General features: G+C 40.2%; 1 protein-coding gene and 2 long non-coding RNA genes across 3 annotated transcripts; all 3 read left to right on the plus strand.

Moving 5' to 3' along the window:
* The first annotated feature begins 45,778 nt into the window (after positions 1 to 45,778).
* On the plus strand, positions 45,779 to 52,036 carry LOC141594777 (uncharacterized). The gene is made up of 11 exons (XM_074414785.1): positions 45,779 to 45,969; positions 46,163 to 46,239; positions 46,390 to 46,621; positions 46,755 to 46,856; positions 47,090 to 47,259; positions 47,362 to 47,495; positions 47,592 to 47,769; positions 48,468 to 49,032; positions 49,822 to 49,934; positions 50,023 to 50,266; positions 51,727 to 52,036. The coding sequence occupies exons 2-11, from the start codon at positions 46,169 to 46,171 to the stop codon at positions 51,952 to 51,954; spliced, it is 2,037 nt and encodes a 678-aa protein (XP_074270886.1). The 5' UTR covers positions 45,779 to 45,969; positions 46,163 to 46,168; the 3' UTR covers positions 51,955 to 52,036.
* Positions 52,037 to 63,950: 11,914 nt separating this feature from the next.
* On the plus strand, positions 63,951 to 66,108 carry LOC141606938 (uncharacterized). Its single transcript, XR_012526864.1, has 2 exons — positions 63,951 to 64,052; positions 65,824 to 66,108. It is a non-coding gene; the product is annotated as an uncharacterized LOC141606938 (long non-coding RNA).
* A 3,012-nt stretch (positions 66,109 to 69,120) lies between these two features.
* On the plus strand, positions 69,121 to 71,565 carry LOC141606933 (uncharacterized). Its single transcript, XR_012526863.1, has 3 exons — positions 69,121 to 69,295; positions 69,393 to 69,500; positions 71,281 to 71,565. It is a non-coding gene; the product is annotated as an uncharacterized LOC141606933 (long non-coding RNA).
* Positions 71,566 to 72,089: the final 524 nt, after the last annotated feature.

The raw sequence follows: 72,089 nt of genomic DNA on the forward strand, positions 1-72,089 counted from the left end.
TGGTCAATGTATTTTTTTATATAATTTTAAAGCACCATGAAACGTATGTGAATGCAGATAAGGCAAATCATCATGTGGGTAATCTGAAGAGGGAAGAAATACAAAAGGCGCGAAACTGAGGTAAAATTAAAGGTAAAAAAACGTGAGGTAGAAACTGATAAGTAATGGATGATTGTTGATCTCAAAATAGAAGTCTTATAATATCTCTTTTAATTTGTTATTAAATGTATATTGTGGTGTAATTTTACTATTATACTTTCCCGATCAACCTATTTGAATTTCTATTTTTGTATTCACGAGTATAATCATCTCTAACATATATTTTTCTTTTTTATTTTATATAAACTATTATCAAGGCATGTAATAAAAGGAAGAGAAAGTGAACCTTCGGTTAATATTAAATAAAATGATTTCTAAATTCTACTTCGTATGTTTTTTAAGTTTATGTGTTTTGTTTTTGTCAAAACAGGAATAATACATAAAACTTACACTCATAATTTCCTAAAAAAAAAACTACTCTCATAATTAATAGTAAATAAATAAGTACAAATAATTGAATGAAAAATATTTAAAATTTCACAATTTACTTTTTGAACCATCAAGACTAATTAATCATTTTAATTATGTCATTTCCTCTTCTAATTTAAGTTTTCTCCAACTTCCATCTTTTGATTGTTTTTCTATAAAATTTACTTTACTTTTTTAAGTGGTTTATGCTTTTTTAACCATTATAAGATGATCGCTGATCGCAAAATGGAAATTTTATAATATTTCTTTAAATTTGTTACCAAGCGTATATTGTTGTGTAATTTTACTATTATGGTTTCCCAATTACCCTATTTGAATTTGTATTTTTGTATTTGATACGGTCGTTTCTGTACCAAAAATAATTACCTAAATATACTAACAGAAGCTAGTGATAAGTAGGGTCGATCTCCACAGGGAGGCAAAGTATCTATCTGTAGTCCGTCTATCTAAGTCACAACTGGGAGGTTTTAGTTTGGTTTTCTAAACTACTAAAAGTTTAAAGGCAAGAGAAACAAAGTAAGAGCAGAAAAGTAAGAAAATAAGATATAATTGATCAGATAAAAGAGAGTATGTCAGGATTTCGGTTCACCATGGCAGTTTATCAACTCAGTTGCAAATAGCCTAGACAATCTACTGTGAGAAGGGCAAGGGAAAGGTCCTTCCGGTCCGCTATCCACCCTAGATTTCCACTAACTTAACTTCCTTCCTCATTACGAAATTTCTCATTAGGGTAGTCTACTGTCATAGCAGGTCTGTTTATTCCAATCTTCCGATCCAGGAACAAAGTTAACCAAATTAATGTTATTTAGAAGCGTGCACTCAACTAAATATGTGTTACAGTTATATTGCTATGGGGACAGATTCCCACATGTAAATCATCTAGTCTATTTACTACATCGTCACAATTCTACCATGGATCCCCTAATCCTAACATAGAGAAATTAGCTACTCATGTTTTTAATGTAATCAACAATAACAACAAAAAGCATGCTAATGGAAGACATGATTAAGAAGTAACAATAAAGCATAAATTAGACAAAGGCAAGAGTAATAATAAGAGAACAAGAAATTAAAGTAAATAGAGTATTGAGATTAAGGAGGAAGAAATGACTACAATCTAATAGAATCCGGCGTAAAGAACAATCCACCAAAATAAAAGCAGAGTTAAGAGATTAAGAAGTAAAGAGTGTTTAAAAGTATGAAGAGAGATTAAGCAGAAAGTCAGAAGTAAAAGTATCAAAAGAGAGGTGCTTAATAAGCTAACTAGTATAGGACCCGTGCTACAGCACGACATTTTTAAGATTTTGTTTATAAAGAGGGAAAACAATAAAATTGTTTTTGGCATAAAATATATGGTACTTTTAAGTTAATGTTATAATATAGTAGATATAATATTAGCAAGGAGGAAAAAAAATAAAGTTTATTACCGTAAAAGATAGTTAAAACTAAGTTAGTCTTATTTCGAACTATTAATAATAATACTATAATGTTAAATCAATAAGGGGAACTAATTTATGAAATTAAATTAGATGTAAATTTTAATTAAAAAAACCTATTAGCCTTATAAAAAAACGGTCGAAATAATATACTACGCATTTAAAGAGACGATTTTAAAATTATTAAACTAAAATTTCACTTTCTATTTCCTATAAGAAAATTCATCAAAATTGACACACATCAAATTATTGTATATTTGGGGTAATTTATTGTGATTTGAAAAGTCAGAGAAATTTTTTGGTTCTAACGTTAGAATGTTAGTAATGAGATCTGCCAAATTATATAGAAACAATTTGTTTCCATATAGGATTGTTAATTATCAAAGTCAGAATTTTTTTGGTTATACGTTGGAATGGTGGTAATCAATGGGAAATCAATTTGTTTCCATATAGGATTCTTAATTAGAAAAGTCAAAAGAATATTTTGGTTATACGTTGGAATGGTGGTAATCAATGGAAATCAATTTGTTTCTATATAGGATTCTTAATTAGAAAAGTCAAAGATTATTTTTAAATAGTGGGCTCAACTCAGAATCTTTTTTGTGGTGTTTTCAGTCCATAAAGCACAGGCCTATTAAAGTAGGGAGCAGTTGGGCGGGAAAATACTAAGAGAATTTTATTCTCTTAGTAGTAGGGGGATTACGACTCCCTTATATAGGGGAGCGGAATTTAACTAAAATAAATCTATCACGGATTAAGATAACCCGTGTAATACTCCAAACTACTCGATCAAGCACTTTCAGACTACTCGATCGACCTCCAGAGCATCTCGATCGAGTAGTTTCCACTGATATCAGCCTTCAACTCGTCATGACAGCTTCTTTTTACCACCCTTCACGCATTCCGAGGTACGACTCTTGCTCCAAAATCTCCCTGTCCTTACAATGCATGCTAAATGGGACGAATAAGGGTCGATTCCGCTACTTTCGGGTCCATTTCTGCAATTAAGACAAAACAAACCAAAGTAGCCTATTCGGGGCATTTTGCAATACAAAGCGATACAAAAAGGCATAGAAATGCGTGAAATAAGAGGCTAAAAAGTCTATATAAATTGCACGTATCAGTATTCATGAGTATAATCATCTCTAACATATATTTTTCTTTTTCATTTTATATGAACTATTATCAAGGCATGTACTAAAAGGAAGCGTACTAAAAGGAAGCGAAAGGCAAGCTGAGTCAGAAGTTCATAGGACCATATGAGATCTTAGACCGGGTTGGAGAGGTTGCTTACCGTTTGGTTTTATCGTCTTCCTTGGATAGGGTGCATAATGTGTTTCATGTATCTCATCTGCGGAAGTATGTGAGTGATCCGTCACATGTGTTAGAGGCAGAGAACATAGAGCTAGATGAGTCATTGTCTTACCTTGAGGTGCCTAAGAAGATTCTTGACCGGAAAGTTAGGAAAACTAGAAATGGTGGGACAGTCTTGCTTAAGATTCTTTGGTCGAATCATGAGGTTGAGGAGGCTACATAGGAGGCAGAGGAGTCCATGAGAGAGCGCTATCCATTTCTTTTTTATCAGGTATGTATGGTTACGGGGACGTAACCTTGTTTCTTTAGAGGGGTAGGAGATGATCGCGAAGAGTTTTTGCACCTTTTTATGTTGTTTTTGGTATAGTTAGTAGTGAGTTGTATCGGGTTGAGTTTGGGTTGGTAGCATGTGTCGGAGTTTTGTGTTGAGTTTTGTTTTGGTGGTAGTGTCGGGAGTGTGGTAGTATGTTTTTATTTTGTCGTGGTTTGAACTTCGGGGACGAAGTTCTTTTTAAGGAGGGAAGACTGTAATATTACGGTTTTATGAGTCTCTGGGTACTCTATCGAGTGGGCCTTACTCTGTCGAGTAAGGGTGTTTTGAGTTACGAAACAGTAGTCCGCCTGTAGGGTACTCGATCGAGTAGCCTTGGCACTCGATCGAGTAAGTGGCACTCGATCAAGTACGTTAGTTACTCGATCGAGCAGGTCGGTTAACGGGTATTATTTTGACGGATTTTGTTAATAACACGGATTAGTATATAATTCATACCGTCATCTTTATTAAACACTTTTACAAACCTAATAATCTTAAAAAGGAGATTGAGACTACGTTATTCGCATCATCCGTGTTGTTGGCAAATCCTAAAGTTTGAGAGGTCGGATTTCATCATTCTTTGTGTCCTTGTGATCCTTGCGTCGAGGGTAAGATCTACATACCAATTTTATAGCATTTAATGAACTTTGTTTAAACCCTAATTTGGGGGATTGGGGGTTTTGATGGTTAATTGTGATTGTTCGTAATTATATGATTATGTGTTAGGAGGAGGATTCGTAGAGGAGAGGTTTTTATACAGCTGTTGAGACCGTCTGCTTGTGTTGCATTCCAGGTAGGGTTTTCCCTACTCAGTATTAGTCACATAATGTGGTTGTTGTTGATTGTGATTGTTGTAAAGTATCATATTCGTATTATGACGGTTGTTGAATTTGGTTGTTGTTGATTGTTGTGATTGTATCTGTCTGTGTTCTTCAGGGTGCGTCCCTGGCTGAGTGGAGTCACTTGCGGGAGTGGCTCCACGCTCATGATTTGCCTTCCGTGGAACCCGCCACAGAAAGGATGTGCACATTAATTAATTTGGGTTTATCGCTCGACGAAGATGAGCGGGGCTTAGGTGGGAACGGCTGCGGTCCCCCACTGGCAGCGAGGAGTAACCTGTTGCGATGGGTACTCTGGCAGGGCTACACACTTTGGTGTGTAGTCAATATTGAGGAGTTGGTGATGGAGTTCGGGCTGTTGTGTGTGACGATTGAGCTGTGTTGTTTTCTGTCTTATTGTGATTATATAATTGTGTGATTAGTACTGACTCCATCTTTGTTTTATAAAACTGTGGTGATCCATTCGGGGATGGTTAGCAGTTGTTGAGCAGGTTTGATATGGTGCTTATGGGCTAGCTGGGATGAGTCATCACTTGCAGTTATAAGAGTCTTCCGCTGTTTTTAGACACTTAGTTTTGGAGAACCTGTATTATACTTTTATCAGTTTGGTTTTGGGTTGTAATCACTTAAACTTTATTACTATTTAAATTGTGTTTCGTTATTGTCATTTGATTATCATTGCCTCGGGGAACCGAGATGGTGACATCCCTATACCTGAGTGGTCCTGGTAAGACACTTGGAGTATGGGGGTGTCACAAAGTGGTATCAGAGCGACGATCCTAAAACCTGTAACCAATGAATCTAATGAACATAGGGAGTCAATTAAAATGAACCCGGGGTAAAAGTTGTAGGAGCTAATTCAAAGGCTTGGGAGACGCCCTAAAGTCGCGAACTCCCCCGGTAATTTTGAACAGGTCACATGGGGGTACCTGTCAGGGTTGTAAGTGTTGTCTTTTGTTCTGTTTGTGTACCTAATAGCATGTGTTGTGAACTGTTGGATGTTGGATGTGGAGAATTGGAAGTATGGATAAAAGTTGAAGGAGACGTGTTTGCATGTTGAATTGAATGAAAAGTATGTTGCGTGTTTATAATGTGGCATTTAGATAACATGACTAGATCGTTTTAATGATTATATAAGGAGTTGCGCGTATTTGCATGCATAGTTATGTTTATTTTGTTTAACTTATAAAACTTGTATATTATGTTGGGAAAGTGAGATGAACATGCGGGTAGTTTATACGAGTCTGCATGACTCGATCGAGTGAGGGGCACTCGATCGAGTGGGTGAGGCACTCGATCGAGTGGGTGTGACTCGGTCGAGTAGGTAGTTTGATGTTTTCTGGACAGAACCGTGTTTTTGGGTACTCGATCGAGTACATAGGGGCACTCGATCGAGTAGGGGGCGCTCGATCGAGTGTCTTATCAGCTTGGTCGAGTATGTTTTTGGGCAGGAGTCTGATTAGGTTCTGGAGTCGAGGCACTCGATCGAGTAGGTTGGGCACTCGATAGAGTGGCCTCAACTCGATCGAGTGAGTTCCGATACTCGATCGAGTGGGGTATGTGCAGGTGATATACGTGTTTTGGGTTATAGTATGCGTGTTTATATCTACCTTTTCTTATATAGTTAAAAGATGCCGCCAAAGAGGAACGCCCTTTATGCTAGAGCTGAGAGCATGACCACCGATGACATAGTTAAGATGCTGGAGCACCAAGATGCTCTTACGGAAGCTTTAAAGAGAGTGGGGAAGGATAAGGATATTGATCATTCAAAGATTAGTCTCTACATAGCGAGGTTTAACCCAAAAGAGTACAAGGGGACCGGGGAGCCAATTCTTCTGGATAATTGGCACAGAGAGATGGAGAACATCCTGGATTTGGTGCACTGTCCGGATGAGATGAAAGTGGAACAAGCTGCGTTCTACTTGAGGGAGGCGGCAGGTGAGTGGTGGGACAAGGTAAAGGTGAACGCTAGGGATATGTATGCGAGGCAGGGGTTACCTTCTATTTCTTGGGAAGAGTTTAGAAAGGCTATGAGGCGAGAGTTCGTGCCGGAGCATGTGAGGAGTAAACTGAGAGAGGAGTTTGATGGGTTTAAGATAACAGCTGACATGACGGTGGCTGAGTACTACCGACAGTTTAATGAGAAGGCTAGGTATGCTGAGGATATGGGATTGAGTGATGAGAACCTAGCTCTGAGGTTTGAGAAGGGGTTGACCCCCAAGATCTTGGAGAAGTTACCCGTGGGAATCCTTACAGATGTTAAGGAAGCTTATGAGAGAGCTGGGAGAGCTGAGAGGCTGGTAGAGATGACCCGAGAGAGGGGTGCTGAGAAAAGAAAGGCTGAGAGTGAAGGTGGTGGCCAATCTAACTACAAGAAGGGCAACCACACTCAGGCTAGAGCATATTCATCTGGTTCGGGGTTTAGTGTTGGGGCGTGGCCGTGGGAATAGTAGCAGTAGCTGAGGAATGACCTGTTTTAACTATGGCGGTGTAGGCCATTAGAGACATGAGTGTACCAATGCGATGCCAGGAGGTTTTCAGAGATCGGCTCAGGGAAGCTTTTCTCAGGGTCCGGCACAGAGTTATGCGAGTAACAGACCAGCTGGGTCATGGAACGATAGGGGAGGTCAGACCAACAAAGGTGGGGGCAACCGTAATGGCGGTAACTCTTATCATAAACCTGCTACGAACACCAACAACAACCAGGGGTCGGGTGCTAAACTGGCTACTTCAAATCGTCCGGGGAGGTGGGCGAAGACCGATGGTAAGCGATTTATGATGGAGAAGAAAGCAGCTGAGGACGACGCTCATGTTATCACTGGTACTTTTCTTGTTAATGGTGTTTATATCTTTGTTTTGTTTGATTCGGGGGCATCACAGTCGTTTGTATCTTCGAGTCATGTTAAACAGATTGGGTCCGAGAGAGTATGAGTCCAGTAAGAGAGGAAGTTTTCATACCTTCGGGTGAGTCTGTATCGTGTGGGAGGTTGTATAGAGATGTATCCATGATAGTTGGGCAAGTTGATCTACCTGTAGACTTGCTAGAGTTTCCTTTAGACGGTTTTGAGATGATAGTCGGGATGGATTGGTTAGGAAAGTACAAAGCTAAGATAGACTGTCATCAAAAGAAAGTGTCTCTGAGAGGTCCTAAGGGTATTAGTGTGTCTTATCGTGGGTTTGTTGTCAAACCCAAAGTTAAGTTGATTGCAGCTGTGACCTTGAAGTCCTATCTGAGGAAGGGGTGTCCGATGATCTTGTGCCATGTGAGAGATGACAGGATGAAGAGTCCGACAGTTGATCAGAAACCAGTTGTGGGGGAGTTTTTAGATGTCTTCCCAGAGGAGATTGATGCGTGTCTTTTATATGATGTTTTACATCCCATTTTGCACGCATTTCAGAGCTCATTCATGTAGTTTATGCTACATTTCTCCCTATTTCTGTCTACTTCCGTATTTTTGTACATTATTGCAGAAATGTGAAGAATCCAGCGGAAATCGAGCTAAATCCGTCCCCGAGTATCCTGCATTGCATGTGTCGTGAAGTATTCACCCGAGGAACGAGCTTGGTGCGCAATTCAAGGCCCAAAAGACAAGTCCACGAGTTTATAGAAGTCAAGTAGCAGCTCAATCAGTCGATCGACCTCTGCCATCAGTCGATCGACCAACCTGCGGGTTCCAGAAGCTACTGTTTACTGAAGACCAGTCGATTGACCAGTCTTAGCAGTCGATCGACCAAATTGCTATTCCAGACGAGAATTAAAAGACCGTGAATCTTGAAGCCCAAGGTTATGTTAGGTTTAGGAAATAAAGCTACGTTAGTTGCTATATAACGTAACCTAGAAACATCAGATTAATGATGAAGTTTTTACCTAAGTTTCACATTCAGTTTTTACATTAAGTTCTATATACGATTTTTATAGTTAGGGTTTGGGATATTGATTGCATCGGATTTTTATTTCATACTTCTAATCATTCCGTTACTGTTCTCCTGCGATTTTCGGTATTCTTCCTGTTCTACTTTCGGTTCGTTCTATTTCGTTATTAGTATAGAATTGCTAGTTAGATTCCCGAAACCATCTTATTGTTGCATGTTAATTGTTTGTTCTACCGCTTTAATTATGAATTCAATACTTTTATGCCCTAGTATTATTGTTGTTATCACTTTCAGCATGAGTAGCTAAATAGTTTGTGCTAGGATGTAGGCGAATTATGGCGTAGGCGGCGTAGTATTAAATTGGACTGAACTCGTGTGTCAGTCGATCGACTGACATACTTGGTCGATCGACTGACTTCGTGAGGTTACCCTTCGTTTTAATTGATTTTAATGTTGTATTTAACGAATCGAATGCATGCGACCAGTTAGATGCTTAATTTATGACTGACCCATTAGATCGAAAGATAGGGAAAGTTGTTTGATCACCAATTAAGATGACTAAACTGTGCTGAGATCGAAAGATAGGTATAGTTTAGGCCGTTAGTCACTTTTCAGGACGAGAGTCAGTATTAGTGATATTAGGGACCTATAGCGAGATCGAAAGATGCTATTTATTAAGAGTGGACCGAGAGGACCTCTTGTTTCCCGCCTCACTTGTGTTTGATTCAGACCGACTTAGTATGCTGCCGCCGAAGCTTTAATGAACCGACCATCCTAGTATTCCTTCTTTATCTGTTTAAGCCGTATTTTTAGTTTACTGTCTTTATTTATTCTTAGCTATAGACCAATTCAACTCAACCCCCACAATCGTTACCTTAGACTATAATTAGACAGCTAGAAATTACGTCTGCCTCCTTGTGGTTCGACCCTGTTACCACTAGCCTAGGTTAGTCTTAATAGGAAATTATAAATCTTATTTTTGGTACTCACAACGACGGGTATCAGAGATTCTGGGGTTGCCACCGAAGAGGGAGATAGATTTCAGTGTTGAGCTGAAACCAGGAATGGGGCCAATCTCTAAGGCACCGTACCAGATGGGTCCTAAGGAGTTGGAGGAGCTCAAGAAGTAGCTAGATGATCTGATAGAGAGGGGATACATTAGACCTAGTGTATCACCGTGGGGAGCACCAATTCTTTTTGTGAAGAAGAAAGATGGGAGTCTGAGGTTGTGCATAGATTATAGGGAGCTGAACCAAGTGACGATGAAGAACAAGTATCCTTTGCCAAGGATAGATGACCTGTTTGATCAGTTGAGTGGTGCATCAGTCTTTTCCAAGATTGATTGGAGGTCGGGGTGCCATCAGGTGAAGATTAGAGAGGAGGACATACCAAAGACAGCTTTCACGTCGAGGTATGGCCATTATGAGTATGTGGTGATGCCTTTTGGGTTATCTAATGCGCCGGCTGTGTTTATGGATTTAATGAACAGAGTCTTCGGTCAGTTTTTTTATCAAGTTTGTAGTGGTTTTCGTCGATGACATCTTAGTCTATTCTAAGGCTAAGGAGGAGCATGAGGAGCATCTCAAGATTGTGTTGCAGACCTTGAGGGAGCATTAGTTGTATGCCAAGTTGTCCAAGTGTGAGTTCTGGTTAGAGAAAGTTGACTTTCTAGGGCATGTGATTTCAAAGGAAGGGGTAGCTGTGGATCCTGCAAAGATTGAGGCAGTTACCAAGTGGGAAGCACCAAAGAATGTAGCTGAGATCAGGAGTTTCTTGGGTTTAGCAGGATATTACAGATGGTTCGTGAAAGATTTCTCCAAGATTGCTAGACCTATGATAGCTTTGATGAGGAAAGAGAACAGGTTTTGTTGGGATGAGAGTTGTGAGACGGCGTTCCAGACATTAAAGCAGCGTTTGACCACAGCTCCAATCTTAGCATTGCCTGAAGGGAGTGAGAACTTTGAGATTTATACAGACGCCTCAAAGAACGGGTTGGGATCTGTGTTGATGCAGAACGGTAAAGTGATCGCCTATGCTTCTAGGCAATTGAAGCCTTATGAGAAGAATTATCCTACACACGATCTGGAGTTGGGTGCAGTTGTGTTTGCTCTCAAGATTTGGAGACATTACCTTTATGGGGCGACCTTTAAGGTATTTTCTGATCACAAGAGTCTCAAGTACATCTTCACTCAAAAGTAGTTGAACATGAGACAGAAGAGGTGGATGTAGTTGATTGGCGATTATGACATGGATATTATCTACCATGAAGGGAAAGCCAATGTAGTTGCAGATGCTTTGAGAAGGAAGAGTGTACATTCTTTGTGCACAGCTATATCCTTGATGAGGTTGAGAGATGAGGTTGGGAAGTGATGTGGCTAAAGTCGTATCACCAAATCAAAGTAAAACTATCTCAGGACTAACAAGAATAGCTAGCAGTAAGACAGGTATCGAATCCACAGGGAGGCGGTAAAAGCTAAGTCTGTAAATATTTGAATTATCTAAAGGTAACCATTTTCTGGGGGGTTTGTTTTGTTTTGATCTAATAAACTAATTGCAAGTAATTAAGAGGAGGTTTAAACAATAATATTAAAGGTCTAGGACTTCCGGTTCACTAGGTCAATTATTTGGGGATTATTAATAAATTGCTAGATCTATCAAGCTGTTTAAGGTCATAAGATCGGTCGACTCAATTATGCCCTTTAGATTGATTCTAACATGCGGTCGCTATAATTAGATACAATCTATTTGATTATTGCAGCCTATATCAATTCTAACCCGGTCGGTGAAAGGATTAATTTGCTACACTAATTAATAACTCAGGCCTTAAGTTAATTAACTAGAAGAAGTACAATAATCAAACAACAACTTATGCGATATCAATAGCAATTAATCAATTTTCCCTTCTAATTAACCTAGATCCCCTTCATCCTAGATGAGAGAATTAGCTACTCATGATTAAAGTAATAACAACAATGATTAAGATTGAAGACATAATTAAAAGCATGAAATAACAAAGATCAATTAACATAAAACAATGAACGATTAATTATTGAGGAAAGATTAGTACCGTAGTAAGGAAAGATTAGGGTTCTAAGAGAGTATTCAACAGTGTGAAGATGAATAAAAAACGTAACCTAGAAATAAAGTACGAGTTTCTAATTTATAACAAAAGATAATCGTTTTTTGGAAAGTCCGGAAAATAAACTGCCACAAAGGTTCCTCGATCGAGTCGCGCCTGGCTCGATCGAGTCCTCCCTGACTCGATCGAGGATCCTGCTTCATAGACAACTTCCTCCTTTCTTTCACTTCTAGTCTTCGTGCTTCCTCGTTCCTCGTGCCATGCTTCGTGTATTCTCCTATACCGTCTCCACCACGCTAATCTCAGCTTGATCATACTCATAACGAGTCATTTCTGCATCAAAACACAAAATAGCGGCAGTATCGACAATTCATTGAAATAAGGCATATAAATGATATAAAGGCACGAAAACGGTATGTAAAATGGTATAAAGGGAGCTATAAAAGTATATATAAAAGTGATACATCAGGAAGTTTGGGATACATATGATCCAGAAAGGGGATGCCATGGGAGATTTGACAGTGCAGCCTGATCTATATGATGATATTCGAGGTAAACAGGTGTTAGATCCCAAGATGGTGGAGTGGAAAGCTGGAGTAGAGAAAGGGACAACGTCTAGATTCTCTATTCATACAGACGGTAGTTTGAGGTTTGATGGGAGGTGGTGTGTCCCTAATGATGAGGAGCTGAAAAAGGCAATCATGACAGAGGCACATTGTACACCATATTCGGTACATCCAGGTGGTGATAAGCTGTACAAGGATTTAAAGAAGACTTTCTGGTGGCCTGGGATGAAGAAAGAAACAGCTGAGTTTGTGGCCTGTTGTTTGACATGTCAGAGAGTTAAAGAGGAGCAACGACGACCACAAGGTAAGATTCAGTCTTTAGAGGTACGTGAGTGGAAGTGGAAATCCATTTCCATGGATTTTATCGTGGGTTTGCCAAAGAGCCAGTAAGGTAACAACATGATATGGGTTATAGTGGATCGACTGACCAAGTCAGCTCATTTGTGCCAATGAAAGATACATGGACTAAGGCACAATTAGTTATGGCTTATCGGAAGAATGTGCTAAGGTTACATGGGGTGCCTAAAGACATAGTATCTGACAGAGAATCGAGGTTTATCTCAAGGTTTTGGAAAGAGTTGCAGGAGTCTTTGGGAACGACATTGAAGATGAGTAACAGCTTTTCATCCTGCAACAGATGGTCAGACAGAGAGAACAATCAAGACTCTTGAGGATATGTTACGAGCTTGTGTGATGGATTTTGGTGATAGATGGGAACAGAGGTTAGAGTTGATTGAGTTTTCCTACAACAACAACTATCACACTAGTATTGGCATGGCATTTGAGGCTTTATATGGGAGGAGATGTAGGAGTCCGATTTGTTGGGACGATAGTGCTGAGGCAGTGGTTTTGGGACCAGAGATGGTACATGATATGGTTGAGCAGATTAAGATGATCACGGAAAGGATGAGAGCAGCTCAGGATAGGCAAATGAGTTATGCAGATCTACATCGCCGGGATATAGAGTTTCAGGTTGGGGACAAGGTTCTTCTGAAAGTGGCTCCTATGAGTGGGGTCATGAGATTTGGGAAGAAAGGCAAGCTGAGTCAGAAGTTCATAGGACCAAATGAGATCTTAGACCGGGTTGGAAAGGTTGCTTACCGTTTGGTTTTACCGTCTTCCTTGGATAGGGTGCATAATGTGTTTCATGTATCTCATCTGCGGAAGTATGTGAGTGATCCGTCACATGTGTTAGAGGCAGAGAACATAGAGCTAGATGAGTGTGGACAGCGGGGGGCCCACGGGGGCGCTTAGGAGGAAGAGAACAAGCGTTTGCATTTTTGTTGGAGTCGCCATCAATTTTTATGGGAAATTGGAACCGTTCGAATACCTCGCGTCATGTCAAGACACAAAGTAAAGACATGAACACCAAGGAATCGTTACCCTTAGCATTCTATGTCTAGAATGACTCTCGTGGATGCCAATGAACACGGGTGTTGACGGAGATCTGGAGTAAGGGGTGAGGGTACGTATTAGGAAGCTCTTTTGATCGAACACCTAATCCCGCCCGCCTCGATAGCGGCCTCTACTAATGATTAGGGACATCATTCGTACTCGATATATCGTCGGCTATATGCATGCAATGCAACATCCAAGTTTTAATCCTAACATGTGAAAACTAGGCTAAGTCGGTTGACACGTAATTAGCAAACAATTGGGTCGAAGTAGGATTTAATGCTCAATTACATGTGAAAACATACAAATGAATCATACAAATGCGATAAATAATACAACGAAAGAAGATTACAATAATTACAATGGATTAGGCGATTTATGTCGAAAATACCTTTAAAACGGATGATTTGAGAAAAAGAATGAATAAAGGAATTAACGAACAAGACAGAAGGTGATAATACGGATAATAGTTAATTATGCGTAAGCTAAATAACTAAGTCAAGGCAAAAATGGAGTTCAGGGACATAATTAAACCCGGAACAGGCGCAGCAGAGCTGCGTCCCTTAGAATAGGCGCAGCAGTTGCTGCGTCTGTTCCTGACCCGAATTCTGGCTGTGAAGCCGGAATTGCGTGTTGTTAATACTCGTCGGTAAATTTAATGATTGATTAATTTATTTACTCAGATGAAAGTGATTAGTAGGTTGTTTACATGTGATTAATGGTCATAAAAGCAACAAAACATGGGTGAGACGGATGCAAACGAATTAATTACATGAATGAATGATTAATTAGTGACATGGGTGAATGAAATAAACAAGACAAGATGAATTGATGACAAATTAATGACTAATATGCGATGCATATGACAAATAACAGATGTAAATATGTCAATGAGGAATTCCAGAAACTCAATATTGATGAATTGAATCTCTAAAACCCGAATTGAATTTAATGACGAAAACCCGTAAATATTGATTACTTGGGATTTAAGTCGAGTTTAATGATAAATTATGTGCTAATGAATGATAAAGAATATACATGTGAAATTATTGTGCTATGATATCAGTGAATTAAAGAACAAACGAAACAAAACAAATACTTAACGAATTACAGAGGACGAAGGAAGAAGAAAGGAAGCAGGAACTGCGGCAGCCTCACGAAGAGGCGCAGCAGAAACTGCGCTCCTTCGAAGAGGCGCAGTAGTTGTTGCGTCCTTTCTCGACGGTTTGTCTTCTGAAAATCCGTAAAAAGGGTTTTAAAGTACGGTTTTAGAAATCGGTTTTAATTGGTATTTTCGACATAAACCTTACAATTGTGATACAAAAAGTAAAATACAATAAATAAAGGGAATTTTACACCCTCAGACTTACATGTTTGACGAAACGAGAAGGAATAAGATATCGATTAGTGATGCTCGACGCGAATGTAAAGAAAGTGCCCTCGTAAGAGGAAAACGATTAGATTAATTATGTTGTTTGATTGTGGAGTTGGTCAAATTGGTCGGTCATGCAAACGAGGCTGGTACTCAGAAGGATCCGAGCTTACGTGGTCGAATGTTCAAGCACGTAGACGCCAAAAAGTAAGAACAAAGGTCTAGAATGCAAAGGGAGAAAAGAAGGGCGGACACTCGCGTGAGAAATATGAGGAGCGAAGGCTCCTATTTATACTAATCACGTGAAGTAATTAGGGTTTCGGAGACTCTTTGGAAATGAATCTCGGAAAGATATGAAAAAGATACGAGAAATACGCAGAAAAAGACCTGGGAAGAGGCGCAGCAGGAACTGCGTCTTTTGGAAGAGGCGCAGCACCTGCTGCGTCTGTTCCCAAGTGGTTTCCTCCTGCGGAAGAAAGATTTCCGTGTTTAAGTTATGGTAGGACGGAATAATTTGGTTTTCCTTAATATTTTATGTGAATATTACGGGAAATTGTTTACCAAAGGATAAAGATTATGAAATATGGAATAGAAATATCCGGAACATTCTGACTCGGTATTTAACGGTTATTAGAAAATGAAGACGGTTTTTGGCCCGGACTCCAAATGTACTCTAATTACTGTCAAAACGACCGTATCGGCATGTAAATGACAACTAAGAGGTAGACATTAATATTTGAGCAATCACTTGACGATAAACTTATGAACTGTCACAAATCGTTCCGCGTACCAAACATGCGGCCCAATCATCACCGGGTGGTTTGTGGGAGGTGCAGAAATGAGGTATCTACAGAGCCCCCACTTTGACTGAGGCTTGGACAAGGCGAAAGTCAAAGTATAGCCATCAGGTCAATCGAAGATTACAATCTGACGACTATGGCGACGCGAGGCGGCTAAAGGGGTCTGAACCAAGGACCTGTCGTCGGGAACATTTTAGAGTCTGTCGACTATCAGAGAGGGTCGTTTAAAGTCCATTAGACTACGTAAGGAGGCTCGCCAGCCATAAGAAGAAACCATACCTGAGACTTCTTCTCGAGATGCTTCCGGAGATGCATGGGAGCTATTGAGCGAAGGTCAAGCGTGGGGGCTAAATAAGGTGAGTAGCAGGACACAGGCGGGAACTGCTGAGAGAAAACTGTTTGGGTAGTCTTCGAGAAATAATTGCGAATAGCAGGACACAGGCGGGAACTGCTGAGAGAAAACTGCTTGGGTAGTCTTCGAGAAATAATTGCGAATAGCAGGACACAGGCGGGAACTGCTGTGAGGAAACAATGCTGATCTCCATGTCTTGAGAGGGAAAGTATATCCGCTTACTCTCGTTGGGGAACATGATCGGGAATTAATCTCCATGTCGTGAGAGTGAAAGTATATCCGCTTACTCTCGTTATAATGAAGGCGTGTCAAAACACCTGTGAAGGAATAAATGGTCATTGCGACAAGCAAGGGTCTTGGAAGAAATAAATAATATGCAACAGTCTGCTGCTGGCTTGGAAAATACGGGCCGGAACGAAAGAAAAACGTCAAACGGACCAAAAGGATAAAATAGCATCGGGGAAGAGGCGCACCAAAGATGGGCCCACAAATAACGAACTTATAACGAATTTTTAAAAATTCGTATGGAGGGAACACAAGGAAGAGGCGCAGCAAGAGCTGCGTCTCTTGGAAGAGGCGCAGCGCCTGCTGCGTCTATTCCCCAAAGTGTATTTTCTGCGTAAAAACGCGATAATCAGAGGAGTTGAAATCATTATTCCGAAACATAAATCCTCTCTTTCTCTCTCAAATCTTCACCATTTCCGCCAAGGTTTTATCCAAAAGCTTGCATTAATCATGACTAATCGAGGTATGTGTCTCATTCTTGCATTAATCTTCGGTATTTGTCCAATTTTGGATCGAAAAAATTAGGGTTTATGACCCAATTAATCGAAAATTTGGGGCTTTTTCCCCAAATGCATTTGCCTTGTCAAATTGACATTAGAAACAGATAATTGGTAGTATAAGGAACATAACCATGTATTTGTCTCGAATTTTCGTTGAGTTTTGAGCCTTTGAGTGAAATTTGAGACGGTTTCACAGCTAAACCGTAAATTGCTTCGAAAATAGCCTTAGGATTGTCCATTTGCGATGAAACTTGATATTTGGAATCCTTGAATGATGGGTAAACTTCCTACCATCTCGGAATTTTGGTTTGTGATAGCTTTTCCAGGACACTTTTCTAGGGCATAATTGCCGTTATAGCGAAATGCTGCCGAAATTTTGACTTGAACCCGAAACTAGGCTTCAAATTAGGCTTGGCTTGACCCAAATTATCACATGAGTGATCGGGTTGGTGAGAATGCGGCCAAAGATGGTGCGAAAAGAGTGGTTTCGGGGCTTCCAAAGGGCTTGAAAATCCCTTAACCAAGGCTTGTCGTCACGTGACGCGGCCTAAATTTATTTTAATGTTGCAGGTGATGAGGCTTCTACTTCTGCGAGGACTCTCATAGAGATAGACGTCGCTGCTGTCAAGGAGGCTTTAGAGCAGGCCTTCACCGCCGCGGTGATGGCTGCTGGGGACGAGGTCTATGAGGAGGAGGCTGTTGAGGAGGAGGAGGCCCCGAGACGGGTCAACGTTGGACGAGGAGGTCGTCAGCTGAGAGGAGCTCCTGCGTGGGCTGAGACCTGGGAGAGTAGGCATTTGCTGTGGGCTGCAGAGGGTCGCCTGTCCTACAGGACGGTGAAGAGCTTGGTAAATAGGAATTCACTATTCATCACCCCTCTTCTTTCATTCATTCATATCTCTTCCAATTTTCATTCAAAACTAAAGATAGCTTTTGTTTCAAATCATAACAGGAGGCCGGGAACATCAGGTCGTTCTCGGTCTACACGACAGCGATGGAGTGCTACGAGCGGCTGTCGGCGGAGGAGCGCGCCATGATCGAGCGCGGAGCGTTCGGTTCTTTAGTGCAGGCCTGGAGGGGTATCGCGAAGAGGAAGCTGCGGGCTAACCTTAGCCTGGTCCGTGCTTTCTTGGACCGATTCTGGGATACGACTTCCACGTTTCATATGCCTTTTGGTGAGGTGGGAGTCACTCTGGAGGACTACGGCATGATTTCTGGTCTGCCGTGCGGGACAGAGGCTGTGGAGTGGCCGGAGACTGCCATGAGGATGGACTCTGCCGAGGCTAGGAGGTTGATCGGCTGGAACTTGTAGCCGAGGGCTGTCACAGTGCCGGGCTTGGTCCCCAGCTCCTACGTTCGAGACTACTTTGCGGGAAAGATCCCGGCGCTGGTGACGATTGACGGGAGGGAGACGGCTCCTCCTCCCTGTACAGCTGAGCAGAGGGTCCGTTTGTGGCTCTGGTGGTTTCTGTCTTCGATTTACCTCGGAGACAAGGGCGAAAGGCTGTCGACGAAGCTTCTTCCCTTCCTTTCTGACCTGAGCTCCCTAGGGCGTTGGGACTGGGTCACTGCTGGTTTTGCGGTCCTCATCCGCTTCATGAGGGCCATGGTTCGTCCGGAGTTGATGGAGAAGGGGACTTCTCCTGGCGCTGTCGGACCTGGACTACTGCTGGAGGTATGAACCTTCATTTAGATCAAAATCAATTCCTTTCCTTATCAAATTACGAAAGATCGTCATTAACTATCTTGCTTTGCAGACGTGGGTGTACTCCTACTTCCTGGGCCTCGCGCCCAAGAGGACTGAGCCCCTGGAGAAGGCCTATCCTGTGGTGAGGGATTGGGTGATGTGCAGGACGAAGAGCAAGCGTTCTTCTCACGGTGTCTACCGGTGGGACGTGAACGCTCTTCAGCTAGACAGCGTAAGCATCTCATATTCATTTGCTCCTATATTGCTTTTAAATTGATCATGAGAATGATTCCTTTGTTTATCTTGTCCCAGTGGGTGCCCAGGCCTTGGGCGGAGTACGCTGACACGCCTCCTTTTGTGGCTGAGGTCCTTCGACCTAGGAGCTCGAGTCGGCTGCTGTTGAGGACGTCGATGGGTCCTGTGTGGTACTTGGGTGAGCGCTTGGCTCGTCAGTGCTCTCGGGACGTGTTGACGTTTCCCATCGACCCTCCTAGGACGATGTTCAGGGAGCCTTCTGAGGCAGAGAGGGAGGCGGACTTGGCTGGCGCTAGTGGTGACGCCCTCCTTCTTCCTGGCGAGGACTACTCGGCGTTCCTCTACGGGAGATTGGCGTACTGGCCGGTAGTGGTAAGCATCTTTACCCTTCTTCTTTACTTGATTTTTTAGAGAACTATGATGAAAGATCATCGATTAATGAGAAACACTTGGCTTTGCAGGAGGTTGAGGCGGCGGGCATCGAGCCCCCAGAGTACCCCGAGACCCTCGAGTACACTGACGCGACCGGGAGGACGACGATCTCCGAGCTGCGTGACTTTGACGTGGCTGTGACGGATGCTGGCCTGGATGACTGGCAGCATCTGATTCGGAGGGTAAACCTCTAATTTTGCATAACTTTTTTTTTGCGTAAGAACACATTTGATTGAGTTTGTTCGATTATTGAGGACTTCTTTTTGAAAATTCAGGTCGCGCCGTCTCGGTTCGTGGCGTTATGGAGGGTGGCCAACCGGCTGCGAGCTACTGCCGTCGAGGCACTTATCGGCGGTCGAGGCCGTCAGGTATGAACCTCGTGCCTGTTTTATTTTTGAATTTTGATTTTCCAATTTTGCTTGAAACGATTGACATGAGCCAATTTTGTTGTTTACAGGGTGACCGCGAGCTGGAGCGAGAGTTGAACCAGTTTCGGGAGGAGACAGCTCGCTTGTTGAGGGAGCTCGAGGTTCGAGACGCCGAGATTTCCGCTCTTGCGGCAAGAGTTGCGGAGCTGGAGGGCGACCAGCAGTAGCTTCGTGTAGTTTTTTGTTTTATTGGCTGTATTTTTGCACAGTTGTACATTTGGACCTTCATTTTGAATATGTTGGACTTTGTTTGGGGCTCGAGCCCCCAGTTTGTTGTACATTTCCTTTTTGGTTGTATATAAGATGGCCTGAGTTCCTTTGCTGCTGGGTTGCGTTGCTTGTACCTGCAGGTTAGCTTTGAACAGGTTTGGTAGATGCTGGTTTACGCCGTCATGCCGCCGAAATTTACATAGAAATCACGCAAAACATACATTTGTATATACATATGGCCTTAATTAGCGCAAAATGAGTGACTCAAAAGAATGCAAAAAATGCAAAAAATCTGCCGGAAAATGACCGGACGGTAGAGAGGGTTACCCCCTAAAAAAAGAATAAAATAGAAATATATAAGTTAGAAGTGAGATGATTAAAAAAGAAATGAAATAAATGAAATAAATGTAAATCGGAATGAGAATTATTTCCTAAAATGAATTAATATTAACATGAGAATTATTTCCCAAAATGAAAAAAAATAACATGAGAATTATTTCTCAAAATGAAAATGTACAAGTGTGGTAAAATGACGAAAATGTCGACGTCGTCTCGAAATGCGTGCCCGTGGGAATTAGGAAACCCGAAATATGGTAATTTTCACGTATTTACCAAAATAATAACCGTAGGAATAGGAAATTATTCGTCATGGAATTAGGAAAGATCCAACGCGGAAAATCACGGAAGTTAAGCTGAGGAAGAGGCGCAGCATGAGCTGCGTCCCTTTGAAGAGGCGCAGCAGTCTTTGCGCCTTGTTCCCAAGTTGTTCTATTCTCGACGGATTTTGGAAACAAAATTAGTATGAATAGAAACGTCGATAGAGCTTTTATTCACACAAATCTTCCGTCTCTTCTTCGTCTTATTACATAAAATTCTCAAAATAAACTCTTCATCATGAATACTTTGGAGATTCGCTTGAAGGAATGGACCAATGAATTTTCGAACATGGAGAAATATGATATGGGCGCCTATAATCTTGGATCATTGTTGAGTTTAAAGCTTATCAAGGTTGTTAAACCGTTCTTGGATGCTTGTCTTGACTATTGGGACCCGAATTACCATGTTTTTGCGTTCCCTGGAGGCGATATTTGCCCATTTCCTGAAGAAATTGCCGCTATTGGTGGGTGGGACCCTGAGCACTTGCCCGCCATTCCTTCTACTTCGCAAGGGTACAAGAGCAAATTTAGAGACTTGCTTGGGTTGACTAGACTTGAGGTGGACCGTCTAGTGACTTCGAAGGGAGTGCGAATGTTGGACTTCATAGATCGATTCATTAACAGGGCCGACCCCACCGTTTCTTATGTTGCTAGGCGGAGGGCATTTGGTTTTTGTTTGTTGCATGTGTATGTCTTCCAAGGGCATGTTGATGAAGACTTGAGAGGTGATCCCCGTCTTCCGTGCCTTGTTGAGCAAATGGAGCTGCGCAGGAGCCCAACTTGTTTATGCTTAGGAGAGATCCTGTTGGGCTTGGATAATAGGAAAGCCAATCGTGACCTACCGTATTTGGGAAGTCCCGTCATTCTGCAGGTAAGAGACACTTCTTTCTTTTCTTTTTTTTTCTTTTCGTTTTCGTTTTTTTTTTTGTTTTTTTTTTTTTATGTCTAATACCCGCTTTTGGTAGGTTTGGCTTATGGAACGACTCCGATTGATCGAGCCCCCAGTTCATGTTCCTTCCTATCATGCTCGTTCAATTGCAATGAGGACTAGGCTTTACATGGTGGACTTCACCCGAGTCTGCAATTATTGGGAGAACAAACCGAAGAGCGATGATGGTCCCTTGATTAGGTGGATTGTGCCGTGGTGGTATCTCAAATCTGTCACTGGAGTGTCTTCTTTGGATCCTACTCGGTCCGTGCGCGTTCCTGGCTTGGAGTTTATGGTGTGCATCTTCCCGGAGAGGCTGATGAGACAGGTGGGACTAAAACAGACAATCCCGAAGCTTGACACCGTCCCGCAGATTGTTGTGGCGCTTACTACAGAGAGCCGAAGGGAGTGGGCCATTAAATGGGCTCAAAGAAATGTATGGTTCTTGAACTCTTCTACAAATGCCTTGTGGGTGTCGGATTCTTATCTGCGATGGAGGAAAGCTACCACTCCGGAAGAGCGCGAGAGATTGAGGAAATGCGAGCCCGTTGACTACAAGGTGCGCGAGGTAGAGAAAGAAAAAGAGAAGCATTTGATTGAGGGAGAGGAAGAAGCCGGGTTTCGAGTCGTTCATTCTTCGAAGAAACCGAAGACCTCTCCTGTCGTAGAGATGGTGATTGGCAAGAATGGAAAGTCTAGGCCTCGAGAAAGACCTTTGGTGATTAGGTCTGAAGTGGCGCAAGAGCGTTCGGCTAGAGGTCGTGACAAGAAATATGACAAGAATGACAAGGGCAAAGGGAAGATGGAGGAATAGCCCGAGTCTTTATTTATTATTTGTTATTATTATTATTTATTGTTGTAATAAAAGGTGGGCTTTTTAGAATCCTAGCCTATTCTATTTTTATTATGTAGCGTACTATTATTATTAGAAAGTGAAATAAAAAAGGCTAAATGGTTATGAAACCGTTGTGATTTTCTATTTATTATTCTTGTCGAATTCCGAATGCGATGCAAATGTCCTTCTATTTACATTTTAAATATAATGGGTTGTATCCTGTGAAGGATTGCCTACGTATTCACTTAAAAAAAATGAAATCAAACCCTTGCGCGTAGTTCGAGTAAATGTAAAAGAATAATTGTTCTAAGCAAGAGCTTGTAATGAACTTAGAAAATAAGCATGAGCTTTTTGCTTACTCTGAAGGTGCAACTTTAGTTTATTTGATGATATGAGGATGACAAATTCGTCAAAATGCAAGAGCATAGTGACATTAGCTTATTTCAGCTTGGCCAGGGGCCGTTTATTTAGTGCCACAAGAGCGACACGTGGGGTTACGCGAGGCGCGCTTTTGTTCTTATTCTAGGCATAGTACCGTTTTAGTTGGCCAAGGTTTGTTGGGTTTGAAAACTCATTCCCGTCTAGGTCTGTGATTCAAACCGCACCCCCTGGAAGTATGGATTTGACTAGAAATGGTCCGGCCCAATTAGGTTTGAATTTTCCCCGTGGGTCGACAGGTAGAAGAGCTCTAACCGATTTGAGTACTAAGTCTCCTTCCTTGATGTTCCTTGGCCTAACCCTTTTGTTGAAGGCTCGTTTGATACGTGCTTGATATGTTTGGACATTATGCAAGGCGCGTAGCCTACGTTCATCCAGGAGGATGAGTTCTTCATATCTATCCCTCTTCCAATCGGCACCTGGGATTTGACTTTCGAGTAAGATACGCAAGGATGGTATCTCTAGCTCGACCGGTTGTACGGCTTCCATGCCGTAGGTCAAATAGAAAGGAGTAGCCCCAGTGGGCGTCCTAACAGATGTACGATACCCCCACAAAGAAAAGGGTATCTTGCTTGGCCAATCTCGATAGTTGTCAATCATTTTCTTGAGAATCGTGACAACATTCTTGTTTGCCGCCTCTACCACGCCGTTAGTCTGTGGTCTATAGGGCGAAGAGTGGTGATGCCTAATCTTGTATTTGGCTAGCAATTGCTCAGTCTCAGCTTGGAAATGTGATCCATTATCACTGATGATCTCATGTGGGCAACCGTATCGACAGATGATGTTGTTTTGTATGAACTTTGCCACATTTTTAGCCGTGAGACTGGTGTAGGAAGCTGCTTCTACCCATTTGATGAAATAGTCGATTGCCACTAGGATGAAACAGTGACCTTCTGTTCCGGCTGGGGTTATCTTCCCGATTATGTCAATTCCCCAAGCAGAAAATGGCCAAGGAGATGTCATCGTATAGAGTATTGAAGGTGGGACATGTTGCACATTCCCGAAGATTTGGCAATTATGGCAATGTCTTACGTATTTGATGTAATCGGATTCCATTGTGGTCCAATAATATCCCAAACGTGTGATTTTCTTTGCCATCATGGGCCCACTCATGTGAGGACCGCATTCTCCATCGTGGACCTCTTCCATCACTTTCCGCGCCTGTGAATGATCAAGGCAACGTAGGATTACACCAAGAGGCGTTCTTTTGTATAACTCTCCTTGCATGAGAACGTATTGGGAAGCTAGTAGGCGTATAGCACGTTGTCCCCTCTTGTCCATATCGGGTGGATAGGTACCATTGAGCTTAAAATTCAGGATTGCTTGGAACCAGGGTTCCTGTGCGATTTCCTCTTCGTCGGTGATTTGGTGTACATAAGCCGGCTCTGACCGTCGTTCGATGCACAAAGGCATTTCCACCATGTCATCGGGCATATTAATCAAAGATGTAAGTTTCGCAGGAGCGTCTGCAAATTGATTTTCTTCCCGAGGTAGGTGTAGATACGTCACGTGATCAAAGAATTGGGCAACTTGGTCTATTCTGGCTTGATAAGGTGCTAGGCTTTCGCTTCGAATTTTCCAAGATCCCGTAACTTGGTTGATGATCAAGGATGAATCCCCATGTACTCGTAGGTTTTTAATGCCTAAGCTCACTGCCGCTTGTAGTCCAATGAGACAAGCTTCGTGATTCTCGCGCGTTATTTGTCACCTCGAAGTTGAGTTTGACAGCAATTGGTGTATGCTCGCCTTCAGGAGAAATGAGCAACACTCCTATTCCAAATCCTCTTAAGTTTGATGCTCCATCAAAATAAAGGTCCCAGGAGTCTACGTCAGTTTAGAGTATATCCTCGTCTGGAAATGACCAAGTGTCTATCGTTTGTGCGTCATTGATGGGATTTTCTGCGAAGAATTCGGCGGCGCGACCTTTATAACTTTCGAGGCACGCACGTATTTGAGGTCGAATTCTGAGAGCATCAAGGTCCATCTTGCTAGGCGTCCGTTGAGGACGGGTTTTTCGAAGAGGTATTTGACGGGATCCATTTTGGAGTATATTTTGACGGAGTAGCTAAGCATATAATGGCGTAGCTTCTTCGTTGCCCACACAAGAGCGAGGCATGTCTTTTCGAGTTGTGAGTATTTGCACTCGTACTCCAAGGACTTCTTACTAAGGTAGTAGATAGTTCTTTCTTCACTTCCTACGGCTTGAGCTAGCATGGCACCCATGGCTGTTTCGGTTACTGTGAGATATAAATCAAGAGGTTGATCTCGTTGAGGTGGCATGAGCACTGGTGGTTTAGCCAATATCTCTTTGATTCGGTCAAATGCCTTCTGACAATCATCATCCCACATTGTGTGGTCCGTTTTCTTGAGCTTCTTGAAGATAGGCTCACAAATCATGGTGAGTTTCGATATGAACCGACTTATATATTGCACTTTTCCCAGGAATCCTCTGACTTCTTTTTCTGTTTGAGGTTGTGGCATTTTGATCAGAGCCTTGATCTTGGAAGGGTCTATTTCTATACCTCGTTGGCTAACGATGTATCCCAGGAGTTTGCCAGATGTTACTCCGAATGTGCATTTCTGAGGATTGAGCCTCATGTTGTACTTTCGTAGCCTTGCGAAGAATTTGCGAAGGTTCGCAATATGCCCTTCTCTATCCTTGGATTTGACAATCATGTCGTCTACGTATACTTCAACTTCTTTGTGCATCATGTCATGTAAGAGTGTAGTTGCGGTGCGTTGATATGTAGCTCCGGCGTTGATCAATCCAAATGACATGACCGTATAGCAATAGGTTCCCCATTGAGTGACAAAGGCGGTCTTATGCATGTCTTCTATGGCCATCTTAATTTGGTTATAACCCGCATACCCATCCATGAAAGAAAGTAACGCGTGGTCTGCAGTATTGTCCACCAATATATCGATGTGTGGTAGAGGGAAGTCATCTTTAGGACTTGCTTTGTTTAAGTCCCTAAAATCAACACAAACACGGATTCTCCTATCCTTTTTGGGTACGGGTAATATGTTGGCTACCCAGTCAGAATACTCGGAAACTTTGATGAACCCGGCTTTGAATTGCTTGTCAACTTCTTCCTTAATCTTGAGAGCCCATTCTGTTCTCATTCGTCGAAGCTTCATTTTGGGTTTGAAACCTGGCTTAATCGGAATTCTATGTTTGGCGATATCCCTGTCGATCCCTGGCATGTCTTTGTAGGACCAAGCGAAAACATCTTTGAATTCATTTAGGAGTTCTATGAAATCGGCCCTTTCGGTAGAGCTCAAGGTAGTCCCTATCCTAAGTTCTTGGGGTTCTAGTTCGGTTCCTACATTGATGGGTTCGGTGTCCTCTATTACTGGTCCCCCTTCCCCTTCCTGTAGTATTTCTTTGGCTACGTAGGGAGGTATTTCGGTCGAGTCTGGGTCTTGGCCATCCTCAGTATCATCGTAAATAGAATTGCACTCAAGATAACACAAAGAGTAAGCAGAACCTGATTTATTCATATTAAAATTTGAGTAGAGTTGAAACAAAGAAGCCAACTGATCCATGGTCAGTGGCGGCAAAGAGACAGTGGTTGGGACATTTCCCGAACTACCGTGACTACTCAAGGCTAAGCTAGGAGAAACAAAGGGAGTGGGGATGACGACAGGAGGAGACTCTCTAATGACTTCTCTAGACTCCGACTCTGACTCCGACTCCGACTCGAACTCATCGTCTTCTGGTTCTTCTTTGAACATCTCTCCTTCTCCAGTGATGAGCTTGAAGAGTCTTCCTTGATTGTTGGTCCACTTGATTGATTTTTCTCCATCCTTTCTGCTGACTTGCGTTGGTTTCTGTGATTAACGCGGTGGGGTTGAAACGATCGTCTTGAAGTATCATGGTAATGATCTCATCTTGCACGGCCCTAACAAATCGATCTTCTCCAAACAATAGGCTAACAGCTTGTTCGTCTAAGCAAGGTGCTTGACGGGTTTTGGCGGTAGGAACCGTTTCTGGAGGGATGAAGTAGCAATCGTGAAAGATCTCGATTCCGGCTAGCTTCCTCTCGAGGTAATGCCAAGGCTCGGGAAATCCGTGAAAGAGTTCTAGACTTCCTTTTTCAACAAAGTACCCATTTAGGGTAGGGAAATAGGGTCGCATTTGGACTCCTACGTGCTTACGGTTTTGGACTTGAGCAAGCATTTCGAGAACCTCTTCTTTAGTGGGTTTGTACCCTAGTCCAAGTGGTATCCTTTTTGAGTTGCCTTCCTTATATGGCGCGAAGGTGTGTCTTCGGGTAGGGTTCAAAGGCATTTCAGGGAAGTATCCCTGGGTTTTGAGTATGTGGTTGACCACCAAGCTGGAGTAGGGATCATAATATAAGGGTGCCAATTCGCTTTCTATGACACTTATGCTTTGGAAGCCCCCAAGTTCGTATACGGGATCTGCAAGGACTTGATTATTCGACTGCTTTTCGATTATTGCCTTGATGGGTGACGAAGTGATCGTCACTACTTTGCCATTTAGTGGGATCTTGATCTTTTGATGGAGGGTGGATGTTACCGCTTTGGAAGCGTGAATCCAAGGTCTTCCTAGAAGTATGTTGAAGGAAGCTTCGATGTCCACTATTTGGAAATTAACTTTTCGCTCAATTGGCCCTGTGGCTATGGTTAGGTTAACAAGTCTTACCACCTTTCGTCGTGTACCATCATATGCACGCACACCTTGATTGGTAGGGGTCCAATCCGACTCTTTCATGCCTAATTTGTACGCCATTTTGAGGGGTGTGACGTTGACCGCGGAGCCATCATCTACCAAGGTCATTGGCACGTTCTTCTTTAGACAAATTACAGTGATGTAAAGAGCTAAATTGTGACTAGCGCCAAAAGGTGGCAAATCTTCGTTTGAGAAAGTAATAGGATTACTTAGCTTTGGTGATTCTTGGAAGACCAAGTTGACTACATCTTCAGGTGTCGAGTTATGTGCTACATTTAGTTTGGCCAGAGCTTGCAGCAAAGCTTGGCGATGTGGGAATGAGCTCGTTATTAATTGCCAGACTGAAAGATCAGCCTTTGTCTTCTGTAATTGCTTGAGCAAATGGTCAGTGGAGTCCTCTTCGTTATCATTTGGTGTGACAACGTTGGTTGGACCATTTTGAGTAGTGTTTTGATATGGACGTCCCGAATGAGTTAGGTGATCCACATCTTGGTCTTCACCATTTTGGACTATTTCCTTGACTAGGGAGTTCTCAATGACGTACTCGTCCTCGTCATCGTCGGCCCAAACTCCATTGATTGTAGCTAGTTTCCTCATTCTCATGATTTCATCTTCTAGTCGTATGATTTGATCGACTAGTTTATCTACCATAGTGACTGCTTCTTGCATAGTAGCATTTTGAGAGAAGATTAGTGGCATATCTTCCTTGGGTGCTGCGTTGGGATCGAGTAAAGTTGTCACCATATTTCCTAATTCCCAAACTTGCCTATCTACACTCCTTGCCCATGTGATGAAGTCGGAAATGGTAGGGGAGATAGTAGAATAGAACCCTTCATTCTCGATTGCATGGATTTCATCTTCAATTGGAGAAATGAGATGTGAACAATCTAAGGTAGATTCGTCACTTGTAATCACTAGAACTCCAAGAGGATTCTGAGTGTTGTTGGGTTTACCTCCCGGCGGTATTGGCAATCGACCATCTTCAATCATGTCTTGAAGCACATTTTTCAACTTGTAGCATTTTTCTGTGTCGTGCCCCTTGCCCCTATGGTATTCACAGTACGAGTTCTCGTCCCATAATTTGGATTTCCTTTCAGGCTCGGGAGTAGGTCCAATGGGTTGGAGTTTGCCTTGCTTCATTAACCTTTTTAGAGCGTTGGAGTAGGTGTCCCCAAGATTTGTGAATTTCCTTGGTGGGGTAGTTTTCTTGGACGGCTCGAGAAGGTTAACTTCATCTGTCTTGCTAGTGGAGCCGTATGAACGACTTGTTGAGCCTTGATATCCTCGACCTACCGTTTTGGACAAGAGTCCTTTACGGATGTCATCTTCAATCCTTGTCCCTAGTACGGTTAAGTCTTTGAAAGTTTTGATATTTTGGTATCTCAAATGATTGGCATAGATGGGTTTGAGATTGTCCACAAACTTCTCCACAAGGGTAGCCTCATCCGGGCGTTCAACTAGTTGGGTACTAGTCTGCCTCCACCTACTTAGGAAGTCGGTGAATCCTTCTTTGTCATTTTGGGTAAGAACCTCTAGAGTGCGCATGTTAACTTGGATCTCGGCATTATCCGCATATTGTTTAGAAAACTCAATTGCGGCATCTTCCCAAGTAGCGACCTTCTTGTGTTCTAAGGAGTATAACCATTGCTTCGGGATGGTGTCAAGAGATGAAGGAAAGATCCTTAAGAACATCTCGGGTTTGATGCCTTTGATAGACATGTAATCCTTGAAGGCACGGATGTGGTTCAAAGGGTTTTCGTGTCCCTTGAATTTAGGGATATCCGTCATATTGAAGTTGGTTGGCAATTTGGAATTAACGGCTTCACACTTGCGATTATTTTCCCTGTAAATGTCATCTCCCTTAAGGTACATCAATTGCTCCTCTAAGTATTGGAGTCTTTTCTCGGCTACAGTTAGTCCCATGGGAGGATTTTCATCCCTGGATTAATCCGCGGAGTCACCTATTACTTCACTTTCATGGGGAGGCAACCTTCCCTCTACGGCATAGATCCAGCCCTCGATGGTCTCAAGGCGATCATGGACTTGGTCTTGGGTAATTTGGATTTGGGCTAGCGCGGCTAGGATTCGATCATTACCATCTTGAAGTTGGTGGAGGTTTGTTTCGCTGGATCCAGGCATCTTGAAAACTGGATAAGAGATTGATGACGAATCAAAACACGATCGACCATTCTAACACACTTGCTAAAAGAAGAAATGTTTTGACTCCTGAAGAGGGTGTTTGCCACTTGTGTTGAGTGAGCTTTGAAGAAAAGACAAGGTTTTTGAAAATGTGTATCCTAGTCAACTATAGTGTAGTTGTAGGAGTGAGGTTCAAAGTGAGGTTTTGAAATGGGCTTGTGACCCGAATTTTTACTCGACGAACGGACAGAGTTTTGGCTGGGTTTTGCGCTAATCAATGGCCTCTCTCTTTTTTTTTTTCGAAATTTTTCATTTAAATAAGGGTTTTGATTTTTACAAAAATCCACATAGTTTTGTTTAGAAATGTTGACCACGTAGGGTACAAACATTCATACAAGCATTATAACGGGATGTTGAGTGCATTTAAAAGGGTTTTGGTTTAAAGGGTGGGTTGCCATACCGAACCATCAAACCCGAAGTCTGTGGAGAGGCTCGTACCAAACAAGAGTAAAGCCGATTCCTAGTCCATTTCCTCAAGTAGTGAAGGCCCTTGATACAAACAAGAGTAAGCATCATGGTATGGATGACGTCAATCGCTATCCATCCTTAAACCCAAATAAGAATTAGGACCGTTTAGACAGGACGATTTGTCGAATGGGTTGGGTTGGGCCTAGGAAGGCCGAATAAAACGGTCTAGGAAGACCGAGTTATGAAAACCGACAATTGTCTTGTACAAATTATTCCCTAACCTTGTTCAAGTTTCACCTTTGGCTACACGTAAGTGTATTATCCCCAGCGGAGTCGCCAAACTGTGGACAGCGGGGGGCCCACGGGGGCGCTTGGGAGGAAGAGAACAAGCGTTTGCATTTTTGTTGGAGTCGCCACCAATTTTTATGGGAAATTGGAACCGTTCGAATACCTCGCGTCATGTCAAGACACAAAGTAAAGACATGCACAAGCAATCGTTACCCTTAGCATTCTGTGTCTAGAATGACTCTCGTGGCTTTCAATGAACCCGGGTGTTCACGGAGATCTGGAGTAAGGAGTGAGGGTACGTATTAGGAAGCTCTTTTGATCGAACACCTAATCCCGCCCGCCTCGGTAGCGGCCTCTACTAATGATTAGGGACATCATTCTTACTCGATATATCGTCGGCTATATGCATGCAATGCAACATCCAAGTTTTAATCCTAACATGTGAAAACTAGGCTAAGTCGGTTGACACGTAATTAGCAAACAATTGGGTCGAAGTAGGATTTAATGCTCAATTACATGTGAAAACATACAAATGAATCATACAAATGCGATAAATAATACAACGAAAGAAGATTACAATAATTACAATGGATTACGCGATTTATGTCGAAAATACCTTTAAAATGGATGATTTGAGAAAAAGAATGAATAAAGGAAATAACAAACAAGACAGAAGGTGATAATACGGATAATAGTTAATTATGCGTAAGCTAAATAACTAAGTCAAGGCAAAAACGGAGTTCAGGGACAGAATTCAACCGAATAAAGAAAGAAAGTCTGCGTCCTTGAATAGGCGCAGGCCATTCTGCGTCTGTTCGACTCAATTCTGGCGTGTAGCGGAATTGCGTGTTGTTAATACTCGTCGGTAAATTTAATGATTGATTAATTTATTTACTCGGATGAAAGTGATTAGTAGGTTGTTTACATGTGATTAATGGTCATAAAAGCAACAAAACATGGGTGAGACGGATGCAAACGAATTAATTACATGAATAAATGATTAATTAGTGACATGAGTGAATGAAATAAACAAGAAAAGATGAATTGATGACAAATTAATGACGAATATGTGATGCATATGACAAATAACAGATGTAAATATGTCAATGAGGAATTCCAGAAACTCAATATTGATGAATTGAATCTCTAAAACCCGAATTGAATTTAATGACGAAAACCCGCAAATATTGATTACTTGAATGATAAATTATGTGCTAATGAATGATAAACAATATACATGTGAAATTATTGTGCTATGATATCAGAGAATTAAAGAACAAACGAAACAAAACAAATACTTAATGAATTACAGAGGACGAAGGAAGAAGAAAAGAAGCAGGAACTGCGGCAGCCTCACGAAGAGGCGCAGCAGGAACTGCGCTCCTTCGAAGAGGCGCAGCAGTTGCTGCGTCCTTTCTCGACTGTTTGTCTTCTGAAAATCCTTAAAAAGAGTTTTAAAGTACGGTTTTAGAAATCGGTTTTAATTGGTATTTTCGACATAAACCTTACAATTGTGATACAAAAAGTAAAATACAATAAATAAAGGGAATTTTACACCCTCAGACTTACATGTTTGACGAAACGAGAAGGACTAAGATATTGATTAGTGATGCTCGACGCGAATGTATAGAAAGTGCGCTCGTAAGAGGAAAACGATTAGATTAATTATGTTGTTTGATTGTGGAGTTGGTCAAAATTGGTCGGTCATGCAAACGAGGCTGGTACTCAGAAGGATCCGAGCTTACGTGGTCGAATGTTCAAGCATGTAGACGCCAAAAAGTAAGAACAAAGGTCTAGAATGCAAAGGGAGAAGAGAAGGGCGGACACTCGCGTGAGAAATATGAGGAGCGAAGGCTCCTATTTATACTAATCACGTGAAGGAATTAGGGTTTCGGAGACTCTTTGGAAGTGAATCTCGGAAAGATATGAAAAAGATACGAGAAATACGCAGAAAAGGACCTGGGAAGAGGCGCAGCAGGAACTGCGTCTCTTGGAAGAGGCGCAGCACCTGCTGCGTCTATTCCCAAGTGGTTTCCTCCTGCGGAAGAAAGATTTCCGTGTTTAAGTTATGGTAGGACGGAATAATTTGGTTTTTCTTAATATTTTATGTGAATATTACGGGAAATTGTTTACCAAAAGATAAAGATTATGAAATATGGAATAGAAATATCCGGAACATTCCAGAACATTCTGACTCGGTATTTAACGGTTATCAGAAAATGAAGAAGGTTTTAGGCCCGGACTCCAAATGTACTCTAATTACTGTCAAAACGACCGTATCGGCACGTAAATGACAACTAAGAGGTAGACATTAATATTTGAGCAATCACTTGACGATAAAATTACGAACTGTCATAAATCGTTCCGCGTACCAAACATGCGGCCCAATCATCACCGGTTAGTTTGCGGGAGGTGCAGAAATGAGGTATCTACAATGATTCATTGTCTTACCTTGAGGTGCCTAAGAAGATTCTTGTCCGGAAGGTTAGGAAAACTAGAAATGGCGAGACAGTCTTGCTTAATATTCTTTGGTCGAATCATGAGGTTGAGGAGGCTACATGGGAGGCAGAGGTGTCCACGAGAGAGCGCTATCCATTTCTTTTTTATCAGGTATGTATGGTTACGGGGACGTAACCTTGTTTCTTTTAGGGGGTAGGAGATGATCGCGAATAGTTTTTGCACCTTTTTATGTTGTTTTTGGTATAGTTAGTAGTGAGTTGTGTCGGGTTGAGTTTGGGTTGGTAGCATGTGTCGGAGTTTTGTGTTGAGTTTTGTTTTGGTGGTAGTGTCGGGAGTGAGGTAGTATGTTTTTATTTTGTTGTGGTTTGAACTTCGGGGACGAAGTTCTTTTTAAGGAGGGAAGATTGTAATACTACGGTTTTATGAGTCTCTGGGTACTCTATCAAGTGGGCCTTACTATGTCAAGTAAGGGTGTTTTGAGTTACGAAACAGTAGTCTGCCTGTAGGGTACTCGATCGAGTAGCCTTGGCACTCGATCGAGTAAGTGGCACTCGATCGAGTACGTTAGTTACTCGATCGAGCAGGTCGGTTAACGGGTATTATTTTGACGGGTTTTGTTAATAACACGGATTAGTATATAATTCCTACCGTCATCTTTATTAAACACTTTTACAAACCTAATAATCTTAAAAAGAAGATTGAGACTACGTTATTCGCATCATCCGTGTTATTGGCAAATCCCGGAGCTTGAGAGGTCGGATTTCATCATTCTTTGTGTCCTTGTGATCCTTGCGTCGAGGGTAAGATCTACATACCAATTTTATAGCATTTAATGAACTTTGTTTAGACCCTAATTTGAGGGATTGGGGGTTTTGATGGTTAATTGTGATTTTTAGTAATTATATGATTATGTGTTAGGAGGAGGATTCGTAGAGGAGAGGTTTTGATACAGCTATTGAGACCGTCTGCTTATGTTGCATTCCAGGTAGGTTTTTCCCTACTCAGTATTAGTCACATAATGTGGTTGTTGTTGATTGTGATTGTTGTAAAGTATCATATTCGTATTGTGACGGTTGTTGGATTTGGTTGTTGTTGATTGTTGTGATTGTATCTGTCTGTGTTCTTCGGGGTGCGTCCCTGGCTGAGTGGAGTCACTTGCGGGAGTGGCTCCACGCCCATGATTTGCCTTCTGTGGAACCCGCCACAGAAGGGATGTGCACATTAATGGATTTGGGTTTATCGCTCGACGGAGATGAGTAGGGCTTAGGTGGGAACGGCTGTGGTCCCCCACTGGCGGCGAGGAGTAATCTGTTGCGATGGGTACTCTGGCAGGGCTACACACTTTGGTGTGTAGTCAATATTGAGGAGTTGGTGATGGAGTTCAGGCTGTTGTGTGTGACGATTGAGCTGTGTTATTTTTTGTCTCATTGTGATTATATAATTGTGTGATTAGTACTGCCCCGTCTTTGTTTTATAAAACTGTGGTGATCCATTCGGGGATGGTGAGCAGTTGTTGAGCAGGTTTGATATGGTGCTTATGGGCTAGCTGGGATAAGTCATCACTTGCAGTTAGAAGAGTCTTCCGCTGTTGTCAGATATTGTTGTTTAGTTTTTAGACACTTAGTTTTGGAGAACCTGTATTATACTTTTATCAGTTTTGTTTTGGGTTGTAATCACTTAAACTTTATTACTATTTAAATTGTGTTTCGTTATTGTCATTTGATTATCATTGCCTCAGGGAACCGAGATGGTGATGGCCCTATACCTGAGTGGTCCTGGTAAGGCACTTGGAGTATGGGGGTGTCACAGTATGCAAGTGATAAGCAATCGAATTTCATAAAAGTGCAAAAGTGATAAACATGTTATGCAAGGAGTACTACTCTCAATTCCTACATGAACCGGTCATGAATGTCACCAATTATATGGCTCTAAAACTCAGAAATTGTAAAGTAGGTTGCCAATTTATCAGGTCAAGTCTACACAGTCAGCTATATTTTTGACATTAACTCGTAGATATGCGCAAGACTAAACTAATAACTGTCAATTAGTTTCAAGGCTTAAGTGATATGACAAGTTAAAGTGCAATTTCATCACGGAAATCTACCGTTCTGACCCAACCTATATTCAAAATGAAATGTGAATATTTTTGAATTTTTGAAATTTTCTAATTTTTTGAATTTTTGAATATTTTATTGAAATAAATGACAATGCAAGCAGAAAAAGTAAACGTGAATGCAAAAACAATGCAAAATGCAGACTCAAAGGATGCATTACCCTCCCCAAACCAAAACGAGACAACGCCCTCATTGTCCTCCAGCATACACCAGCAGATATATAATGGGAAAGGGATATATACAACCTATAAATGAATGAAAAACAATAAATAAAAAAGGAGACAGAAAATAAATAAAAGAGAAAAAAGTACATACAAAATGACGAACTTCCCCAAACCAGCCAGAAAACTGGGGAAGTGAGTAGACCAGTAGCTACTCGTCAGCAGTGTCCTCCTCCTCTCCCACCACCGTGTAGTCGGGATCACGCTCCTACTCCCTCCTTCTCCCCTCCCCAGCTCATACTCTCTCCTCCTCCTCAGCCGTATCCGCCTCGCTGGCTGGCTGTGGGTACCCCTCCGGCGAGTACCGGTAGAAAGAAGGGTGTGTCTAGCCCTCAGGCACGGGGCGTCCTCGTCTCATGTGGTACTCGTATAGAGGGAACAAGGTAAGTGCAATGTCCCGCTCCATACGAGCCTGCCTGGTAAGAAGCTCGAGAAGCAAACTGTCACGGCACCCTTGGTCAATGACCTCGGACGCCTCAAAAGGTGGAGGAGGAATAAAATTAGCCGGGTAGACCAACTGTGTAGGGTCAGGAGTGGGAATAGGGATCGGTGTAGGAGTGGCCGTGGAAGTCTGGCCACCCGTAGACGGTGTGGATCCCTCTCCGGTCTCAGGTCTCTTCCGGTTCTTAGAAGCGGAAATAGTAGGAGGTGGAGCAAGTAGAGGGTGGTAGAAGGGCAAAGGTGGAGGTATCCTACCCCTAACAGTAGGCAAAGGGACAAGACGGGGTAGGTCAGTGTAAGGTAAGGGAACGGACAAGGAATCGCAAATCTTCCAAGTCCGCTGGTCAGAAGCAAGCCAAAACATTGCCAACATGGCAGAGAGGTCTAGGTACCTATCCCTATTAAGTGTGCTAAGTCACGAGGGAAGTCGGGGAAGATAGAACGGGCACGAAAGGTGGCAATGCCACCGCAGACAATGGTGCCCGCCTTCTTCTGCCCCACAACATGAAAATACTGAGCAGTCAAACAGGCAATGTTTAGAACAAAGGGGCCCTCGCTATCGATGTTCAAATAGCCCCCCAAGAATATAAAACTCAATATTATTAATGTTGTTGGGCTCTTTACGGCCAAAAATCGTCCCACCAATGAGACGCAAAAAGTAACGGGCCGGGAGAGGGGGGGTGGACATGGGCGAGTCTGCGCCCCTCAAAGGCTGTCTATGCCAAGGTCCTCCAAAGAATACGTAGGACCTTCCTGGGAGGGTCTGACTCACCGTGGGAGGAAAGACCTAACCTACTACCAAACTCAACTAGGCTCCAGGTCGTAGTCCGGTTAAACAACCGGAAGGAGACACACGAGCTACCCTGGTCAGTGGCGTAGGCACCAGCAAAAAAAGTGAAGGAGCTAAAAAACTTGAGGGTCAGCTCCTTATAGGTCGGGGCACTCAAAGTAATCAATCCAAACATCCCCATCCCGTTCTAAATATCAACTAATGGCTCGTAAATACCTAACTTCTCAAGTGATTTTCGACACAAGAATTTAGTCGAAGCAAAGTCGCAGCGCTCTAAATCATAAAAATGGGTACGATGCATAGCATTAACGAAACATACCTCGGGTTAGTCAAGATGCGGGTCAAGAGACTCATCGGCACGGTACGTAATTCGTCCGGCAGCCGGTGTGCCTCGTCCTCGACCCCGTCCACGCCCTCCAGTACCTGAAGATCAAGAAGCTCGTCCAGTAGCGGGGCAAGGTACTAGGGCAGCCCGGAAAGCAGCTGTGACAGCTGGTGACGATGCAGCAGGGGTCGTCACCGTAGAAGAGACGGTACCTGAAGTAGACGTAGTGGCAGCAATAGCGGAAACAGTAGTACTAGCAAAAACAGCAGTAGAAACGGCAGTACTAACAGTCGAAGTGACGGTGGTAACAGCAGGGACCACCGTCTCAGTCGAGGATGGGGCAACAGTCAAACTAGTCGAAGGGAAAGTGGTACTATCCATCCTAATCAAGCAAGTAAGGGGAGGGATTAATCAATTAAGCAAAGAAACGCGATTTCCCCTAATTAAACACGGATTTTCGAAAAAACCTAAACCCTAATCCTTCAAATTATGTCAAAACAACAATTAAACAACAAAAGGAAGTAGGGAATTACTTAGTTGATGATTAACCCACAAGAATAAGCAAGAATTCGACAAAAATCGAAGCAAACAGACGGATTTCGAACAAAAACCTGACAAACCCTAATTCCCCAAATTGAACGCAACAAAGACGGAATAGAGAGGGAAAAGTAAGGGCAAATGTCGAAATAGGCACAAGGAAAATAATGTGGGTGATTGATTTGGCAATAGGGAAGATTAAAGGGAGAATTTGGGGGATTTATCACAAGGCTATCGCACAAAAGAGAGAAGACAATAATAGGAATGAAATTAGAATGAAAATAGAAGTTAAAAGAATAACTCCCTGCGTATAATAAGCATATTCACACGATCAAGTGATTTGAAACCACTCGATCGACGACTCTGGTATCCAATTCACTCGATCGAACAAAAATCCACTCGATGGAGAATTCCTCATTTTTGACATTTCGATCGAGTGTCTAAAACCACTCGATCGAGTTCTTTTGCTGGGCAATCCTCTCGATCGAGTACAAAAAGTACTCGATCGAGTTGTTTTCCTATGGAACACGTCCCAATATGAGCTGTCTTCCCCAAACCTGCATAAAAACACGCAAAAACAATTCCCAAAAATACCAAATCACAAAAACATGCAGTCTATAGTCGATTTTCCCTAGAACTAACTAGGCTATTGTCTAACGGTCTAAAACGCAATTAAAAGGTCTTAACAGAAATTCAAAATTACAAGTTATTACAATGGGGCATTCCCCGCTTATCGATCAAAACACTGTAATAGCACACAAGAGGGCTTCTGACTGGAGGAGGTCCCTTCAGCATCTCGAACCGTCCTCGTCGATCGCCACGAGGTTGAATTTGAACTGGCGGAAGGAGAGTAGTTGGCATCCACATACGCCTGAAAATTCTTCTTCCTCTTGACATTCCCATCGACATTAGCGGCATCTCCATCACTTTGATTGACTTTAACTGTACTATGACCGTTAGCATCTCCAGCATCCACTCTATCTGTACCTGCAGCTGGGAAAACAGAAGAATGGTCCTCCTTTTCGCTCTCAGTCTAAGGCGGAGGGGTTACAATAGCAGCACAATATTCAATACTCTCAGCTGGAGTATCTGTATCCGAGTCAATAGAGGGTAGGGCATTGCAAGGTTGAACTTGCATGGGAGCCCTGCGAGATTTAGACTGATGAAATATCAGCTCCTCGTCTCCTACCTGGAATGTAAGGGTCTTTCCCCCGACATCAATTACTGCACGAGCAGTAAATAAAAATGGTCTCCGTAAGATGATAGGGGTATGAGTGTCCTCGGGTATGTCAAGAACCACAAAGTCTACGGGAATAAAGAATCTCCCGATTTTGATAGGTATGTCCTCTATAACTCCTAGTGGCCGTGATATACTATGGTCGGCCATCTGAAAGGTCATAATAGTACAGTTAAACTTGGTTAAACCAAGTTTCTTAGCGAGAGACAGAGGTAAGACACTCACGCTATCACCTAGATCACATAGCGTGTTCAAATGGGTCCCTATATGACAAGAAATTGAAAAGCTACGCGGGCCTATTTGTTTGGGTGGCAAGTTATTCTGAACCAAGGCAGTCCCTACTTCAGTTAAAGCTACCGTTTCATTATCATTTATATGCCTCTTACGCGATAAAATTTCTTTCATGAATCTCATGTAAGAGGGTACCTGGGTAAGCAATTCGGCGAAGGGAACATTGACGTGAAGGCTTTTCAGGAGCTCAGCAAATTTCCCGAACTGTTGGTTAGCCTTGTTGTTCTACAATCGCCTTGGAAAGGGCACCGTGATAGGAATTTCGAGCCCTTTATTCCTTTGTTCCAATGTCTCGACAGGTTCAAACTCATTCTTACTCGATCGATCCCTTTTACATCTTGATCGAGGTCTTTCAGCAGGTTTTTCACTCGATCGAGCATTCTCAGCCTCTCGATCGAGTCCTTCATTATCAGCATTGTTCAATCGATCCAAAATATCACTCGATCGAACACTTTTACCAGTAATTTCACTCGATCGAGTAATTCCAGCCTCTCGATTGAATCCTTGAATATCAGCTTTACTCGATCGACCCATAATTCCACTCGATCGAGCATTATCTTCATCAATTTTACTCGATCGACCACCAGAAATCAGTCGATCGAGTATTTTCTTCGGGTTAAGCATATTTTCTTCCATAAGCGCATGTTCATCATCAACAACAACATTCCATGGGTCTAATATGTCCTCAACAGTTGGCATTTTTGGTCCTTCATAAGAGAGACCACTGCGCAAGTTAATCAGATTTATCGTCTCGTGGGATTCTTCTCAGATTGAGACGGTAAATGACCCGGCTTTCTCGTGGACTGGCTAGTGGCGAGCTGGGCAACTTGGGTCTCGAGTGACTTAATTGATGCTTCTTTCTGTTGGTCACTCATCTACATCTGCTTAGTCAATGATTGGATCATCGACTTCAATTCAGCCAACTCGCTAACTCCACTAGAGGAAGCTCCTTGATGCGGCGGTGGAAAGGATGGAGGCTTTTGAAAGCCTTGTTGAGCATTATGAGGAGGGCCATAAGCTTGTTGCTGCTGCGGAGGAGTAGGATTGAGCACATTCTGACTGGTCCATCTCAAATTGGGATGGAATCCACTTTGATTATTATAATAGGAACCTCCTCCTTGCCTATATTCCTGAAAGGCAAGGACTTGCTCTTTCTCTGTCAGAGAGTCAACAACAGTGTGACCGTCATTACTCCCACATCTCTTACAAGTAACCGCTTCTTGTCTAGTCAACAAGTGAACCGTCTGTTGATCACCAGCAGCTTACAATTCTAACTTATCAAAACGGGAATTCATGGCTTCCAGCTGAGCTACAACTGCATTATCAACTGAATGAACTGTCTGAATGCCATCTCTTGGGTTCCCATACTCAGCACAATAGGTTGCCATTTCTTCAATGATACCCCATCCCTTATCATCGTCATTGTTCTTCTGAAATCGCCCATTAGATGAGGCGTCCAATATGGCACGGTGGTCATCATACAACCCATTGTAAAACTAGTTGCACAAAAACCACTGATCAAAACCATGATGAGGAAGAGACCGCACCAACTTCTTAAAACGACACCAAGCTTCGTAAAAATTCTCATCAGGTGCCTGCTTGAAACTTGTAATTTTTCCTCTCAGCTGATTGGTACGTTGTGGAGGAAAATACCTTTTATAAAAGGCAGGGGCAAGAGTCTCCCAGTTGGTGATACCAGCTGCAGTACGATAAAGATAAGTGAGCCACTCACGGGCTCCGTCGGTCAAAGAGAAAGGAAACAGGACTTCCTTTATCGTATCCTGGGTCACTCCCTTAATGGCGGGAATGGTCGAGCAATAGTCAGTAAATACCTCCATATGTTTTCGCAGATCTTCACCTGCCAGACCCCGAAACAGGTTCCGTTCGACCAAATTAATATAGGATGGTCGGATGTCAAAAGTATTGCCATCCTGGGTCGCAAGCTTGAACCCTTTTGGAATCGAGGCAGCTGTGGGCTCTGAGTGACTGGCAATATTAGGCATCTTTACTAGCTTGATAGCAGAAATAGAGTTGTCTTGTTCACAAGACGGGTCTTCTGCAAAAAGAAAGTGTTGTAGCTCGGGTTCAAAAGTACTCAAGTCTTCCTTTTGAATCTTCATTTCCAGTCGGAGTCTATGCCGAAAGGATCTCTCTGGCTCAGGATCAGTAGGAACTAATTCTGACCTGTTAGACCTGGGCATACACAACACTGAAAGAAATAAGTGAGAACTGTATCAAGGAATAAAAATTCCCTGAGACGAATAAATATACACGAAACAAACAAGACAGACAGAGCTATTGCCTCCCCCGCAACGGCGCCAAAATTTGATACGGTCGTTTCTGTACCAAAAATAATTGCCTAAATATACTAACAGAAGCTAGTGATAAGTAGGGTCGATCTTCACGAGGAGGCAAGGTATCTATCTGTAGTCCGTCTATCTAAGTCACAACTGGGGGGTTTTAGTTTGGTTTTCTAAACTACTAAAAGTTTAAAGGCAAGAGAAATAAAGTAAGAGCAGAAAAGTAAGAAAATAAGTTATAAGTGATCAGATAAAAGAGTGTATGTCAGGATTTCGGTTCACCATGGCAGTTTATCGACTCAGTTGCAAATAGCCTAGACAATATACTGTGAGAAGGGCAAGGGAAAGGTCCTTTCGGTCTGCTATCCACCCTAGATTTCCACTAACTTAACTTCCTTCCTCATTACGAAATTTCTCATTAGGGTAGTCTACTGTCATAGCAGGTCTGTTTATTCCAATCTTCCGATCCAGGAACAAAGTTAACCAAATTAATGTTATTTAAAAGCGTGCACTCAACTAAATATGTGTTACAGTTATATTGCTATGGGGACAGATTCCCACATGTAAATCGTCTAGTCTATTTACTACATCGTCACAATTCTACCATGGATCCCCTAATCCTAACATAGAGAAATTAGCTACTCATGTTTTTAATGTAATCAACAATAACAACAAAAAGCATGCTAATGGAAGACATGATTAAGAAGTAACAATAAAGCATAAATTAGACAAAGGCAAAAGTAATAATAAGAGAACAAGAAATTAAAGTAAATAGAGTATTGAGATCAAGGAGGAAGAAATGATTACAATCTAATAGAATCCGGCGTAAAGAACAATCCACCAAAATAAAAGAAAAGTTAAGAGATTAAGAAGTAAAGAGTGTTTAAAAGTATGAAGAGAGATTAAGCAGAAAGTCAGAAGTAAAAGTGTCAAAAGAGAGGTGCTTAATAAGCTAACTAGTATAGGACCCGTGCTACATCACGACATTTTTAAGATTTTGTTTATAAAGAGGGAAAACAATAAAATTGTTTTTGGCATAAAATATATGGTACTTTTAAGTTAATGTTATAATATAGTAGATATAATATTAGCAAGGAGGAAAAAAAATAAAGTTTATTACCGTAAAAGATAGTTAAAACTAAGTTAGTCTTATTTCGAACTATTAATAATAATACTATAATGTTAAATCAATAAGGGGAACTAATTTATGAAATTAAATTAGATGTAAATTTTAATTAAAAAAACCTATTAGCCTTATAAAAAACGGTCGAAATAATATACTACGCGTTTAAAGAGACGATTTTAAAATTATTAAACTAAAATTTCACTTTCTATTTCCTATAAGAAAATTCATCAAAATTGACACACATCAAATTATTGTATATTTGGGGTAATTTATCGTGATTTGAAAAGTCAGAGAAATTTTTTGGTTCTAACGTTAGAATGTTAGTAATGAGATCTGCCAAATTATATAGAAAAAATTTGTTTCCATATAGGATTGTTAATTATCAAAGTCAGAATTTTTTTGGTTATACGTTGGAATGGTGGTAATCAATGAGAAATCAATTTATTTCCATATAGGATTCTTAATTAGAAAAGTCAAAAGAATATTTTGGTTATACGTTGGAATGGTGGTAATCAATGGAAATCAATTTGTTTCTATATAGGATTCTTAATTAGAAAAGTCAAAGATTATTTTTAAATAGTGGGCTCAACTCAGAATCTTATTTGTGGTGTTTTCAGTCCATAAAGCACAGGCCTATTAAAGTAGGGAGCAGTTGGGCGGGAAAATACTAAGAGAATTTTATTCTCTTAGTAGTAAGGGGGATTACGACTCCCTTATATAGGGGAGTTAAAATAAACTAAAATAAATCTATCACGGATTAAGATAACCCGTGTAATACTCCAAACTACTCGATCGAGCACTTTCAGACTGCTCGATCGAGGTCTTCTCCAGCAAATCTTCTCGATCGAGCACTTTAGGCTCTCGATCGAGTAACTCCACAGAAGCTCATTTCGATCGAGTATAATAACCACTCGATCGAACTCCAAAGCCTGCCAAAACACTCGATCGACCTCCAGGGCATCTCGATCGAGTAGTTTCCACTGATATCAGCCTTCAACTCGTCATGACAGCTTCTTTTGACCACCCTTCACGCATTCCGAGGTACGACTCTTGCTCCAAAATCTCCGTCTCCTTACAATGCATGCTAAATGGGACGAATAAGGGTCGATTCCGCTACTTTCGGGTCCATTTCTGCAATTAAGACAAAACAAACCAAAGTAGCCTATTCGGGGCATTTTGCAATACAAAGCCATACAAAAAGGCATAGAAATGCGTGCAATAAGACGCTAAAAAGTCTATATAAATTGCATGTATCAGTATTCATGAATATAATCATCTCTAACATATATTTTTCTTTTTCATTTTATATGAATTATTATCAAGGCATGTACTAAAAGGAAGCGTACTAAAAGGAAGCGAAAGTGAACCTTCAGATAAATATTAAATAGTATGGTTTCTAAATTCTAATCCGTATATTTTTAAGTTTATATGTTTTTTTCAAAACCGGAATAGATTATTGTATAGTCTTTAATACTATTTTTATTTTTATATAGGATTGTGGACATAAGTATAACAAGAGATGGATTAAATTCTTGAAATAGTAATAAGGAACTTAAAAAAATTTATGAACCTTTTGGAATTCGGATTTAGGGAATATAGTTTTTTAGATTATTGAGCTATTAAAATGAAAATTTAATTCGTAATACATGGAGTAGATACCGACCATACCGTTGAATCATATCTAATATTTTTCTATCGATATAATAGTTTTTCGGATGTAAATAATATTTAAAGCATGCACGTGGTGATAAGACTTCAAATATATTTCTATGGGAGGATTGATGGAGAGGTCTGGAAATAATTTGAAGATTACTACACTGAGGTATTGCGTTTACAACCTTATAAGGCATTATTGAAGATTTTCCATACGGAATTTATTATATGCGGATGGTTTCAACTTTTAGTATTTAAAAAACTCACTTTGTTATATTGCGGAGTAAACACACGTTCATATAATGAGTCGTCTTTGTCAGTGCTCCGTTGTTAAGTTTCTCAAAATTAGTAGCTACCACATTGTCACTTACAGGATTCAATTTACAAAAATAAATCAAAGTTGTCAAAGAAATAAGGTATTAACTAACTAATTTCTATGTATTTCAAGACTGTATATTTTTAAATGGATCAACAACTAATTGCTCGAATAAATATTAACAATACAATAAAAATATCAAAACTAAAACAGATAAACCTGTGAAATTCACGGGTCACAAATCTAGTTAAAGATCTTAAAAAGTTTAGCAAATATGGTGAATATATAAGACCATATTATAAACGTAAATAATCTGCATTAATTTTGAAAAATACTTAAAACATATCCTCTATTTGGAAACAAATGTTTCTTTTATTAAACTAAACCTTTCATTAAAAAATAATAGTGTTTATAGTAAATATGTGGCTCCCAACTCTGTTCTCGGAAGCATGCTCCACCCGATAAGACCTCTACACACTCATCTCGACACACCCATCCACTTCCCACGCCCTTTCCCTCCTTCACCCTGCATCAACATTCACTTTTACGCACCCCTCTGCAGCCACTCTCCACCTTTCGCACTCATCATCACCCTGCTGCCCTCCTCGTCCCCCATGCTATTCTTTTAGTAGATAGGGCATTGCCACAACCCCAATCACCTTCCACCAGCGACAACACTTCCCACAGCCCCAATCACCTTCCACCAGCGACGGCCGCCGGCCTCCTGCCCCCTCACCATCAACTTCATCCCAGCCCCGCCGTCGATCAATCACCTTCGTCGCGGTTGAAGATGGATCGAATGCCGTTCGCGGTTGATTCAAGGCAACGAACATGTTGCGGGTATGGGGCGGGAGCGGAGATCAACGTGGGGATAGGGCGGTGAGGGGTGGTCGGCGGTGGTAGGGGGTGGGTGAGGGGTTGTTAGCTGTTGGAGGGTTTTTTGGGTTTTGGATTTCTCCTTTCCCTTGGTAAGAGCGAAAAATTAGGGTAAGAAATAAAAGGGGTAAATTTAGAATAAGACGGAAAAATGTGCGGAATTTAGTAAAATTGTGTCCGGGATTTAGCAAGTCCCAACAATATTTCATAAGAGCTTTTAAATTATATTCTATAGATAGATAAATTAATCCGTAATAAACCAACATAAAATGTAAATAGGTAACCCGAGCCGTATAGAAAGTAGAGCTGGCAAGTCTGACCCGACCCGAATGACCCGACCCGAAACCGAGCAAACCCGACCCGAGAATATTGCAACCCGAAACCGAAACCGAAACCGACTCGACTCGATGATGACCCGTAACTCGACATGACCCGATGAACAGTGACCCGAAACCGATCCGACCCGACGACGACCCGTAACCCGACTTGACCCGATGACCAGTGATCCGAACCCGACCCAGAGTCAACCCAATATTGACCCGACCCGATACTAACCCGATTAAATTGATAAACAGACAATTATTAAGCTTAATATTGATCAAAATGAAAGTGATTTTGTAATTAGATTGTTATGTTTGACTTAATAATGAAGTAATTAAACCAAATAATGCATAAAAACATAATTTAATGGTCAAAAATTGAAGTAATGTGATAAAGTAACCGGAACCGATAATGACCCGATCCAAACCCGACCCGATTCGATAAATCATTTGACCAGGAATGACCCGACAATGACCCGACCCGATACATCATTTGACCCAAAATGACCCGACTCGATAATGACCTGAACCCGACCCGATCCGAAAGGGATGGCTGACCCGATATGACCCGAACCCGTTATAACCCGACCCGACTTGACCCGACCCAAACCCGACCCGACTGACCTGCCACGATTAGAAAGTGATGGGACATCAGACATGGTAGGAACTAGGAAGGGAAGCGGCAAAAGCGTGGAGTAAGGGGGTTTGCATGGCATGCAAGTGTCATCTGCCACATTCCCAGATCATCATCATCCCGTAACTATATTATTCCCCAAATTGTCCACGCTACTAGTCCATTTCCTAGCGGCACCACACCTCTATTTCTCCCTTCCACATTGATCACGTATTCCAGGTAATTCGACTTACGATTAAAGATGTCTACTTTGTTAATTATTTGTCGTTAAAACATATTTCATTCATTCATCCACTTAATTACCCCGATTCGTATATGGAAAATGAGATAGTATACTTATGAGTTATCACCGGGTGACATTATTAGTGTGTTGTGTGTATATTTATAATGATAGTTGTTTGTTTGATTTTAGTGTATCATGGATGATAATATGGTGAAGTTGAAGCATCTGTCCACTACTGCCAATCATGTTCTCAACCGATGCGCCATGTATTATCTCTTCCCTTCTTTCTTCTTATTTACCTTTTCTTATGATGACACTTGAAACAACAACTAACCATAAATATAATTGATTATGTTGTTTTCTGCCACCATCGATGAGTTTATAATTCAAATATAAATTGAATATGTATTATTTAGGAAATTAGACACAGATGTTGAAGCATTAGTAGATGAATTTGGTGCGGCATGGAAGCCTGAGGTGGGTGAATATTCGCGAAAACTAGTTGAATACAGTTGTTCAAAGGCTTTAAGACATGAGTCTTATTGCGGAAAACAAGAGTCTATTAGTGATTCCTCTTTTAGTCGCTTCACATTCGATATGATGCTCGCATGGCAGATGCCTACTGCTGCTGATCAACAATCATACACGGTACTCGTATTAATTAATTACCTACTATCTCCAACTTAATAATATTTCATTGTTATTTTTTTTCACTCTTCTCTTGTGGAAATGTGGAATACTCAAGTTTACAACTTCTGCTTGTGACCATCTTAAATTACAGGAATGCTTAGGTAAAGAGAAGGAAGAGAATAAATTGCCACTTAAGGCGACTCAAGCGGATGAAGATGTCTCATTGTTCTATACCGATGTCATGCCACTCCTTGTAAGTCTTGTTTTCCTTATTTTCAGATTTTAAATCTTCTAAAGTATATATATATATATATATATATATATATATATATATATATATATATATATATATATATATCCTTCACATTCTTGCATAGGCTTCCCTTTTCATTTGAAATCCTCAGCCCAAGAATGCTAGATTTTCTGTTGATTGCACAAGACTCCCAGTTATTAAAATATCAAGTAACAGTATTATTGTGTTGTTAGGTTGATCATGGGCCAGGAGTCGAGGAAGACGCTTTTGTATGGTTTGCATCGTTGCTTCCATTGCCTGGAGATGTCGCTAATGGTAGATTTACCTTTGAAACTCTGACCGCCTCTACTGCAAACATTCTGCACTATCCAGCTTATGATAGATTTCTCAAAGAAATTCACAAGTGAGATATAATCATACATTTTATCTCAAAATGCATCTTTCTTCTCGCGACTCACATTATATTGAGTTTTCATTCCTTTCTGTCCTTCCAAATGTGTGTTAGATGCTTCAAGCATCTCCAGAAGCAAGAAACACCAAGGGGAGTTAGATTTGCAGATGACGAATTTATACTGCATGTTGAGGGAACTGCATCCAGTCAGCGAGTAGTACGCCATATCGGTGGAACAAGCTGGCCAGGTTTTTCCTGGCCTTTCAACTAACTGCGAATATTTGTCAGCTTCCGTTAATCATGTTGTTAGCGACTAACCCAACTTAATGTCCCTGAAAAATTAGGTAGGCTGACGCTCACCAACTATGCGCTCTACTTTGAGGCATCAGGTTCGATAACCTATGAAGATGCTCTCAAAATTGACCTATCAAAGAACCTAGAGCAGAGTGTGAAACCAGTGGCTACAGGTCCTTGGGGTGCACCACTCTTTGACAAAGCTATGATATATGAATCGTTGGAACTGTGAGACCAATATTCTTCTGCCTTTATTGCTTTTTTCTATGACAATTAACATGTAATTAGGTGAAAATGACCTGAGCCTTGTTTGTCCATTTCGGAAATTTATTAGCAGACTATCTTGTCTTCAACTATAGCAACATTGATGCGAAAACATTTATTTTTTGCAATAAGCGAAAATGCGTGTAGCTGGAGATAGTCTGTTAACACGACTACGATTTAAGCCACAATCAAGGGCAGATACTTTGCTAGTTTTGAACTGCTGGTAACTGTGTTTATATAAATTTAATTAGCTTGGTATGGTGTTATAGTGCTGTTCGGCATTGCAGCTTCAAAGTCCATAACACTTCCAAACATGCACAAATAAATGTTCTTATCAGGTGAAGATTTAATTGATGCAATTGGAACAGTAAACAAGTAGCTGAGCACAAATGGATTTTTTTATTGCAGTTGTACTCTGATATAAAGTTGAACAATCCTATTGGCTTTTTAAGTGTAAAATATCGACATGATAGAGTTAGCTTCATTTATGTTAAATCTAATGTTGCAAGGCCGTAAACCTTATTGTTTGGGCTTAGTTGTATAACTCTGTGATCATGTAATATCTTGAATGTTAACAGTCGGAGAATGTACAGGTATCAGCTAGCGGTATGACAGTGATCTGTATGTGCAATTGGTTCTGATGTGTTGTGATACATTTTCAGGACAGAAGGCATAGTTCTAGAGTTCCCTGAAGCAACAAGTGCGACAAGACGAGATCACTGGCTTGCATTGACAAAAGAAATAATACTGCTACACCAGTTCTTATTAAAGCATGATCTGCTTAAGCCGACTCAAGTGTGGGAGATGCATTCGAGGACAATATTAGGCATTGTAAGGCTCCATGCTGCAAGAGAGATGCTTAGAATGGCACCTCCGTTTCCCAGAAGTTTCTTAATCTTTACTTTATTTGATGAACTACCAAAAGGAGACTATATCATAGAAGAACTTGCTGAAACTCTCAAACTGATTGATTGTGGAGAACCAAGTAGTGCAAGTTCGATCTTAAGAAATCTTAATATGCCTCATGACATAGAACCTAGTATTGAGCTGAAAGAGCCAGATGTGACAAAAAGTAATGCTCTTATAAGTGCAAAAGATGAGAGTCTCGCTACTTTGGATAATGCAGTTACTGAGGTTAGGGAAGAAGCAAAGGAAATTGAGTCTGCAAAAGCAACAACTGAAAGTTTGAAAGGAGAAGGCGTAATTGACAGTGCGATTGTACTCATGGTAAGACTTATACAAGCGTATCTTCATCTACTGTAAGATAAATATTATCATATTTGGCGCGTCAGTTCTTTCAGTCTCATCTATTTCCTTGAGATCATTTACTTCTTACTAGTGATAAAATTTGGTACAGCTACAAGAGGGAGCAGTATACTTGACCATAAACGTGCTTGTGTGAACCCATTTTCTCTCCTTTTCCAAGATAATCATTCTTAGTGATAATTCCCACTCTGGTGCACTCCCACGTTTTTGCCCTGGGTTTCGAAGGGACCTCACATGTGAGGGAGTGTGTTGGAATATAAAGTCACGATGTGAGTGTCTCGTCTCACATTGCTTGGAACCGAGAGATTGTACCACTTAATAACTACTTCTCCTATTACCAATTGGTTTTAGGATGGATGCTCCCTTGTATTTGTCAAGTGGTTTGTCTCTCCTCCGTTCGGGTAAGCCCCAGGCACATTTTCAAAACTGCTATGCATGGCCTTGATAGACGACATCATTTGGACACAGATTTAGGTGCATTTCATTCTAAGGTTCTAGTAGATTACCATCTTGGCATATCAGGCCATCCATTATTTCAGATTCCTGGGCTTTGGAGTATATGTAGAGGAGGCGGAAGTACCCAAACTATACCGGTGCTTTCGGTTACTCGACAAAGACCAAGGATAGGTGACAGCATTGGATAAATGGGTACAAGGCTTGCAGCTTCATTGGAACTTTAAGTATCCTTGTTTGCTTTACTCTCTGTGAACTACTGTGAATAATATAACTAAATAGTTTGAAATTACGCAGGAAATTTTGAAACCAATGGGTAGCTGCTGGAATTGGTTTCTAGAAGTAGTGAATTGGGAAAGACCAGGTGTTGCTGTCAATTTTGTAGCTGCGATTCTCTTAATAGCTTACAAGTAAATTCTATATTTTCATTGTTTTTATCATCGCATTTTTAGTGTTAGTCCTTGGGGTTTGCTTTCTCAGCAGCATGATTGATTTCAGGGAGTGGATTGGGAAGGCATTGGCAGTTGGGTTGTTATGGGCAACTTTCGTCATGGAAAAAATAAGGCGTCGTGGGATTGGAGAAAAGTTTAACAAGGTGGTGGTGTGTACTGCCTCAGACCAGACGACTATGGAAAGCATCGTGTCCGCGCAGCAAGGGCTGAAGACTGCCCATGAACTGGTGCAGCAGGTCAATATTGCAGTCCTCAAGATCTACTCCATATTGCTCCATAGGGCACCCAAGGTACTTAGTTATGTCATCCGTGTTTATACTGTTTCCTATTTTCACGTATAATGTAGTAGTCACTTGGCAGGGATTTCTTTTGGCTCCGACAATATTAATACATGATACATCATGCCAATGGCTCAACCATGTTTATGCTGTTTCAAATTTCTGTATAGTGTCGCAAGTATCTTACTGGACTAACCCATATAATTTGGCTACAACAATATCAATAGAGCATTTGAATGGTTGATATGTTCCTGCCATGGGCAGGCTAGGCCATTAGAGGACTCTTTTTTTTTTTTTTTTTTGTGGATGGCGAGGGAACCCGCAGATAGCCTGCAAACAAAGTACACCAGGTCAACCACCCTTTTTAGGGGGTGACAAACTCGAAGTCTAGAAGGCATAGTCCTAGGCCATTTTACCCCTCAAGATTGATCTTGGTGAGGCTTGAACCTGAGACCCTTCGGAGTTTCACCTAAATTTTAACCATTAGACTCCACCCATGCGGGTGAGGCCATAGGGGGATTTGATGTACATAACCTTACTCTTCTACTGAAAACTCGAGATGCTGTAAAATGTAAATTGCATTAGTGATTGGTCCAACTAACTAATACTCCTTTATACTCCAAACCCAAGAATATTGAGCATTCAGCTTTATTGAAGTGGAACACATATTTTCATCACGTAAAACGTTTCTTTCTGGTGTGGATCCTGTTGACGGAGGGTATTTCATATCCGAGTTAAGGGTGTTGAGGTTATCTAAAGTTGAGATGAGTTTTAGTGGAAAAGGAAGAAGAGATTTATTTTTTTCTGTCTATAATTTCAAGAGGAATTGATGAATAAAAAACTATTGTACTCGAGCCAAATGCTGTCAAGTGCAATACTGCAATCTAATTATGATTGCGAAAAAAATGATGTTTTAACTTTTAAGCATAAAAAAGTAATTAATGACACCCTCAGGTTTTCATTCACACTTGATAAATACACAGAAATGTTGGACGAAACTGAGCGAGGCAAATGGCTTTTCATCTCTAATTAATTTGTCTAAGCCAGGAATGAAAGTGAGGCTGTTACCTCAAAGTGGTCAAGAATTGAGTTTCATGCATTATTCACATATAACTTTGGTGTTACTGGTTCACTTAATTATTTTAGGTCGATGGACTTTGTGCAAGGCTAAAAGACCGTATGCGCTTTGAATACGTGAAATAAGGGTGTCATTTCAGTTGTGCATTCCTGTTTAGGCCTTTGTTAGTTCGTGTCTGTCTCTGGTGTATTATTATCGGGTCATGATGGATTTGGTGGTCATTGATTGGGTAGAATGATGCCTTTTTAGTTTGTGTTTATTGGTATTTCAATTTTTATGCTGGTGGTTTTACCTTCTCGGCTACCTTTGTACTTATAGCAAGTCCAGCACTTTGTACTTTTAGCAAGTTCAGCTGTATATAATGTTGTTTGACTATTCGTTATGCTGGTTGCAGCAATCAAAGACGATTATGATGCTGATGGTTGGAACAGCAATTATCCTCGCTGCAGTTCCATTTAAGTATGTAGTGATGGCTTCGACGTTGTATCTCTTCGCGATGACTTCTGGAGTTGGCCGGAATTTGATGGCAAACGACAAGGGAAATCGGCGGTTGAAGGAATGGTGGGACTCTATCCCTGTCATCCCTGTTCAGACAGTAGATGACCCGACTGAGCTCAGTTAAAGTTTCTTGTTAGTTTCAGTACAATTTTAGGTACTATCCGACTTACCAGGTTCAATAGGTTCATATTACAGCAATTTCGTTGTATCTAGGCTTTCCTTTCCGAAAGTATTTTCCCAGTCTCCTCGTGTTTGACAACTAAGGTCAAACTCCCACGCATAATGGAAGAATCCAGTTGATAACATGGAAACAACATTAACAGATGAAAACTAAATAAATCGCGAGCGAAGAACAAGGTTAACAAGAGTCGGGTCAAATACGAGCAAAACATTTCAAGATTTATGTAGCAAGAGCCTATAAAGATTGGGTAAATTGATGATCAGTATCAACTCGTCATATCTTTCATAATTACGAGCCCAATTTCTCTCCATTTTCCATAATATTACTACCAACATAAGTAAACCTTCAGAAGAGGCAAATAGGACCAATAATTACGAGTTAGAGAGAGGGAGACTGAAATTATATATATTTTTTTGACCATAAGAAAAAGGGTAATTATAGAACCCAAAAGTTACAACACAAGTTAATCGACTAAGGTCTTGTTCTTTTGGGCTGAAATTGTCTAAACTGAACTGAACTTAATGGAGCGGAGCGGAGAATCAATCGAATCGAATCGAATCGAATCGAATCAAATAAAAATAAAAAGATAATAATAATAATAATAATAATAATAATAATAATAATAATAATAATAATAATAATAATACCAATAATAATAAATATTATAATAATATTATTCATTATTATTATTAATAATATATTAATATAATCTAATAATAATCTAATAAGTAATATAAAAAATTAAATAGTAATAATAATAATAAATATAGTAATAATAATAATAATATATTAGTAATATAAATGAATACTATTAATAATATTATAATATATTAAATAATATAATATAATAATAATAATTAATATTTGGGGACCACGCTGTTTCTTGTACTGGTACTGTGGGCGTTAAACATCGGCATAACCTTGTCCGGGACACTCTTTTCGACATCTGCTATAGATCCGTATTATTTGCGCGGGAAGGAGGTTGATATCGGTTTGGTTGATGGGCATGGTGGCTCTCTTCGTCCTGCGGATTTATTGCTTTATTCTTGGGACGGGGCGTGATGTGTGCGTCGACCGACGGGTTCTTCACCTTTGACTCGACCGGGTTGCGATTTTGTGCCGGGTCGGGTTGTCGCCGATCTTTGCCAAATCGGCGAAAGTGTGCTAAGTATGGGGATTTGTGCGCGATAGCGGGTTATGGTTTCCTTCCTTTTTCCTTCTCTTCACTTGGGGAGCTAGGTTCGGATCTTTGTTGCCTTGCTCAGCGGATCCGAAATTCTCGGTATCTCGGGATGCGGGGGCTCGGGTGGCCGCTTACATTTTTACTAGACTTAGCTTTCTTTGTTGCTAAGGGTGTGGGAGCCCAGTTGTCTCTCGGCTCCCCACCAATTTCATGTAAACTTTTATGAATCTTTTAATGAAAGCTGCGCGCATCCTTCTATAAAAAAAAAAAAAAAAAAAATAATAATAATAATAATAATAATAATAGATGTAATATAATAATTTATAATAAATATGTTATTAATAATATTAATATAAATGAATATATTAATAAAATAATAAATATAATATAAAAATATAATAATAATAATAATAATAATAATAATAATATAATAATGTAAACCTTTTATTTTTATTATAATGAAAGCTGCGCGCATTCTATAAAAAAAAAAAAAAATAATAATAATAATAATATACTCCCTCCCATCCAAACTAAAGGTTACATTTGACTTTATTTCAGTAAAAAAAAACAGGGCCAAAGAATAGGTTGGACACGAGAAACGACGTTCACGTCAACAGCTTTACTAACAATTTCCAGAGGCCAACGGGACGGACCAGGTGCATTTATGCCACAAGAGTGTAGAAAGAAAAGGGAAAGAACGAGCCGATCAAGCTTGTCTTCAGTGGAGAAGAATCTTATACACCGTGGTGATCGACCCCAGCAGTCAAAAGATCAACAACCCAAAGAACCAAGTAAGCTGAAAAGGAGGACTAAAGAGCTCACCCCAACCCATCTCTCAGCCCAGAACCTCGAACGTGCCCAAAGACTACAACAAAGACTCCTATAGTAGGAGATTATTAGAACATGAAAATAAAAGAAAAAAATTAACTAGTGGTGACATTGATTACAAATAAACCACCACCTCCAAACCAGTCAACCACACGGGAGACCCAGCTTACTACAACTCAAACCCACTCAATCCAAAATAAAACCAAAAACACCCAATTTCGCCAATCTAGCCAAAGAAAGAAATAAACACAACAATCTCCAAAAAGGTCAGCAACTGACTCAAAACAGCAACTGACTCAAAACCTCAAACACCGGCTGACTCAAAATCTCCAAAGACACACGTGCATGCATCAAAAGAAGAAGTTGATGGTCCAACAACAACACCAGGCGGATCAAAGACACCTAAATCACTAAACGACACCTTCCAAGACCACCGCCTTACATGCAACCAGACTAAACAAAGGGACGACACTGATGGACACTAGTGACACGGGAAATAGGACGATAGGTGGGGGGAATGGGGGGATCACCATATCTGACCCAAATCAAGACCACATAGAACAACAGCGACGCAACCGAATGCACTATACTCATCGACACTGACAGACAAAAACAAGAACAAGAAAACCATCGATAGGGGGATGAGGGAGCACCCCTGGGATGGATTCAAGTCCACCGGTGACAGGACAAGAAAACAGAGGGGACGGGAATGTCAAAGAGAGAGCCCAAACCTATGCGGACGATCGCTTTAACGCCATCATCAACGCCAATCACAACTTCACCCCTATGCATGCAAGGAGACCGATAATCAAGACAGACGGAAAGAGAGGAGAACAAGAAAAAGAACACCTCGCCACAATCAAAGGGTTGAAACATCTGAAGATCGATCGCCATGATCTCGGAGAAAGCAGGACATATTCGAAAAAATTGGATAAGTGAAATAACTAGGATGAAAGATTAGATAATAAGATTGATAGAGGGAACATCGCCATAGATAGGCTAGAGTGGCCCCATCTCCGGCGACGGAGCAAGCAGAAAAGGAGCGGTGGGTGGATGGAGAAGGTGGATGTTACAAAGAAGAATTACTGAGATTTCTTTTAGAGAGAATTTGGGGAATTTTCTTTTAAAGAAAGGAGGCAAAACTTTTGGTTGTGAGTACTTGACGATGTGTGATACTCTAAAATTATGAGAAAACCAAAAGAAAGAAAATCAAAAAAGAAAAACCAACTGGAACGACATTCAAGCAAAATATACCACGCTTCTCCCCTTTTGTCTTCTACTGTTCCCTTACTTTCCAGTTCAGATTTTAATTTCAGTAGAATAATTGCACATCTCTCTTTTTATGTTAAAGAGTAGTCCCTTGATTAACATCATTTCTTCCCGATCTCAATTTTTTCTCTACTATGAGGAATTCATCTTTGAGATCTAGACTTTCTCTTGTTCAAGTCCTTTAATGAGATGTTCATCTGCTACTTGTTGCCCTTGGCCTTCTTTTAACGTATAAAACCGATATTGGGACTCCAACTATTAGCTTAAACTTGGTTGAGATGGTTTCTTGACATGGTATCAGAGCCAGTGTGACCAAAAGGTCACGGGTTCGAATCCCAACCCCTCGATTATAAAGCTAATAAATATTAGTACCAGGTATGGGGAGGTCTGCAGTTGCATCCACACTTCAAACCCAAAGGGCATTCGTGTGAGGGGGTGTGTTAACTTATAAAAACCGATCTTGGGACTTAAGCTTTTGGTTGAGATATTATCTTGACAAGTGTGAAAACCCAATATTAACCCACATATGAGTGTCCCACATTGATAGAGAAAGAGAGAGTTTACCACTTTATAAGCTAAAGGGCTACTCCCTCTATAGCCAATTGGTTTTAGAGTGGAACCTCCTTGGACTTATAAAGTGAACTCTCTCTCTTTCATTTGGGTGCGGTCCAGGCCCGTTGCATGATTTAACACCTTCTGATTCGCTTTCGAAGAAGGTCAATGCTGATAGCGAATTATTTTATTTCAAATCCCATGTCGTCATTGTGGCGTTTCTGTGACACCCCCATACTCCAAGTGCCTTACCAGGACCACTCAAGTATAGGAACGTCACCATCTCGGTTACCCGAGGCAATGATAATCACGAGACAATGAATAAATGTAATTTAAAAAGGTAAAATAATGTTCAAGTGATTACCTGTTCCCACTCAAAACTGTTCAATGAAATACAATCCCAAAACCAAAACTGTCTACTAGCAAAACTGAACAACTACAGACATCGTCTGACACAGCGGAAGACTCTTCTAATGCCAAGTGATGACTCATCCCAGCTAGCCCAAAAGCATCGTATCAAACCTGCTCAACAACTGCTCACCATCCCCGAATGGATCACCACGATTTTACAAAACAAACAACGGGTCGATTACTAATTACACAATACAAACCAATATGAAACAAACGCCAAACAACTCAACCAACACATCAAAACCCCGTCTCCATCACCAAACTCCACACAACTGACTACACACTAAAGTGTGTAGCCCTGCCAGAGTACCCATCGCAACAGATACTCCACTCCGCCAGTGGGGGACCGCAACCGTTCCCACCTAAGCCCCGCTCATCTCCATCGAGCGATAAACCAATGTTCATTAATGTGCACATCCCTCCTGTGGCCGGTTCCATAGAAGGCGAATCAAGGGCGTGAAGCCACTCCCGCAAGTGACTCCACTCAGCCAGGGACGCACCTCGAAGACCACAGACAGATACAACAACAATCAACAATATTAATCAACAATACAACCAACAATATAACCAACAACCATCACAACCACCAACAATATACTTTAACAATAATCATAATGAAACCACCAAACACATCATGTAATTAATACTGAGTAGGGAAACCCTACCTGGAATGCAATCACAGAACCAGACGATCTAGCAGCTATCTCAAAACCTCTCTTCTACGAACCCTCCTCCTATACATACATTCATACAATTACTACCTTAACCATACAATCATAAAAACCCTCAAATCCCCAAATTAGGGTTTAACAAACATTAACCAAACGCTATAAAAATGATATGTAGAACTTACCCTTGACGCAAGGATCACAACGGTATAAAGAACAAAGGAAACCGACACCTCTAGCTCCGGGATTTGCCAATAATGCGAATGAAACGAACAACGTAACTTGCAATCTCTCCTTTTTGTGTTTTTAGGTTTGTAAAAGTGTTTAGGAAAAAGATAACGGAGTATTATATATTAATCCGCATTATTAACAAACCCGTCGCAAATCACCCGATAACCAACTTACTCGATCGAGTAAGTCACGTACTCGATCGAGTGCCACTTACTCGATCGAGTGCCAAGGCTACTCGATCAGTACCCTACAGTGGATCATCGTTTCGATACCAAACATACTTACTCGACAGAGTAAGCCCCACTCGATAGAGTACCCAAAGACTCATTAAACCGTAGTATTACAGTCTTCCCTCCTTAAAAAGAACTTCGTCCCCGAAGTTCAAACCACAACAAAACAAAAACACACTAACACTCTTCTGACACAACAACAAAAACAAAACTCAACATAAAACTCCAAAACATACTTACCAAACCAACCTCAACTCGACTCAAACAACTACTAAGCCCCTGTTCTTTCTGGCTTTTTAGAGCCGAATCAATCAATCAATCAATGGAGCCGAGCCGAATCAATCGAGCCGAATCAATCAATGGAGCCAATCAATCAATCAATCGAATGGAGCCGAGCTGATCAATCGAATCAATAGAGCCGAAAATGAATCAATCGAATCGAATCAACAAAATCAATTGAGTGAATGAATCAATCGAAATAATCATATTAATATTAATAATATTAATAATATTAATAATAATAATATTTAATATTATTGTTATTATCAACTATAATAATACTAATATTCATAGTATAATACTATGTATACTAATACTAAAATTTTTAAGAAAAAAAATTATAATATTATATATGAATAATCATAAATTATAATAATGAAAAAATAGTAATTTTTTACTAATAATATTCTTAATAACAATAATAAATAATAATGTCAATATTAATAATGATATTAGTAAAAATAATTGTTTCGAATAAAAACACTCAAGTAAGAGTTGCTCGAATCCGAGTCGGGTCAACGCGCTCCTCTCAGACGATGGCACCTCGAACCTATGCTTTCTCTCTCCGGATGGATCTTTTACGCGTAACAAATAGGGCCTCGAAGGGTTCACAATAGGTCATTCTCTGATGCCTTACGGTACTGGTGGATAGTTGAGACCTTGCTTGAAGCTAAGGTTTCCGTGCCCTCTCATAGTAGCTCGAGTAGTCTTACTTCTAGAGAGAGGAAGTTGTTGGTGAGAAGTATTTTACCATTGAAAGATCAATAATGAGGTATTTATAGGTTTCTATGTGTAGCTCAAATGATGGCTTGGAAAGCATGGTTACCATATTCGTTATGAATACGCCTTACCGATTCGCGATTCGCTTATAGAAAATGTGTTATATGTATTTCTAGTAATCAATTTGATAGAATTCGCTTTTAACGATTCGTGATTCGTAGGGTATCAAGCGAATTCGTAACCATGTTTGCAAGCGTGTTGACTTGTATGATCCCGTATTGGCTAGTGGGTCAAGTCGGTTGAGCGTGCCCCATCAATAATATTAATAATAAATGTTATTAATTTTAATAATAATACCAATAATAATAATAATAATAATAATAATAATAATAATAATATTAACATTAATAACATTTTTATTCACAACAACAACAACAACAACATTAACATTAATAACATTATTATTCATTTTAAAAATAATATTCATAATAATAATAGTAATTATAATAAATAAATTATTAATTACATTATTATTAACAATATTATTAAATATAATAATAATAATAAATAATAATAATATTAAAAAAATAGTATTATTGATAACAAAATTAATAATAACTATTAAATTTAAGATGAGTAAAGCTGAAATGAGTTGAACTTAATGTAGCTGAACTGAACTGAACTGAATGGAGCTGAGCTGAGCTGAACTGAACTGAATGGAGCAGAACTGAACTGAATAGAGCTGAGCTGAACTGAAATGGGCTGAAAATAAGCCAGAAAGAACAGGGCCTAACTATATCAAAATCAACATAAAAACATGTAAAAACTCTTCGCGACCATCTCCTACCCCCCTAAAAGAAACAAGGTTACGTCGACGTAACCATACATACCTGATAAAAAAGAGACGGGTACCGCTCCCTCATGGCCTCTTCCGCCTCCCATGTAGCCTCCTCAACCTCATGATTAGACCAAAGAACCTTAAGCAGCATTGTCTCACCATGTCTAGTTTTCCTAACTTTCCGGTCAAAAATGTGTTTAGGCACCTCAAGATAAGACAAGGACTCATCCAGCTCTATGTTCTCTACCTCTAACACATGTGAAGGATCACTAACATACTTCCGCAACTGAGATACATGAAACACATTATGTAACCTATCCAAAGCAGACGGTAAAGCCAACCGATAAGCAACCTCACCCACACGGTCTAAGATCTCATATGGTCCTATGAACTTCTGGCTCAGCTTCCCTTTCTTACCAAATCTCATGACCCCACGCATATGAGACACTTTCAAAAGAACCTTGTCCCTAACCTGAAACTCTATATCCCGTCGATGTAGATCAGCATAACTCTTTTGTCGATCCTGGGCCGCTCTCATCCTCTGTCTGATCAGCTTAACCTGCTCCACCATCTCATGTACCATCTCTGGTCCTAAAACCACTGCCTTAGCACTATCGTCCCAACAAATCGGACTCCTACATCTTTTCCCATATAAAGCCTCAAATGGCGCCATGCCAATACTGGTGTGATAGCTGTTGTTGTAAAACTCGATCAAATCTAACCTATGTTCCCAGCTACCACCGTAATCCATAACACAAGCTCGCAACATATCCTCTAGAGTCTTGATGGTCCTCTCCGTCTGGCCATCTGTCGCAGGATGAAATGATGTACTCATCTTCAAGGTAGTTCTCAAAGACTCGTGCAACTCTTTCCAAAACCGTGAGATAAATCTCGAATCTTTATCAGACACTATATCTTTAGACACCTCATGTAATCTGACCACATTCTTCCGATAAGCCATAACTAACTGTGTCTTAGACAATGTATCTTTCATTGGCACAAAATGAGCTGACTTGGTCAATCGATCCACTATAACCCATATCATGTTGTTACCCTGTTGACTCTTCGGTAAACCCACAATGAAATCCATAGAAATGGACTCCCACTTTCACTCAGGTACCTCAAGAGATTGAATCTTACCTTGTGGTCATCGCTGCCCCCCATTCACTCTCTTACATGTCAAACAACGAGCCACGAACTCAGCTGTTTCTTTCTTCATCCCAGGCCACCAGAAAGTCTTCTTCAAATCCTTGTATAGTTTATCACCACCTGGATGTACCAAGTATGGTGTGCAATGAGCCTCTGTCATGATCATCTTTTTCAGCTCTTCATCATTAGGAACACACCACCTCCCATCGAACCTCAGACTACCATCTGTATGAATAGAGAATCTAGACACTGTTCCTTTCTTTACTCCAGCTCTCCACTCCACAATCTTGGGATCCAACACCTGTTTACCGCGAATATCATCATAAAGGTCTGGCTGCACTGTCAAATCTCCCATAGCATCCCCTTTCTGGATCATATGTATCCCGAACTTGTTAGAAATCTATATCTCATTATTTAACATATTCATATAAGTTTCAAATTAATTTAGTCATAAAATTAATTACAAATCTTATGCATGCAAACTAAATAAGAAGAGATAAGAAAATCAATTTCTCACCATCTAAATTTCGGTCAAATGGGCACCAACAAGATCTCTTTCTTGTTAGTTCTTGAGCTTTCCAATAATGGATGAACATTCATGACTTCAAAATAGAAGCCCTCCAATTAGTAGCACCCAAGACTATCCCTTAATCCCACAAACTAACATGTACTAGATATTAGTAATGTGGTTTACCTTAAAATTGATTACTAATAATCATATACTACTACTAGTATTATTAGTAATTGATTTATACAAATTAGATTCATAAAAATGAATTTTTTATGAAGAACAAGAGAGAGAAGGTAGTGTTTATGAACATAAGAGAATGATCAATTTTTAGAGGAAAAACTCTCTATAATTAGCTACCAAAACCGGTTGGCATATCATCATTATAGACCATTTTTCATTTTCTTTTTGTCTTCACAAGACAACTGTGTAAGTCTTTTTCCATAGTCATGTCACTATCAAGTGTCATGGACAAATGAATAAGACAAATGGAAAAAGACAAAACTTCTCACAAGCCCACCAATATTTCGGTTTACTTGTAGTAATATGGAGTCCATTTTATTTTTTTTGTCAATTGTACAATTGTATGTCATGTGACATGTGACATGTCTTATGTCATGTTTTAATTTAAAATGCATATTTAACAAATTAAATATCATTTACAAATTAAATAAATCATATTTAACAAATTGACTAGTAATTTAAAATTACTTTCTCATAAAATGGTCATTTAATTACTAGTTAGTATAATTCACAACATCTTGTAATTATAACTCACTTATCATTCTCATCTCGCGTGTTTCGCAAACACCGATTAATTTTAGTAATATAACTTCTTAAATTACTAAATAAAATCTCATTTAATCACATTATAATAAGATGTCATTTTCTCTCTTATGATAATAATTTGTTCAATTTTAAGGAATTAATTAATCTGTATCGGCATACAATTAATTAACCTTTTCAATTAAGGGAATCGTTCTATAGGGGTGACCTCAAGGGATCAACTGATCACCACCGTCGCACGACAGTAATGTCAAACTCTAGCAAGCCAATAATTACCGATATGTGTGGACCAGTTGACTATATATATATATATATATATATATATATATATATATATATATATATATATATATATATATATATATATATATATATATATATATATATATAATGTATCATCCCTTTCGTATTCTTGGTATGAGATTTAAATATGTGATCAATATGATCAACAATTGTGATCGCATTATTGTCGGGGACACTTACTCCAACAATCTCCCACTTGTCCTCGACAAGTGTGCGTCACCAATTCTCTTGTCCTATTACTATCTCCCACTCAATGCAAGGTGTCTTTCGGGTCGTACTTGCAAGTGATCATATCGAGAGTGGTTTCCTCGATCTAGAGAATAACTGATTGACCGGATTTATCTATCATAGATACCTTCCGAGCGTGGCCACGCATTTCCAGTTCATTACTCCTCGAGTGGCCCTGAGATATTGTTTTAACCTTGACAAGGGGGTGGACAATTCCTATCGCACTTATTCCCTTCGACTAGCCATAACCATCATAACCCAAAATATGCCCATTTGACCCCATTTACGAAGGTCGTAGTAACATAAATCAAAGTTAATCTGAAACTGTGCCACCTTAGGCGAACAGTCTTTAGTCAAAAGAATCGACTCATTAGAATACTATAGTAGCTCTCGCCACGACCAGGCTATATAAATTTGCCAGAACTCTATAAGCGGTCACTGCCCGACAAAGTGTTCTTAACTTGATGCCGCTTATGTGATCGACTAGTCATCTCATATGACTCTATGGCACTTGAACTTGCCATCAATCGCATCACACTCTGGTCACTTCGAGACGTCACCTCATACAAGTGACTATGGGCGAATACCATGTTAATCCGGGTTCACTTTAACGGGGTTCAATGTTGTCTCTACAACCCGTTTGGATGTAACAAAGTATAATAAAAGAGTTTTAAAGTAAAACTTGAATGACAAATGCGATTATCACATATGAATAGTCAATGCCTGATTACTACTTCATATTCTATAATCCAGTTTGATCTTGAATGTAGTTGTTCATCTCAATTCAATTGAAATGACATGACTCATCATGTAAAGCCTATGAGAAGGCTTTGGTTAGTAGGTTTTATCAACTTCTTGTACCTTACTCAACCTTACTACATACTCGTTTTCCTTTGTAATGTACACATTTGCATTACAAAACTTTCTGAGTACATGTCGAGATCTAATCAAGACATAGGCCCTCTAGCCTTAGAATAGCTCCCACTGTTTTCACAGTGTGCGGGACTCATCCTTCTTGCACATCTCATGATTGCAAGTGTAACGCCCCGTAAATTTCGGACCGTTAATATATTTCAGAAATAATTTATTAATCAAAATAAAAGTGATAATTAAGTATTTAAAGTAAAAAAATAATTTAAAGAAATATAATTTTATTATATTTTGAAGAAAAGTATTTATTTTAATAGTTTTGAAATGTTTAAAAATAGTTTAAACCGTGTAAAATCTTTTATTTCGAAATAAGGGCGTATCGGGGGGAAAATGACAATTCGTTTGAACGTTGGGTAAACGAATTTGGAAATGGGTCATGTGAATACTCAATTTTATTGTAATCTCGTGTTTAAAGACTTTGGACTTGACGGAATTTGCGTTTGACTTACGGATTTAATTATTATTGAAACGAGTCAAAACCGACTCGTTAAAAATCCCGACTAAAAATCCCGCACGTACTTTGTCCTCCTTTCTTCTTTCACGCGTGACAGCCCCCTCCCCTTTCCTTTTATTTTTCTGAAATCTTTGGTGTTCATCCTCTAAAAACACCAAAACTCCATTTTCATACACATTCAAGCTCAAAATCGTCATAAAATCTTCGTCTCTTGTCCGTTTTTCGCATAATTTACCTTTCCGGAATCCCCTCGCCACGATCTACGACTTAGTATGTTCTAATTTCAATTTTCATTAAGTTCTTTTAAGACCAAATTTCGGTGATTTCGGTTTTGTGCTTAATTTTTGTGTTTTTATTTTTAATTAGGTGAAGGATTGGAAGACGAGTTCAGGGACTCGTATATTGTAGAGGATAGCGGTTAGTTGTGGTTAGGGTTTCGGTTTTGAGGATTAATTGCTCATTTTCTAGCTTAAGGTAACATATTTCGAGCTACTCGACGAATTATCGTCACATGTTTTTGATTTTTGTATGTTTGGTGAATTTTTGTTTGGGTAGTAATTTTTCACATGTTAAACTTAGTTGCATGCAAGCTTAATTTGTGCCTTTTGGTAGTTTAAATTATCAAAATTGAATTGGGGACGATTAATTAATTTTCAGACGGTCTTATAATGTATAAAAATGAAAAAAAAAGAAAAGAAATGGTCCGGCAGCGGGCCCGGCAGCAGCCGGCAGGCCGTGGCAGGCCCGTGGTAGGCCCATGGTTGGCCCGGGTCGGTCCGTGCTTGTTTCGCGGGTTTTCGTGCAATCTTGGTCTTTCCGGGTTAATTAATATTAGAATAGTATAAGTAACAAAAGGGTAGTAATTTGAATTGAAGCATACTAGTAACAAATATTATGTTAACGGAAAAATTGTGCTTATATTAATAGTTATCACATGTTAGGATAGTTTACAAAATGAAATTGTAATTAATAGGCTCAAAATGAATTTTATAGCTATAATTGTAATGCTTTGTTGATTGTGCTTGCCGAGCCTTAGTCCCTTTGATCGATGCGATGTCGATTAATTGAGTGATTGGTCACCGCAATTTGACCCGCACTGCCGCAGGTCAAGTTGCGGGTAAAAATTCGGTTGAATGAATTAGATAATCGGCCTTTTTCTTGTTTTAGGCCATTTATTATATCTCTATTTCACATGTGTAATTAATTGAATTTAAATAGCTTCTTATTTAGTTAGTTGAATTTTAATAGCTTCTTATTTTGTAGTAATGGCCCTAGTTTCCCCTAAAGCCTTTTATATTGTTATAATTGCTAGGATTGGAAATTAGTATTGAATTCTTATTGAGGAACTGTTGGGATTGTATGCTGTAATTAGACATTTATATAGCTTTCACATGATAGAATGTTAGAATTTATGTTGGTAAGTAGGACTTTTTGCCCTCTTAAGGTTAAGTGGGTGTCTTACTTGACTTGTGTGGTGAGTCTTGGGTGGTGTGGGCTAAAATATTCAAGCTGGGACTAGCTGTGACTAGGTCCTAGATGAGTATTTCGGCCTTCATCATAGATAGGTCTTTATAGTCTCGACGAGTATATGTTCACTTTGCTTGATAGCCTTTGTGTTCTGACTAGTGGATGTTTATCCAAGTTGGGGCATGACCTCGGTACTAATTTTGATAGTATGGGGTCGACTTAAGTACTAGCCGACCCTTCGGTGGTGTCCTTAGGGTACTCACTTCACTTTGTTTTAAAAAAAGTTGTGAGTCTTGGGTGCGGTGGTGTGTATCCGCATGTCTAGGTCTGTGTAGATTTTAGGCTAGGGTTGTGTTGTCTCTTGGCCATGTTTTCTTAATAGTAAATCGCCGAGCCAAGATACCGGTTCGATTACCTTCCCTACCTCGTGGTATAGACTTGAGTTACAAAGTGACTATTGACCGTACTAAGAACTTATGCCTGTCTTTGATATATTGCCCTTTCTTGTTTGATGATTCTATGAATCATAGAAGGTGAGATGCAAGCCGGCTATGGTTGATAGAGTTTGGATTACAATTTGTTAAGTGTTTCACATGTTAGTTTAGTTTGGTCAGTTTAGGGCTCATATGTTAGAATAATTGATAATTGAATTCTTTATCATCTTGTTTACATGTTTTATTACATGTTACATAAATTTTGACGATTCGTGGCTGGGAGGACTCGAAGTTACTCCCCACCGAATTGTGGCTTTCGTGTTTGTATAAAATGCGATTGACAGGTTGTTGATGCTTTGTTTGGGGTCACAGACGGCTAGTGAGCAAGGAACCTTGGACCTAGTTTTGGCTATTCTATTAGTAAACCTTTTATACTTTTGGTTTGTATATAATTTGAAGGGACATATGTCTCCCTTTCTATTTTTGGTTTGTATCTTTATATTTCCGCGTCTTAAGCTATGTATGTAAATTAGTTTATCAGTTGTTGCAGGGTTTTTGACACTCTTCTTGAGTTGGAATTGGTTGTGAATGGTTTAGTTAGAAAATTTTTGAAATTGCAGGTTTTTGGACTAGTTGAACCATTTACAAACATATCCTACCAGTTTTTCTGTAGAATTTACGTATATATTTAAGGCTAGATTTAAGGGTGTCATAGTTGGTATCAGAGCCTATTGCTCTCGACGCACGTTTGTGCACCCCACTTAGAAATCACTTGACCTCTAAATAATAAACTTGAGAGAAGGGTAGGATGGGTAGAATTAGGATTTTATGTGGTAGTCTGTTTGTGATTGCTAATTGATAGGTACTAATGAATTTTCTTCTTTTTAAGATGGCTCCGCCAAGGAGAGACATTGATGATGCTATCTTATTAGTTCTTACTCAAATTCTCCAAAATCAACAAAATCAACAGAATCAGCAAGCTCCTCTTCCTCCGCCCTTTGAGGGTACTCCCCAGCACCTATACTTGGGTGGCTAATCAGCTGACCCGAATCAACACTCCCACTTATGGTGGAGAGATTGATCCAGCTGCTCTTGCAGAGTGGTTTAGGGAGTTGGAGAAAAGCTTTACTCTATATGATGTCAAGGAGGAACATAAAGTGAAGCTAGCCTCTCATTTCCTTGTACGAGAAGCAGACCGGTGGTGGTCCATGACTGGGCCTACCGTCTCAGCTGAACCAGGATTTGATTGGGTACGTTTCAAGGAGTTAGTGGAGGCCCGTTTCTATCCTCAAGAGTCAAGGCAGGAAGTTGAAGGGATTCATGGAGTTGAAGCAAGGAAGCCTTCCAGTTCAGACCTTCACTGATAAATTCAATGAGTTGGCTCATTATGCCACTAGATTAGTGAAGGATGACAATGAAAAAGCCTTCTTCTATCTTGAAAAGCTCTCCCCTAAGATCAAAAGCATGGTCCGTCGGGATTCCACTAGCTTTGTTTCCATTTATAATGATGCTTTATGGGCCGAGAATTCATTGAAGGAAATTGAAAATGAAGCTCGTGCAACTAGTTCTAGTCTTGGCAAGAGGCCTTTATATCCCTCTTCTAGGCCCTTTCTCCTTACTCCATTCATCCGGGGGGTACCAAAATGTACAAAGATTTGAGATTACAATTCTGGTGGCCTAGGATGAAAATTGAAGTTATGGAGTATGTCAGTAAATGCCTCACCTGTCAGAAAGTAAAGATTGAGCATCAAAAGCCCGGGGGTTTACTTCAACCCTTGGATGTTCCTCTTTGGAAATGGGAGTCTATTTCCATGGACTTTGTGATGGCCTTACCCAGGACTTCCACTGGGAAGAATGCTATTTGGGTGGTTGTGGACCGATTGACTAAATGTGCTCGGTTTATTCCCATCAAAGAGACTTGGAGATTAGAAGTTCTAGCTGGTGCCTATGTGAATGAAGTAGTGCGCTATCATGGGGTTCCTAAAGATATAGTTTCAGATCGAGACCCTCGATTTTGTTCTCGTTTCTGGACTGCATTACAGGAGGCCTTGGGTAGTAAACTATTAATGAGCACTGCTTTTCATGCCGCCACTGATGGTCAAACTGAGAGGACAATACAAACTTTAGAGGATCTTCTTCGTGCCTGTGCCTTAGATTTCCAAACTTCTTGGGAGAAATGTTTACCTTTGGTTGAATTCTCTTACAATAACAGCTATCAAACTTCCATTAAAATGGCACCATATGAAGCTCTGTATGGTAGAAAATGCCGTACTCTGTCTCATTGGGGATCAAACCCAAAATGTTCCAATGTTAGGTCCTGATTTGGTGACCGAGTCCATTGAACAAGTTAAGATCGTTCGGGAGCGGATGAAAGCCGCTCAGGACCGTCAAAAGTCATATGCTGATGTCCGTCGTCGACCACTTTCCTTTGAGGTTGATGATCAAGTATTTCTTAAAGTGTCACCTATGAAAGGGGTGAAACGGTTTGGCGTTAAAGGGAAGCTGAGCCCTAAATATATTGGACCTTTTCAGGTGATTGAAAAGATTGGTCCAGTTGCTTACCGTTTAGAATTGCCTCCAAATCTGAGCAAGGTTCATAATGTCTTCCATGTTTCTCAGTTGAGAAAGTACATTAGTGACCCTAGCCATATCATCCAAGAAGAGATTCTTGAATTGGAACCTAACTTGGTGGTTGAAGAAAGGCCAATTCGGATTCTTGATAAAGCCAACAAGCAACTTAGGAGCAAAGTTGTACCTCTAGTCCGAGTTCTTTGGCGTTGTGGAAATGTCGAAGAAGAGACTTGGGAGACTGAAGCTTCTATGTTAGCTAAATATCCTGAATTATTCTCGTAAGGTATTCTTTTTCTTACTCTTTTTCCGAGTTCTAAGCCTTGTGTAATCATATTGGTAAAGATAGTATTCTTACTATAGAATTTTAAACTAAAAGTTTGAAAATGCTTTTATGATTTTCAATGGTTTTAACATTAGTGAATGTTGAATCTCGTTGTTGGTGACGTCCCAATAATGGGTTTTCTCATTTATTGGTGTAGAAATATTTTTATATCTTGATATGAATATGGATGTTCTTGTCTGATCAACAAGAGTATCACCGTTTCATTGAAAAGATACCTATATTTTCTTATAACTATAATTTCTTCTTCTAAGTTTCGAGGACGAAACTTTTTAAAAGGAGGGGTGATTGTAACGCCCCGTAAATTTCGGACCGTTAATATATTTCAGAAATAATTTATTAATCAAAATAAAAGTGATAATTAAGTATTTAAAGTAAAAAAATAATTTAAAGAAATATAATTTTATTATATTTTGAAGAAAAGTATTTATTTTAATAGTTTTGAAATGTTTAAAAATAGTTTAAACCGTGTAAAATCTTTTATTTCGAAATAAGGGCGTATCGGGGGGAAAATGACAATTCGTTTGAACGTTGGGTAAACGAATTTGGAAATGGGTCATGTGAATACTCAATTTTATTGTAATCTCGTGTTTAAAGACTTTGGACTTGACGGAATTTGCGTTTGACTTACAGATTTAATTATTATTGAAACGAGTCAAAACCGACTCGTTAAAAATCCCGACTAAAAATCCCGCACGTACTTTGTCCTCCTTTCTTCTTTCACGCGTGACAGCCCCCTCCCCTTTCCTTTTATTTTTCTGAAATCTTTGGTGTTCATCCTCTAAAAACACCAAAACCCCATTTTCATACACATTCAAGCTCAAAATCGTCATAAAATCTTCGTTTCTTGTCCGTTTTTCGCATAATTTACCTTTCCTAATCCCCTCGCCACGATCTACGACTTAGTATGTTCTAATTTCAATTTTCATTAAGTTCTTTTAAGACCAAATTTCGGTGATTTCGGTTTTGTGCTTAATTTTTGTGTTTTTATTGTTTAATTAGGTGAAGGATTGGAAGACGAGTTCGGGGACTCGTATATTGTAGAGGATAGCGGTTAGTTGTGGTTAGGGTTTCGGTTTTGAGGATTAATTGCTCATTTTCTAGCTTAAGGTAACATATTTCGAGCTACTCGACGAATTATCGTCACATGTTTTTGATTTTTGTATGTTTGGTGAATTTTTGTTTGGGTAGTAATTTTTCACATGTTAAACTTAGTTGCATGCAAGCTTAATTTGTGCCTTTTGGTAGTTTAAATTATCAAAATTGAATTGGGGACGATTAATTAATTTTCAGACGGTCTTATAATGTATAAAAATGAAAAAAAAAGAGGAGAAATGGTCCGGCAGCGGGCCCGGCAGCAGCCGGCAGGCCGTGGCAGGCCCGTGGTAGGCCCATGGTTGGCCCGAGTTGGTCCGTGCTTGTTTCGCGGGTTTTCGTGCAATCTTGGTCTTTTCGGGTTAATTAATATTAGAATAGTATAAGTAACAAAAGGGTAGTAATTTGAATTGAAGCATACTAGTAACAAATATTATGTTAACGGAAAAATTGTGCTTATATTAATAGTTATCACATGTTAGGATAGTTTACAAAATGAAATTGTAATTAATAGGCTCAAAATGAATTTTATAGCTATAATTGTAATGCTTTGTTGATTGTGCCGAAAACTGAGCCTTAGTCCCTTTGACTGATGCGATGTCGATTAATTGAGTGATTGGTCACCGCAATTTGACCCGCACTGTCGCAGGGCTGGGGTTGCGGGTAAAAATTCGGTTGAATGAATTAGATAATCGGCCTTTTTCTTGTTTTAGGCCATTTATTATATCTCTATTTCACATGTGTAATTAATTGAATTTAAATAGCTTCTTATTTAGTTAGTTGAATTTTAATAGCTTCTTATTTTGTAGTAATGGCCCTAGTTTCCCCTAAAGCCTTTTATATTGTTATAATTGCTAGGATTGGAAATTAGTATTGAATTCTTATTGAGGAACTGTTGGGATTGTATCTTTTTGTAATTAGACATTTATATAGCCTTTCACATGATAGAATGTTAGAATTTATGTTGGTAAGTAGGACTTTTTGCCCTCTTAAGGTTAAGTGGGTGTCTTACTTGACTTGTGTGGTGAGTCTTGGGTGGTGTGGGCTAAAATATTCAAGCTGGGACTAGCTGTGACTAGGTCCTAGATGAGTATTTCGGCCTTCATCATAGATAGGTCTTTATAGTCTCTGACGAGTATATGTTCACTGCTTGATAGCCTTTGTGTTCCTGACTAGTGGATGTTTATCCAAGTTGGGGCATGACCTCAGGTACTAATTTTGATAGTATGGGGTCAGCTTAAGTACTAGCCGACCCTTCGGTGGTGTCCTTAGGGTACTCACTTCACTTTGTTTTAAAAAAAGTTGTGAGTCTTGGGTGCGGTGGTGTGTATCCGCATGTCTAGGTCTGCGCAGATTTTAGGCTAGGGTTGTGTTGTCTCTTGGCCATGTTTTCTTAATAGTAACCGCTGAGCCAAGATACCGGTTCGATTACCTTCCCTACCTCGTGGTATAGACTTGAGTTACAAAGTGACTATTGACCGTACTAAGAACTTATGCCTGTCTTTGATATATTGCCCTTTCTTGTTTGATGATTCTATGAATCATAGAAGGTGAGATGCAAGCCGGCTATGGTTGATAGAGTTTGGATTACAATTTGTTAAGTGTTTCACATGTTAGTTTAGTTTGGTCAGTTTAGGGCTCATATGTTAGAATAATTGATAATTGAATTCTTTATCATCTTGTTTACATGTTTTATTACATGTTACATAAATTTTGACGATTCGTGGCTGGGAGGACTCGAAGTTACTCCCCACCGAATTGTGGCTTTCGTGTTTGTATAAAATGCGATTGACAGGTTGTTGATGCTTTGTTTGGGGTCACAGACGGCTAGTGAGCAAGGAACCTTGGACCTAGTTTTGGCTATTCTATTAGTAAACCTTTTATACTTTTGGTTTGTATATAATTTGAAGGGACATATGTCTCCCTTTCTATTTTTGGTTTGTATCTTTATATTTCCGCGTCTTAAGCTATGTATGTAAATTAGTTTATCAGTTGTTGCAGGGTTTTTGACACTCTTCTTGAGTTGGAATTGGTTGTGAATGGTTTAGTTAGAAAATTTTTGAAATTGCAGGTTTTTGGACTAGTTGAACCATTTACAAACATATCCTACCAGTTTTTCTGTAGAATTTACGTATATATTTAAGGCTAGATTTAAGGGTGTCATAGCAAGTGTACTCAATTTCCGTTGTAAATATTTCTCATTGTTCTTTATTGCCTAGAACGATTCTAGAAAATCTACTTCTTAATTAACATAGCCACAATGGTATCTTAACCATCCTAATGTGTTTTGATTATGGTTTTGTCAGAAACCATGCGCAATCTCAATTGTCAATTGTCACTTGTGTAACACCCTTACACAAAATTGCATCAAAAACACTTTGCATTACATCCTTAATGCTTCTGCAAGCACTTAAGGGTAATCTTTATGGCTTACTAGGTAACCATTACTTAAATTCGATTTGAAACAATTCATCATACTCAAAGTATATGAAGTGTTATACATCATTTCTTATTTAATTGATTCGGCAGCGGAAGCAAATGGAATCAATCAAATATGTTCAATTTTATTGAACTAGTCATGAATCTTATCAACATGAGACTTCT

Source organism: Silene latifolia, chromosome 1 (assembly GCF_048544455.1).
Source record: "Silene latifolia isolate original U9 population chromosome 1, ASM4854445v1, whole genome shotgun sequence".
Lineage (NCBI taxonomy): Eukaryota > Viridiplantae > Streptophyta > Magnoliopsida > Caryophyllales > Caryophyllaceae > Silene > Silene latifolia.

What these genes read in the sequence shown, in the direction of transcription:
- LOC141594777 (XM_074414785.1), top strand. Translation starts at nt 46,169, where the DNA reads ATGGATGATAATATGGTGAAGTTGAAGCATCTGTCCACTACTGCCAAT. An exon ending in TTTCTCAAAGAAATTCACAA is followed by an intron (nt 47,260 to 47,361) that starts GTGAGATATAAT and finishes AATGTGTGTTAG; the next exon opens with ATGCTTCAAGCATCTCCAGA. An exon ending in CGGTGGAACAAGCTGGCCAG is followed by an intron (nt 47,496 to 47,591) that starts GTTTTTCCTGGC and finishes CTGAAAAATTAG; the next exon opens with GTAGGCTGACGCTCACCAAC.